General features: G+C 39.8%; 1 protein-coding gene and 1 non-coding gene across 4 annotated transcripts; one reads left to right on the plus strand and one right to left on the minus strand.

Annotated features, from left to right (window-relative positions):
- Positions 1-18,409: 18,409 nt before the first annotated feature.
- Positions 18,410-41,926, minus strand: SKIL (SKI like proto-oncogene). 3 transcript variants are annotated; one of them, XM_055569091.1, is made up of 7 exons: positions 41,501-41,926; positions 38,075-39,842; positions 26,924-27,021; positions 25,165-25,397; positions 21,458-21,699; positions 21,011-21,166; positions 18,410-20,273 (listed from the first exon to the last, which is right to left on the minus strand). In XM_055569091.1, exons 2-7 carry the CDS (start codon positions 39,170-39,172, stop codon positions 20,115-20,117), a joined length of 1,986 nt encoding a protein of 661 aa, XP_055425066.1. In that variant the 5' UTR covers positions 39,173-39,842; positions 41,501-41,926; the 3' UTR covers positions 18,410-20,114. The 3 variants fall into 3 exon arrangements, with proteins under 3 accessions (XP_055425066.1, XP_055425064.1, XP_055425065.1); XM_055569089.1 differs by having other exon boundaries at positions 20,942-21,166; positions 41,501-41,924; XM_055569090.1 differs by lacking the exon at positions 41,501-41,926 and having other exon boundaries at positions 20,942-21,166; positions 38,075-41,181.
- Positions 41,927-68,645: 26,719 nt separating this feature from the next.
- TRNAG-CCC (transfer RNA glycine (anticodon CCC)) lies at positions 68,646-68,718 on the plus strand. Its single transcript has one exon. It is a non-coding gene; the product is annotated as a tRNA-Gly (tRNA).
- Positions 68,719-72,089: the final 3,371 nt, after the last annotated feature.

Below are 72,089 nucleotides of genomic sequence, written 5' to 3' on the forward strand. Positions count from 1 at the left end.
CTCCCGCATTGCAGGCGGATTCTTCACCATCTGAGCCACCAGGGAAGCCTGATGCATGTGCTTACGCTAATGTATTTATCTCATTTAAATGGTTGCTACCTTTGTTTAAACGTAGGAACAATTTGTCATTTGTCCTAGGAACAATTGTTTATACATGGTACTCATGAAGAGACAGCATGAGAGAGGTTAAGTTGCCCAAGTACAGTAGCAAGGAAGGGATAGATTCCACCCTCCCATCTCAACCCTCCTCACTGACCATTCCTGGGAACCTGTCCTAATTGTCACTTTCTGAAAATTCCTACAGGACTCAAGTGTCTCATTTGTTACCTTAAAAGCTAGTCTGACAGCGCCTTCTCAATGTAAATAAATTAATACCCGTTCTCCACTGAGACTACTACCTAGCCTAGGGCGAGTGCTCTGCAAGCATAAGCTATCATCATCATAATCATTATCACCATCGCCTTCATCACCACCGCCACCATCATCACCATCACCTTCATCACCACTACCATCATCACGGTCGCCTTCATCACCCACCATTAACATCATCACCATTGCCTTCATCACCGTCGCCTTCATCACCCACCATCAACATCATCAAGCCACCTTCTCACCGTGCATTCGAGGAAGACCTATTATATGTACTTTTCTATCATGTAGAGAAGTCCTCTTTGGGCTATATTTACATTAAACAGTTTTAACTCTCTTTCAAACATTTGACTTCTTGTATACCTCTATCAACAATCATGAGATTTAAAGATGAAAAGGATTTCAAGAAACACAAAACTTCCTACTCAACACTCGAAGATATGGATCGTAAGTCACAAGTACTAAGCTTCCCCCTATCTCTGCTGGGTGTCAGGGTAAATCACTGTGTTTCCTAGAGAAGACTTGCCTCAAGGAGACCCCAAAGAAATCAAGTGCACAGACAGAAAAGCCTCTGTAATAGATGCCAGAGTGTCAAGTGCAAGAGCTGCGACAATCACCCAAGAGAGCAAGGTGGTTACGAATGCAGGTCAGGCTGCCCGGTCTCGAATCCTGTCTCCACTCTTTACTAGCTGTGAATTCAAGTTACTTTACTTCTCTGGGCCTCAGTTTTCTCATTCATAAAAAGGGGATTAAGATAGTGCCTAATTCATAGGTTCCTTGATGATTACGTGAGTTAATCATCATGTAATCATAATGATTACATGTTTAAAGCTTTAAACAATGTCTGATACAAAGTATTTATTTTGGGGGGCTCCAAAATCACCGCAGATGGTGACTGCAGCCATGAAATTAAAAGACGCTTACTCCTTGGAAGGAAAGTCATGTCCAACCTAGATAGCATATTCAAAAGCAGAGACATTACTTTGCCAAAAAAGGTTCGTCTAGTCAAGGCTATGGTTTTTCCTGTGGTCATGTATGGATGTGAGAGTTGGACTGTGAAGAAGGCTGAGTGCCGAAGAATTGATGCTTTTGAACTGTGGTGTTGGAGAAGACTCTTGAGAGTCCCTTGGACTGCAAGGAGATCCAACCAGTCCATTCTGAAGGAGATCAGTCCTGGGATTTCTTTGGAAGGAATGATACTAAAGCTGAAACTCCAGTACTTTGGCCACCTCATGCGAAGAGTTGACTCATTGGAAAAGACTCTGATGCCGGGAGGGATTAGGGGCAAGAAGAGAAGGGGACGACAGAGGATGAGGTGGCTGGATGGCATCACTGACTCGATGGACGTGAGTCTGGGTGAACTCTGGGAGTTGGTGATGGACAGGGAGGCCTGGCGTGCTGCAATTCATGGGGGGGTCACAAAGAGTCGGACACGACTGAGCGACTGAACTAACTGAACTGATACAAAGAAAGGCCTTAGGGAACCTGGGCTGCTATTGTATATGCTGCATATGCTCTTGTATATAGAATTCTTATCTACATAAAATTCAGAACTCTTGCTTTGGTACTCTTATGTGTTCTTGAATTCATAGTTTGATTTGTGGAAACTACTATATTATAGGACTATGCCCTTTTTTTTTGGAAAGAGTCATTGTGTCTGGGGCCTTGTCATCACCAGGGTTTATTGACCTGGATGCTTTCAGGTATTTTCTTATAACATGAAAAAGAGCTTTTGTATGAAGTACAATATAAAATATAAAACCCTAGCAACATCATTCATTGAAAAAGCAATTATGAAATCTGATCTCATGCATTTGGCATGAGCATTTGACATTCTAGTGATAAAAATTAAACCAATCATAATTCAACAATGCCCAGATTTCCCACAGGTCACTCACACACACACATACACATACACACAGAGGCTTTGCAAAGCCAGATTTCAGAACTTAGGCACTAACTGGTAAAAAAAGTTGTGAAGTTAAGATCTTGGAATGGAATTTCTTGAGTTCATAGTCTGATTTTATCACTTGGGCTGTCCATTAGCCTATGTGATTCATCTTTTAAAGTAAGACTAGCAGATGTTCCCACAGGGTTATTGCGTGGACTGAGATACCTTTAACAATTGTGCAAAGCACAGTGCCCAGTACAGATGGGTTCTCAGAAATGTCAGCTACTGTTAGTATTATTCTGGAGAAGGCAATGGCACCCCACTCCAGTACTCTTGCCTGGAAAATCCCATGGACGGAGGAGCCTGGTAGGCTGCAGTCCATGGGGTTGCAAAGAGTTGGACACGACTGAGCAACTTCACTTTCACTTTTCCCTTTCATGCATTGGAGAAGGAAATGGCAACCCACTCCAGTGTTCTTGCCTGGAGAATCCCAGGGACGGGGGAGCCTGGTGGGCCGCCGTCTATGGGGTTGCACAGAGTCAGACACGACTGAAGCGACTTAGCAGTTAGTATTATTCACAGGCAATATGGGTTAACTGGAAATGAGTTACCTTTGATAAAGACTAAAACTTAAATAATTAGGTTATTATTATCATTTTATACTAATGGAAGATATAATCCTGAGATTGCATCTGTGTCTAAACAATCGGGAGAGAAGGCTGCTCAAGGGAGGCCAGCAAAGAATACCCTGTTTGGAGGAATTAGCTGTCAGTAAGAGAGTGTGTTCCTTGGAAAGGAAGTTGGGCAGCCCTGCAATCACAGAAAACTGGGAGCCAAGACGCAGAGAGAGACCATAAGAACCCTTTGCTATCCACAGGAGATGCAGATGGTATGGTGACCACAGAATCCAAGGATGTCATCCCTTTGGCAAGGCTCTCTTTAACGTGGGAAAGTCCCTCAAGCTGTCTTAGCCAAGGGACTTTTCCCAAAGTCATCTGCATTCTTTGGTTGTGACTCTGCTCCCTCAAGCCCTCCTCATAATTAGAATCTGACTTCCTACATAGTGTAACTTAATAAACTGACATTCTAGGTCTACCACTGTTCCAGGTATCCTTTTAGTTGTGAGAAACAGTCTCTCAGAGTCCAATCACAGCAGATGAGTGAGAACAATGAATCCCCAGACCTACCGGACAGAGGTTTTTCCAGCTAATTTTCTCTCAGAAAATTTTCCCATCTCTTCACATTTCTCTAGTATATAGCAGAGCTATTAATAACAAGGTACACCTGAAATCTTATTCAGGTCTTCTGTCCCTAAGTCCAACATTCTTTCCATTATGAGAAATGGTCTTTCCTATGGTTTGAGCATACTTTTCTCAACCTTATTCTTATTTAAAGATACTTAAAGGGGAGGATTAGAGAAATGGTCAGTGTCCTAAACCCCAGATGTGTACTGAACAAAGGATGGAGCTCTGGTTAACTGTTATTCTACCATTAGAATAGGTACTATTTTATACCTAAAAATAGTTAATCAAACTCAGTGTGATTCAGTTAGAGCACAAATGCATATCATATTGGCAAATGTATTTGCTGACAGGCATCAAAAGCAAAGCTTTCAAAGGAATGGGCTCGCAGCGCCTACTAGTGGTTATTGTTTATCACTGCACAGCTGGTGAAAACATTTTCTGTGTAAATAGGAGCCTGACTCATAGGGAAACATATTAACCACAAATTCCAAATGTGTGATCATTTGATCCAAATGCAATGTACATTTGCTTGAGAAAGTTCTACTCATATATTAAGAGGTATCTCTTTAGGAAACCAAACATGAAAACATAAAACATATATGAAATTACTTACGTGAGATTATTCATTTAAAAATAAAGTACTTTTAATAAGATCCCTTTTTAAAAGGAGAAATTTCTCTTGTGGATTTTTCTATTTGGTAATGCAAAAATTCCACATACACGCATTTTTAGAAATATTGTAGGGCAAATCCAAGTGTAAACTAATGTATCAAACACAAGCTTTAAAAATTAAATGCCATTTACAATAATGAAGATATAGAAACAACCTAAGTGTCCATGAACAGATGAATGGGAAAAGATGTGGTATATTACACTGAAATACTACTCACCCTTAAAGAAGGTAAAATCTTGGTTACCAGAACTTATTAACGTTAGTGTCACTAAAGTTGGTATACAACCCCCCACTGCTAAATTTGACTGGCTTTAAAAAAAAAAAAAAAAAAGAAGGTAAAATCTTGCCATTTGTGATAACATGAATGGATCTTGAGGGTATTAATGCTAAGTGAAATAAGTCAGAGAAAGACAAATACTGTATTATTTCATTCATATGTAGAGCAAGCAAAATAAATGAGTAAACCAAACAAAAACAAACATGTAGATACAGAGAACAGAGTAGTGACTATCAGAGGAGAAGGGGCAGAAAGAAGGCAAAATGAGTAAAGGGTGTCAACTGTATAATAATGGCAAGAAACTGAGCAAAGGAAGCAGCTTGGTTAACTGTTCTTCTACCATTTATACCTAAAAAGAGTTCATCAAACAGTGTAATTCAGTTAGAGCACAAGTGTGTATCATACTGGCAAGGCATCAAAAGCCCACATTAAAAGCAAAGTTTTCAAAGGAATGGGCTTGCAGCAGGGAGCATGTTGTGGTATACAGAATTAGAAATATAATATTGTACACATGCAACTTACAGAATGTTATAAAGCAGTAAAGAATAAAATAAATACATCAATAAAAATAAATATAAAAAAAACATAAAACAAATCTTTTCTTGCCCGCCCCTTAAAAAAAATTAAATGCCCTGGGAGTCTGGGGGTTTTGTCTGGTTGATTGGTCACTGAAATCTGGGTCTGGCACAGTGCCTGGCAAGCATGAAGGTGCTCAATAAATATGTGTTGGATGCTAGTGAACTGAAGTGCATGTGTGCATGCTAAGTAGCTTCAGTCGTGTCAGACCCTTTGTGACCCTACAGGCCATAGCCCGCCAAGCTCCTCTGTCCATGGAATTCTCCAGGCAAGAATACTGGAGTGGGTTGCCATGCCCTCCTTCAGGGGATTTTCCCAACCCAGGGATCGAACCCACCTCGCTTATGTCTCCTGCATTGGCAGACATATTCTTTACCACTAGCGCCACCTGGGAAGCCCCTACTTCCCAGGTGAATTGAAGGATCCTGCCAAAGAGATTGAATTTGCAAGTCTCCAGGTTTCACTGGGATGCTGTCCTACTCTGTTTGGGCTGCTATGACAGAATACCATAGACAGCAGAAACCCCTTTCTCACAGTTCTGGAGATGGGAACTCTAAGATCAAGGCACCAGCTGGTAGATTCTGTGTCTGCTGAAGAGTCCTGCTCCTCGTTCATAGACAGCAGTCTTCTCACCGTGTCTTCTCATGGTGGAAGGAACAAAGGCGCTCTCTGGGGGGTCTCTTTTATAAAGGCACCAATCCCATTAATGAGGGCTCCCTCCTCATGACTTATTCACCTCCCAAAGACACCAATTCCAAACATCATCACATTAAAGATTAGGTTTCCTCATATGAATGTTGGTAGGACACAAATACACAGTCTATAGCAGATGGGACTCCAAAAACACAGCACAGAAGAAATCAGGTGGGGATTATAGCTGTTCTAGGGAGAGGGCAGGAGGCAGAGTGAAGGCCTATTTTGGTCTATGCCACCATCTGCGACCCCCATGGACTGTAGTCCACCAGGCTCCTCTGTCTATGGGATTTTCCCAGCAAGAATACAGGAGTGGGATGCCATTTCCTCCTCCAGGGCATCTTCCAGACCCAGGGATCAAATCTGCTTCTCCCACATCTCCTGCATTCCAGGCAGATTCTGGACCTGCTGAGCTACTGGGGAAGCATCAATATTATACTATTTCAATTATTTTAAATGGCTAGAAGAGAAGCTTATGTCTCAATCACACCAATGGTTTTTGTTGTTTCTTACATAAATAAAGATTCTATTTTATGAAATGATCCTGAATGAGAACATTCTTGGACACCAAGTTCCCAGGGAGGCATTTGACCAGGGAAGATAAGGGCACTGGTGTTTAGAAACTCAAATTTCATTTCCTGTCAGTAAAATGGTATTAAGAATAGTAAATATTTCATAATAGCCATGGAGAATGCATTGCTACATGTAAAGTGCTTGGAGCATTGCCTAATACATAGTAAGTACTCAATATGTATTAGCTTTTACACCAAAAATAGTTAATCAGTTGATTGTAAACCTGTTTGAAATTAACACGATCTTAACCTTCATTTTACACAGCTGCAAAATTCAAAACATTTCATAGTCTAACAGCATATGAGCAAGAATTTGAAAGGAAAGCCAATGGCATCTCTTCTCTGACTACAGGATAAGCCCATTTTTATCAGCTATTTCTAGGCACTCTCTGATTTCTACCATTAAGATTTAACAATTAAATTCAATTCCTTTTTAATCCACTGACAATATTTTTGCAGGAATTAGCTTAGCCACTGGAGGGCTCTCACAGTCTCTCATTAATGCTATTTAAAATGATTCAATAAAAATAACTAATTCAAAGAATGAACACCAAAAAATGCCAATAACACAACTGACAAATCTCCTTTCAAAAGTAATTCAGCAATATATAGCAAATAGAATAAAATATGTATATTCTTTGATCAGCTTCTAACAGTCTATCTAAAAAAAAGTATTATGTGGCAGCCTAGATGGGAGGGGAGTTTGGGGGAGAAAGGATACATGTTCGTGTATGGCTGACTCCCTTAGCTGTTCACCTGAAACTATCACAACATTGTTAACTGGCTATACCCCAGTACAAAATTAAAAAGTTTTTAAAAATTATTACGAAAGTGTTCAATTAACTTTTTCAATTTACATTTCAATTAGGTGTTCAACTAAGAAGTAGATGATATCTTGCTGCTGCTGCTGCTAAGTCGCTTCAGTCGTGTCCAACTCTGTGCGACCCCATAGACGGCAGCCCAGCAGGCTCCCCCATCCCTGGGATTCTCCAGGCAAGAACACTGGAGTGGGTTGCTACTTCCTTCTCCAATGCATGAAAGTGAAAAGTGAAAGTGAAGTTGCTCAGTCGTGTCCAACTCTTCGCGACCCCATCGACTGCAGCCCAACAGGCTCATCCCTTATGCTTCATACCTGCCCTTCGTTCTGCAAGAAGTGACCTCTCCACCCAGCTACTTTTCAGTCACCCAAAATTAGCATAAGAACCTCCCGTGACATGACTATCCTACCTCTTTCGATGAAGTTCTGAACAGTTCCCATAATACCTTGTGCATGCCTTCAACAAAACTTAAATTATCCATATTTTACCATCTGGTTTCTAATTTAACTGTGTGAGTTGTTTCTCAGAAAGTATAATATTGCATTCATTACTGAATTCTCTGCTTCCCTGGTGGCTCAGACAGTAAAGAATCTGCCTGCAATGCAGGAGACGTATGTTCAATCCCTGGATCGGGAAGATCTCCTGGGGATGGGAATGGCAACCCACTCCAGTATTCTTGCCTGGAGAATTCCATGGAGAGAGGAGCCTGGCAGGCTATAGTCCATGGGGTCACAGAGTCGGACACGACTGAACAACTAACACTTTCTTTCACTTTCTTAATATGGCATTCATTACTAGCCTCCAACCTATCCTCACATAGTTCCTTCTACCTAGAATGCTTTCCAACACAGCCACAGCTCCCTCTCTCTCCAGCTCACTTCTAAGTTCTTTCCAGGGGTCATTTGGAACTGGAACATTCCTCACCCCAGGTTGAGTGAAGTCTATTCCTCATGTTTTCCTAGCCCTCTGTATAGGACTGAGTCATTCTGCTATCCAGCTGTCTGGGAGTTCCTCAAAGGCCAAAGCTGTGCCTGACTCATTCTAGGAAGTCCAATATCTAGCAGAGTATCAGTGTCAGGCCAGGCAAACAGTAGTCATTTTCAACTGAGTTAAACACCTTCTCTTAAAGCTTTCCAAACCAAAGTTCTAGTTTGAATGTCTAAAGCGCTGCGGCCTCAACCCAAATCACTTTGGAGGAAAGTTCTGGTCCTAGCCTGTGGTAAGCAACCTCCAAGATGATGCCCAGTGATCCCCACCTCCTAGGATTCACACTCTTCCATAATTCACCCCACATTGTTCCAGGGTGAGTCTGCATGAACAGCACACGACAGAAGTGATGGGGTATCACTTGCAAGATCAAGTTATAAAAAGACTGTGGCTAAATAGATGAGTGGTAAGAAAAACCATCTGGAGAAGGCAATGGCACCCCACTCCAATACTCTTGCCTGGAAAATCCCATGGATGGAGGAGCCTAGAAGGCTGCAGTCCATGGGGTCGCTAAGAATCAGACACGACTGAGCATCTTCACTTTCACTTTTCACTTTCATGCACTGGAGAAGGAAATGGCAACCCACTCCAGTGTTCTTGCCTGGAGAATCCTAGGGACAGGGGAGCCTGGTGGGCTGCCGTCTATGGAGTCACACAGAGTTGGACACGACTGAAGCGACTTAGCAGCAGCAGCAGCAAGAAAAACGATCAACTAGGAAACTCCAAGCTCTCATTCTCCCACAAAAAGATCCAAAGAGAGAGAAAGAAAAGTGAAGTCGCTCAATCGTGTCCAATTCTTTGCAACCCCATGGACTGTAGCCTACCAGGCTCCTCAGTCCATGGACTTTTCCAGGCAAGAGTACTGGAGTCGGTTGCCATTTCCTTCTCCAGGGGATCTTCCCAACCCAGGGATTGAACCTGAGTCTCCCACATTGCAGGCAGACGCTTTACCATCTGAGCCACCAGGGAAGCCCCTTTGAGAGAGAAAGAGAAAGACAAGAAAATGTCAGGACCAACTTTGTTGTTGCTCTGGAAAACAGTCAAATGTTTATAGCAACCAAGCAAACACCCAGTCAAGAAAAGCCACCTTCAAAATGACAGGAAAGTTTGGGACATTTTTATTCATACTTTCACCTTCCTCGGGCTTCCCTGACGGCTCAGATCAGAGAAAAATCTGCCTACAATGCGGGAGACCCAGGTTCGACCCTGGGTCAGGAAGATCCCATGGAGAAGGGTATGGCAACCCACTCCAGTACTCTTGCCTGGAAAACCCCATGGACTGAGGAACCGGGTGGGCTACTGTCCATGGGGTTGCAGAGAGTCAGACATGACTGAGCAACTTACACTTTTTTTCACCTTTCTATCCCGGCACAGCAGCAGCCCCATTGCCAGTTCCTCCCTTGAACAAGGGAGCAGAGCAGACCTTATTTAAAACCATCATGTACATATGATCTGACCTCTCTGGGGAATCTTTGTACTACCAACACAAGACTCTCATCTTCAATTTGCCTAACTTGGAACTTAAATGCAAAAAACAGTGGGTACTGCTTGTAAAAGATGCAAGGTGAACTATAGACTCAGATGCCTGGGACAAAATATTACAGGTGTAAACAACCAACAGACTGTCTAAGAACTAGAGGGTAAGTTAGGATGAGATTCTCTGGGAAATTAGAACATTCAAAAACAGCTGTATATAAGATGGGGAATTTAGAAAGCCCAAGCAAGATGCATACCCAGGAAAGTCTTAAGAGTACCTAAGTTTTCACTTTGGACCGATTCCTAGGTTCAGAGCAAGCCTACCTAAGTACTGAAGGAGCATCTTACAGAGCCAAGCTGCAGGCTGAGAGAAGTAGTCAGATCTTATATTTTTCTGCTTTTCTGTTTCACGAGGTTTTGTTATTGTTTTGTTTGTTTAGCTCCTGGCATTCAAGGAACTCTTTCAAAACATTAGCTGAACATGAGCTAAAGGAACAGACACTTTCATGAGCACACACAATCAGGAATAGTCTTTGCAAAATAGTGTGGAAAAGTCTCAAAGCAAGTGGACTATCACAGCCTACTGCAATAATAATTAAAAAAAAAAAAAAAAAACACCTTCAGGAAGAGAGAAAATCTGATTTCCAGTTACCACATTATAGTTGTCAAATGCTTAATTTTCAATAACAAAAAATCATAAGGCATACAAAAAAAGAGCAATATATAATTCCTTACAAAGAGCAAACGAACTGACAGAAACCACCCTCATAAAAGTCCAGACATTGGACTTGTTACACAAAGACTTTACAACAAGGGTATTCAACATGCTCAAAAAGCTAAAGGAAAATGTGGACAAAAAAGAAAGGAAATCAGGAAAATAATTTATGAACAAAATAAGAATATCAATAAAAGAATACAAATTCTAAAAATAAACCAAATTCTGAAAAATTACGGGATTCCTAGAAGAGAGAAAATGGCAGATTATTTGAAGAGATAATCCCTGAAAACAGTGCAGATATGACAAAATACTTAAAATCTACAAATCTAACAAGCTTAATGTATTGCACATAAGGTAAACTCCCATGCCAAGACACATTATAATCAAACTGCTGACAGACATAGATAAAGGGAGAATCCTGAAAGCAGCTAGAGAAACGTGACATCATGAATAAGGAATTCTCAGTAAGATCACTAATGGTGGCTCAGCCAAAACCTTGAAGACTAGAAGTCAGTGGAATGATGTAAAATGCCAAAAGAAAAACTTTCGACATGAAATTTATATATGGCAAAACTGTCCTTCCAAAACGGAGAAATTAAGACACTGCCAGATATTCTTGCCTGGAGAATCCCATGGACAGAGGAGCCTGGAGGGTACAGTCCATGGGGTTGCAAAGAATTGGACACTACTAATGCACATGCACACAAAAAAACAAAAACTGACTACCACTAGACCAGCCTTACAAGAAATGTTAACGGGAATCCTTTAAATTGAAATGAAGGGATACAGTAGACAGTACACCAGACACAGTACACTGGACAGTAACTTAAGTAGAATAAAGATCTCCAGTGAAGGTGAATACATGGACAAATATAAAAGCAATTATTGCTTTTTTCTGCAACTATTATTATTGCAATTTTGGTTTGTAACTATTTTTATTTTCTAAGATGGAAATTTATAGCTACAAAAGCATCCGTTAAAAAAGATCTCAAACTCTGAGAAACTAGAAAAACAAACTAAACTCAAAACTAGTAGAAGGAAATAATACAGATTAGAGTGGAAATAAATAAAATAAAAACTATAAAAAGAAAATCAATAAAAATCAAAAGTTGGTTCTTTGAAAAGATCAACAAAATTAACAAACCTTTACCTATATTGACTAAGGGGAAAATAAAGACTCAAATTCCTAAAATCAGAAATGAAAATAGGAACATTTTAAACTATTTTACAGAAATAAAAGGATTTTGAGGATGCTATGAACAATTGTATGCCATCAAATTAGATAAACTAGATGAAACTGACAAATTCCTAGAAACAAATGAACTATTGAAAGTGACTCATGAAGAAACAGGAGACAGATAAACCTATAACTACTAAGGAGATTAAATCAGCAATCAAAACCTCCCAACAGAGCAAAGCCTAGGACCAGATGGCTTCATTGGTGAGCTCTGTCAAATATTCCAAGAAGAATTAACACCAATCCTTCTCAAACTCTTCCAAAAAAATCAAAACAGAGAGAACAATTTCTAGCTCACTTTATGATGCAGGATTAACTTAATACCAACAACAAAGATGGGCTTCCCCGGTGGCTCAGAGGTAAAGAATCCACCTGTAGCAGGAGATGCAGGTTTGATCCCTAGGTTAAGATGCCCTGGAGGAGGGGATGGCAACCCACTCCAGTATTCTTGCCTGGAGAATCCCCTGGTCAGAGGAGCCTGGCAGGGTACAGTCCATAAGGTTGCAAAGAGTCAGATAGGAGTGAAGCAACTGAACATGCAAGCAGGCAACAACAAAGACACTACAAAATAACCAACAAAAAACTATAGGCCAGTATCCCTTGTGACTTGCTACAAACATCCATGAATTTAACAAACCAAATTCAGCGTATTCAGTTCACTCACTCAGTTGTGGCCAACTCTTTGTGACCCCATGGACTGCAGCACACCAGGCCTCCCTATCCCTCACCAACTCTTGGAGCTTACTCAAATTCATGTTCATCAAGTCGGTGATGCCATCCAACCATCTCATCCTCTGTCATCCCTTCTCCTCCTGCCTTCAATCTTTCCCAGCATAAGGATCTTTTCTAATGGGTCAGTTCTTCACATCAGGTGGCCAAGATATTCAAGCTTCAGCGTCAGCATCAGTCCTTCCAATGAATATTCAGGACTGATTTCCTTTACAATTGACTGGTGTGATATCCTTGCAGTCTAAAGGACTCTCAAGAGTCTTCTCCAACACCACAGTTCAAAAGCATCAATTCTTCACCACTCAGCTTTATGGTCCAACTCTCACATCCATACATGACTACTGGAAAAACCACAGCTTTGACTAGATGGACCTTTGTTGACAAAGTAATGTCTCTGCTTTTTAATATGCTGTCTAGGTTGGGCATAGCTTTTCTTCCAAGGAGCAAGCATCTTTTATTTTCATGGCTGCAGTCACCATCTGAAGTGATTTTGGAGCCCAAGAAAATAGTCTGTCACTGTTTCCATTGTTTCCCCATCTATTTGCCATGAAGTGATGGGACCAGATGCCATGATCTTCGTTATTTGAATGTTGAGTTTTAAGCCAGCTTTTTCACTCTCCTCTTTCACTTTCATCAAGAGGTTCTGTAGTTCCTCTTTGCTTTCTGCCCTAAGGGTGGTATTATCTGCATATCTGAGATTATTATTTCTCTCTGCAATCTTGATTCCAGTTATGCTTCATTCAGCCCGGCATTTCTCATGTTGTCCTCTGAATATAAATTAAATAAGTAGGATGACAATATACAGCCTTGACGTATTCCCTTCCCAATTTGGAACCAGTGCATTGTTCCATTTCTGATTCTAACTGTTGCTTTTTGACCTGCACACAGATTTCTCAGGAGGCAGGTAAAGTGGTCTGATACGCCCATCTCCAGAATAATTTTAGGCTATATATAGCCTAAAGAAGAATATTAGGCTACATATAAATGTATGAAATGAACTTGTTGTGCACCTTAAATTTATAGAATGCTGTATATAAATTATTTCAAATACATAAATAACAACACATTAAAATGATTATACACCATGAACAAGTGAGATTTATTCTTAAAATGCAGAAGACAGTTCAATTTATGAAAACCAAGCAATGTACTATATCACAGGAATAAAATGAAGGGGAAAACTACATTATCATCTCCACTGATACAAAAAAAAAAAAACTTTTGACAAAATTCAGCACCATTGCATCATTTAAAGAAAAAAAAAAATTCAACTCGGTATAAAAGGGAGCTTCTTCAAGATGATATAGACCATATATGAAAAAACCACAGCCAACATCATACTCAGAGGTAAAAGACTGAAAGCATTCCCTCTAAGACAAGAGCAAAAACAAGGATGCCTGCCTTCACCACTTCTAGCATTGGAAGTTCTAGTTGGAGCAATTAGACAAGACAAAGAAACAAAAAGCGTCCAAATTGGAAAGGAAGAAGTAAAAATTATCTCTATTCCCAAGTGATTTGATCTTGGTAGTGGTGGTTTTAGTCACTAAGTTGTGCCCAATTCTTCTGACCCTATGAACAGTAGTAGTCTGCCAGGCTCCTCTGTCCATCAGATTTTTCAGGCAAGAATACTGGAGTGGGTTGCCATTTCCTTCTCCGGGGATCTTCCCAACACAAAGATCAAACCCAGATTTCCTGCATTGCAGATGGATTCTTTCTTTATTGATTGAGCCATCAGGGAAGCCCACCACCATGAAACCACTACCAAGTGATGATGTGATCTTACACACAGAAAACCCTAAAGATTACACACACACACACACACACACACACACACAGTTAGCTAATAAAAAAATTTAGTAAAGTTCCAGAATACAGAATCAACACCCAAAAATCAATTGCATTTTCTAAACACTGGCAATAGACAATCTGAAATGGAAACTAACACAAGTCCAATAAGAACTAAAAATATAAACTCTCAGAAGAAAACACAGGGAGAAAGCGTCACGACATTGGATTTGGCAATGATTTCTTGGATATAACACCGGAAGTACAGACAACAAAAGAAAAAATAAATAAAATGAATTCGATCAAAACATAAGGACAATACTGAGAGTGAAAAGACAATCCCAAGAATGGGAGAGGGACTTCCCTGGTGGTCCAGTGGCCAGAACTCCACACTCCCAACACAGGGGACATGGGGTCAGAGAACTAGATCCTTCGTGCCACAACTAGATCAGTGCAGTCAAATACATACATAAATGTATTTTTTTTTAAATGGGAGAAAATATTTGCAAATCATATACCTGATAAGGAATTAATATTCTTAACATATAAAGAAGCCTTACAACTCAACAACAACAAAAAAAACAACCCAGTTTAAAAAGGGCAAAGAAGCTGGATAGACATTCTTCCAGTTGTATACAGATACAATGGTATATTGTAAAGCCATAAAAAGGAATTAAATTGATACATGCTACATGGTATACCTTGAAAACATTATGCTAAGTGAAACACAACACTAAATGAGAAACAAAAGGATAAATATTTTTATTCCACTTGTATATGTGGATTGCCTATAATAGGCAAATTCATAGAGATAGGAAATAGAGGATATCAAGGGCTGGAGGGAGGGGTAATAGGGGGTTACTGTTTAATAGGTACAGAGCTGTTTGGGATAGTTAAGTTTTGGATATGGGATGATAATTACACAACACTGTGAATGTACTTAATGCCACTGAATTACACTTTAAAATGGTTAAATGCTAAAATTAATGATACATACATTTTGCCACACACAAAAATATTTGGAGGATATGATAACCAGACTCTTAAGTCCCCAATGATCCCTGCCTCCTGGGGTTCATACCCTGTATAATCTCCTCCAACTGAGTATGGGCTGTACTTTGTGACTGACTTCTAACAAATTGCATAAGGCAAAACAGTATATGACTTAAAAATCTAGATCATAAATGAAATTGTGGCATCACTCTTTCCCTCCTTTGGATCACTCAGTTGAGATGTCACTCACCAGACTTGAAGAGATTCATGGACAGGTTCAAACAGTGGGAACTGAGCTCCTGTCAATCAGTGGCCCTGTGAGTGAGCTGGGAAGCAGACCAGAGCTGTCAAGCTCTCCTTCGCCTTCAGCCCCAGGTTAACACCATAAAAGTACCCTTCTAAGAGCCATCACATTCAGGCAGCCTGCTCCTGGACTTCAGCCCCTCAGATACCACATGTGATACTTTAAGCTTCTAGCTTTTAAAATAATGTTATATAGTGGTGGAGGTGAGGAAAGGATGTTAAAGCAAGAATAAACACACAATGCTGACATGTTCATCACATAAAACATCACATAGGGGACTTCCCTGGCAGTCCACTAGTTAAGACTCCATGCTTCCAATGCAGGGTACAAGGGTTAGATCCCTGGTCAGGGAACTAGAGTCCCAGATGTCATGCAGTATGGCCAACAGAATAAAACAAAATCACACAGAATTTCACATTTTACTATTTTTAAAAAGTTCCTAGTCACTTGCTGTGTAATGAATAGACTTTAAAGGAACCAAAGGAGAAAATGTCAATCTTAAGAAACAAGAAAGTTGAGTTCACACAGGATACCAAGAAGGCTTAAATCAATTTCACTGGCATTAAAAGTTTTTATTTGGAATTTGATCCACAATCTATACAAGTTATTTACAAGGCATGAAAATGGAAAACAGCACAAAATACAATTGAGGTATAAGCTAAGAGCACAGTATGTCATGTTTCAATAAATATAATTCAAAATTTGTAAACTAAGTGACCAGATAGATGAGTCTTGTTTTATAGTAAAACCATATAAAATACTTATTTCACGTGAGGTAGAGGACAGTTTTGTGTGTCATGTAATGCAACCAACCACAGCAATTTTACCCATAAAACTGTACATCATTGGCAAGATTTTAAATTGAATTATGGTCAATGTAGTCAACAATTTGTTTCAACAGTTGCACAACAGATCTTTCATTTACTGCTTTCACAGATTAGAAATTCAGAAATAATTTAAGACTACTGTGTTGGCTTAAAATTATCAGGATAAATAAATACTTCTAACAGGATGGTTAAAAGTAAGTATATTTTATTTCTCCCAAACTACAATTCTCCCCAAGAGTTGTTCAAGATTTAGTAATTCTTTTAGTAGGATTTTTTTTTTAAACTATAACTACTTTAAGTATGCTGTGCTTTATTTTCAAGTGAGGTATCTATAGGAAAAAAATCTTATAAATTTCTTTTACATTCAACTAACTTAATACACTATTTTGTTTTCTAGGCCTAATTTTTTAATTTCAGTTTTTACATTTGTTGTCTTTAATTCAAACACAGTAGCACTATATAAACATTTACTACTATCACTAAAAAAAAACAGGCTCCAAATTGCATTATGTAGTTTAAAATGGATTTTACAAAAAAAAAAGACTGTCCTTTTAAAGAAGATGAAATATAGAATACCCATACAAATTCCTTCCAATAATGGAAATGCTTAAGTGTCTTACGCCAGGAAAAAAATTTAAGCTGTTTATTCAATCTCACAATGTATAATACAGCAGTAATGTGTCCCTTATTGCTGGCAGCTTCAATAAAAACTAACAAGTAGTTTTAAGCACAGAAATAAAGGTACAGTATGAGCACAACTTTTCATTCTATTAATCTGTAATATGCTGTCGTGTGGATTAAATGCATAAGAGCAAATAAAAGTAAGGATTCTTCCCTAAGCAATCAAAACATAAGTCATTGAGAAGAAAATTTTAGAAACTGATCAAAACTCTTCAGCACCAGCTTTACTACTCATATAGGGAAATAACTTTGAGCATGTATTATATTGCTCAAGTTTCTTTATCATTTTACTTTCCTTCAAACAGAAACCAAAGATGTGTAAATGAATTGGTTGTTCTGTCATGACTTCTAGAACATATGGGTAACCAACCTGCAGGTATCATTGTACTCAGTCTATTACACCTACTTTAGCAACTGGTTTTTAATTCAATATGTACAAATTTTATATATCTCAACTGGTAATATATTAAATATATTATAAAATTAGCTCAAGAACCATTAAACATCCAAACTCTCCTGGGCACAGAAATTCAAGCAAAAAAGTATGCCTTACAAAACTAAAGCACAAGCCAAACTTACATTATTGGTCAAATTCTTTCAAAGTGTTATTTGTGAAACCAGGGTTGTTCAGAGCTTCCTCAATGACAGCAGGTTTTACAATAGATTTGGTACCTTTTTCTCATCAAGTTTAGAATACAGAAACTATCATTATTCAAATTTAACATCATTCATCACCCAGTCAACTAATATTCTATCTTTTCTTCCTTTTAAAGATGCTCTAGCACTTGTGATATATCATTCCTTTAACACAGCTTTTGAAAGTATTTTTATATTTTTCCTAAAAAGAAAAATATTATGAAGTCTGAGGGAAAATATTCTTGCCTGATGAGTTGGCACCCAAAAGTTAACATTAAAACAAACTTTAAGCTAACAACCAACACACAAAATGAGCATGCAAAGAATAGAAGAAGAATTATATGGATAAGATATTTTTAGCAGAGGCCACTTGTAAAGTATTACAAAGTCTCTATACTTTCAAGCTATGTTGTACAGTTTAACTTAAAATTACTTTTATCTAGAATAGGCATACTATTTACAATTGGCTTAAAAAAAAACACTATTTTCAAAGAAGTTAGAAACTGATGGCACATCAATGTATCTTCTGAAAAATGAAGACTATACAATTTCATGTGGCAAGTTTCCCTTATGTGAAGGACTAGAAAAAATAGTTCTTTATTCAAAGCTAATAAATTAAGAGCTTATGATAATTTAAAGGTGATTAAGCATTGCTTAGAATTTTTAAAAACATATTTTAATGATTAAACAAATTATTTTAGATGTTTTGACTTGAAACTTCAATAGCTTATCATTTTAACTAAGTAACATAAGTAGATTTTGAGTGAAATAGAAAAATAAATTATACAGGCTTGAGTTTTACCTCCCAAAAACCTTAGCTGTGATGCAACTAATCTACAACTAAAACGAAACTGTGTCATAAAATATCTTTGTGTTTTTCTTTCTCCAGATAAAGGCAAATAAAAAGTATTAGAAGCATATGTCATTTTTAATATTTATTCCTGTATGTCATTTTAACATGTGTTCTTCCTTAAGGAGATTCCAAGGATCAACCAATTAAATTGCAGGGTTAACACAGTAAAACTTAAATGGAAAATAGAAAATACACATTTAGATGATACTCTAGTAAAGAAACTATACTTTGGGAAGTACAAAAATTCTTTTAGGCTATATAAGTACCATTAAGCAAAATATGAAAATAACTGGTTAAATGATAACCTACTTACTTTTGAAGTTCTATACCAAGCATCTATTGTCTATTATGGGAAGAGTAAATAACCTCAACTTTAGCTGATTTATTTATAAAATAAATTTAGCTCTCAAGTAATTTCATATAGTACCATACACAAGAATATAAAAATTAAATTCATGAGATAACAATGTCAATTAATGGTAGCTTCAGGAAACTTTCTTTTAAAAAATGCATACTAAGAATTTTACCTAGTATCTTTTAAGCCAAGAATTAACTAACATGAAATTTGCCATTAATGATAGACTTTTCTGTGCAAAAAAAAAAAAAAAAAAAAAGTGCAGAAAGAAGTTGTCCCTCCCCAAACTATGGAATTTCTGTCTTCTAAAAACTATCTAAAAATCTCTTAGTAGCAGATAAGTAAACTTCCCTATATTAAACTATCATACACTACTAGTTGACTGTAAATTCCTGATTTTTGTTAAATAATAATTGAAAATGGTCCATTCATGCACATTTGGTAAGACTTAACATTTAAACATACAAAAGTCCAAAATAACCTTCAAAGTGTTTAATATCTTACAATTTAAAGGAAAACAAATCCATTATATAAATTTCAGTAAGACCCACAACTACATATAAAAACTGTACAGGAGGATTATGGATTGTATAGAAACCGATGTACATCAATGGTATCAGTTTTTCTCAAGTACATTAATATTTTCACAACACTATTAACAACATAAACAAAAGTTCAAAAATTACGACATTTTATTCCCTCTTCTAAAGTTGCTGCATAAAAAATTTTCTCTAAATATAACCACATTTAAACAGAAAATCTAATTATAACTGCTTCTTGAGTTTAGCAGCAGTATATAAGAAAGCATGTTATCTTTTCCCTTGGGGTGTGCTATAACCTCATCAATGAAATTCCTCTACTGACGAAATGTCTCTTAGGAGACATTAAATAGAAAGGAACTGATGGAAATTCATGCCACAAGACGAAACAAAAAAATTTTGATTATAATAATGAGTATACTTTCAACTTAGAGAGGAGATTGTGTTAATGAAAAAAATGGACAACTCCTTGAGTAGCTCTATATATGAAATATGAAGCCACCATTGTATCTAAAATTGAGTCTAAAATATGGATAACAAAATTGATCAAAACTATTTTCCATCACACAATGCAGCTTTTAAAAAGTATGCAATTGTTAAACTGCATTAGAAATATAGGCATCATATCTAATAGTTGAAATTGCAAAGTATTGGTTTGAAGCTGGTTGAAAAGAAAAGTACAAAGAAACATACATTTTCATTCATTTGGAAAATGTAAAAATTTATATACCAATATATAATCTCTTCACTTTCTCTGATCTACAAATGGATAGAATGCCTAGTTATTTCATGCAGATAAATTGTTCAGAATTCATTTACCAAAGTAAACAAATAAAAATAAACCCTGTTGGGAACACACAGATGGATTTCTTTGAAGGTTTCTATTCTTTAGCAGTCTTTGATGATTTCAAAATTTGCAGCTTTAGCTCTTTTATCATCATCTCTAACTTCTGTCTTGCCTCCCGTTCCTGTCTGAGTTCGTCTTGGAGCTCTTGCCTATCAGCCTCAGCATGGTCCAGTCTCTGTCTCAGTTCTGCCAGCTGTGATTCAGAAGACTGTGTCAGTTTTTCATTCAGTTTTAGTTTTTCTTTACTTCTCACATCATGGCAAAGACCTACTTTCAAATCACTTTTTGCAAAAATGAACTATTTCATGCATATTATAATCTCTTGAATATCCAATACTATTAATCTGACTTTGAAATGACCTTAAAATGAGGGCAAAACAAAGGTCAAGGGAACTGAACACTCAGAACACTTTCATTATGCCTTACACCTCAGTATACCTTTTACCACAGCATGCTCAGATTAGGAGTCACTTGTTCATCTTTCCCAAGTTGTGAGCTACTGTGCACTTTTGCCCCAGGGCTTGTGAACATAGTAGGCAACACTTTACGTTTGCTAAGCCATTGATTTGAAAGCCCATGTATTACATTAAAATAACACTGATACTCAGATAGCTAGAGATTAGCAATTAGGACAACTAAACTACAGAAGTCCAATAAAAATTTAAAGTAATGCAACAACCAAGATCAAAACAATCATCTTGAATGATATAGCATAAAATTGTGTTTAACAGAATTATCTATTTCAAAGTCTAGCCTAAATGAAACGAGTTTAACAAAAAGTAATTTCTTTAATAAAATTAAAGTAACAGCTTCAATTTCCACATTGAAAAGGCAACACTATACAAACTGTGTAATTCTTACCTGTGCTGCATATTCAGCCTCTTTATCTTTTTCTAAATTTGAGTCACAGGTACATTTTTGCTTCATTACCTGCTCTAGTTTTTTCTCTAAGTCTTTCTGTTCAACATAAAATTCTTCCATTCTTTGAGCATGTTCATTCTGCAAAGATTCAAGCTCTTTCTGTAAATTCTGCTGTTCTTCAGTAAGTTCCTTCATAGCTTTTGAACTACTCAACATTTCAACTTCCTGTAATTTAAAGAGTCACAATGTAATTTTTACTTTATTTCTATCACATTAAACCTTTCAATTCAGAAAAAAAACAGGACAGAAAGTATCTATTACAAAATTGAGGTGTCATATTAATTCTATACATAAGTAGTTATCTTGAAAACTATTTTCTCTAAAAATTTAAAAGTATATTAATATTTCTTATAAGTATAAAACTGAACAATGTTAAATACATTTACAGCATCTCATCTTGAAGAATATGCAAAAGTATTTTTTCACAATGGACTATCATTTAAATAACAATTTTACCATCTGAAGTTGTTGCTTCTTCTGTAAAATTGAGTTCAGTTTTTCCTGCTGTTTTACATACGTTCTCACTACTTCTTCCATGATTTTTCCCTTATCGTCCTCACAAGTGACATCTTTGACAAGAAGTGGAGATGAAGCTGCAACATCACAGTCAGTTCCTGACTTGCTTGTGTCTCTGGTTAAGCTGCAAGTGGTAGACTCAGGTTTCTTTGTGCTGGTAGAATTATTCGAGACTGATGGATCTTCCAAAGTAAAAAAGAAGTAACAAAGTATAAACACCACTCTGTCAAAAGTCACTAGAATGATCCATAAATGAAATTAAGAAAACAATTTCATTTATAAACAAAATAAAAAAATAAAGATACTTAGGAATAAACTTAACAAAAGTAGTGTAAAACTTATACAACAGAAACTATAAAATATTATTGAAAGAAATAAAAGACCTAAATAAATGGAAAGGAATCCTATGTTCATGGATTGGAAGACTTAATATTAAGATGATATCATGATCTGGAAGTCAGTGATCTCCAAAATTCCTATGCTGAAATCCTAACCCCCAATGTGATGGTATTAGGAAATGAAACCTTTCAGAGATAATTAGCTCATAAGGGTAGAGACCCCATGGATTTATGCCCTTATAAAAGAGACTCCAGAGCGCTCTCCCACAATTTGGGTACATAATGAGAAGACCAGGAGGCAAACCCCTGCCAGACCAAATCCCCTAGTGCCTTGATCTTAAGACTCCCCAGCCTCTAGAACAGTGAAAGGGTAAGTGTCTATGGTATAAGCTACCCAGTCATGTTATTTTTGTTATAGCAACCCAAATAGACTACAATAAATGGTAGTCTCAAACTGATCTACTTTTTCAATGCAGACCCTATCAAAATCTCACCTGGCTGTGTGGCAGAATTTGGCAAACTGATTCTAAAACTCATATGGAAATAAAAGGAAACCAAAATAGCCAAAGTAATCTTGAAAAAGAAAAACAAAGTTGGAAGACTCACAATCTCCAATTGCAAAGCTTGTTATGAAGCTACAGAAATCAAAACCGTGTGTAGTACGGACATAGACTGGGTCCAGAAATAAACGTATACTTTTACAGGCAACTGGTTTTTAACAAAGGTGCCAAAACAATTCAATGAGTAATAGTAGCTTTTTCAACTGTGTTGGGACAACTGTATCTATATACAATTGAGGTTGAACTTCACATTTTATATAAAAATTAATTAAAAGTGGATGACCAAAGTAAGCAACCAAAGAAGGAACAAACTGGACTTCATCTGAATTTAAAACTTCTGTGTTTCAAAGGACACTACCAAGAAAGTGAAAAGACAACTGACACAATGGCAAATCCTCTATCTGGTAAGGCTCTAGTACCCAGAATGTACGCGTAACTCTTACAACAATAAAGAGACAACCCAACTTAAAAATAGCAAAGGATCTCAACAGTTCTTCTCCAAAGATTTGCAATCTTTGGACTTCCTGGTGGCCCAGTGGCTAAGACTCTGCATTCCTAATGCAGGGGACCTGGATTCCATTGCTGGTCAGAGGACTAGAGTCCACACGCTGCAACTGAGAGTGCACACGCAACTAAAGACCCTACCTATGTGCCGCGGCTAAGACCTGGCACAGCCAAATAAGTAAAATATTAAAATAAGAGAGAGAGAGATTTGCAGTGTCCAATAAAAACATGAAAGATATTCAGTACCATCAGTCAACTTGGAGAATTGCAAATGAAAACTATGAGATACCACTTCACAACAACGAGGATGGCTCTCATCAAAAGACAAACAATGACAACTGTTGGCAAAGGTGTGCAGAAACTGGAAACCTCAGAGACAGCTGCTAGAAATGAAAATGGTATACTGCTAAGTCACTTCAGTTGTGTCCGACTCTGTGCAACCCCATAGACGGCAGCCCACCAGGCTCCCCCGTCCCTGGGATTCTCCAGGCAAGAACACTGGAATGGGTTGCCATTTCCTTCTCCAATGCATGAAAGTGAAAAGTGAAAGTGAAGTCGCTCAGTCATGTCCGACTCTTCGTGACCCCATGGACTGTAGCCTACCAGGCTCCTCCGCCCATGGGATTTGCCAGGCAAGAGTACTGGAGTGGGGTGCCATTGCCTTCTCCGGAAAATGGTATGGTTGCTTTGAAAAACAGTTTGGCAGTCCCTCAAGATACTAAACATAGAGTTACCATATGACCCAGCAATTCCACTCCTAAATATATAGCCAAGAGAAATAAAAACATATGTTCACATTAAAACTTGTGCCTAAGTGTTCATAGTAGCATTAGTCGTAACAGCCAAATGTGGACACATTCAAATGTCCATCAGCTGATGAATGGATAAACAAAACAGGGTCTTATCCATCCACACAACAGAAAGTTACTAAGCCATAAACAGGGAAGAAGTGCTAATACATGCTATAACATCTACTAAGAAAACATCCTTAGTGGAAGAAGCCAGGCAACAGAAGGCCACATGCTGTACAATCATTTTATATGAAATGTCCAGAACAGGCAAATCCATAAAAACAGAAAACAGATTAGAGGCTGGTAAAAGGGGAGAGTGAAGACTAACTTCTGGATTACAGGATTTCTTTTAAGGTTGATGAAATGTTCTGAAATTAATTGTGATCATTACACAACTTTGTGAATTTACTAAAAACCACTCAATTGTACAATCTAAAAGGATAAATTTTATGGTATATGAATTACACCTCAACAATTTTTTTAAAGCCTCTAGAATACTTTAGGAAATATAATATAAACATGCTATTAAGGTATGTTACTGATTATTCTTTGCCGTAGTTAAATCCAAGGAAAATCTCAAAATTAAAGTACAAACTCCCCCCAAAGAATTGCAACTATCTATGAAAACAATTACATAACCAAAGGATTCTTCCATTGCTCTGAGAAAGCTGAAAGAATTGTTACATTTGCCTAAGCTGTAGGCAAAACTCTGTAGCTACAGAGAGGGTAACACAGGCAGCATGTGAGCAGACATCTTGTTTGGTCCACCATATTTTAAAAGGCACTGTAACTATGCAGCTTTTTTTTAAATGTCCAGCCAGCATTCTGCATTTATGCCATCTGCCTGGCTCCCACAGCTATTCATTTTCAATCCTTACTTATTCCACAACTTAATGTCTCTGAGTCCTATACCTAACTACACTTAGTACACTTCTTTCTCTTTTTAATTGAAGCATAGTTGATTAACAGTATGATGTTAGTTCCAGGTGTACAACATAATTGATTCAATATTTTTACAGATTATCATATATTTTTTAAGATAATTTTATTAATCTATTTTTGGCTACCTATTGTGCTGGCTCTTCATTGCTAGATGGGCTTTTCTCTAGTTGAAGCAAATGGGGGCTACTCTTCATTGCAGTGTGCAGGCTTCTCATTGCTGTAGTTTCCCTTCTTGCAGAGCACAGGCTATAGGGCAGGCGGGCTTCAGCAGCTGCAGTTCCTGGGATCTAGAGCACACGCTCAACAGCTGCGGCGCATGGGCTTAGCTATTCCCCGGCACCTGGGATCTTCCCAGACTTCAGAGTTTTGAAAGGTGTTTTGTTTTTTTTTTAAGATATAAGCTTCAATTATTCGGAAAATTCTCTTATTAAAAGAAACCCTCTTTTTGAAAATGTTGAATAAATATGCTGATTAGGGACATGATTTTAAAAAGGTAATTTCTGAATCCTTACCTAAGTGGCTATATAATTCTTTACTTGCTTTTAGATCCATTTTCTCCTGTTCCTCCAGTGAGACATCTGGATAAGACACTATTTTTTGATGTTTCCCACTACTGTGAGGCTTCTCTGACTGTCTTGGTATAGATTTGCTTGCCTCTGTCTTTGTGACCTCTTTAGGCTGGGGTACAGCTGACGTAAGTGATACGTTTGGTGCAACCACTTTATCACACATGTATAAGTAGTAGCTGAAAACAAAGAATGGCAAAATAAGATACATATTACATTTAGGTAAAAATATATTAACATCAATTTCTATAATTAAACAATTTTTTTTAACCAAAACAGATAATGCAACAATTTAGAAAATAAGGGTCTTAGAAAAGAATTCTTGAAAATGTCAGTAAGTAGTTGAGGCACAAAGAGCAAAATTACGAGGATATTTTTGTTATTTTGCAAAAAGCAGTTCCTAAACAGTAAAAAGATACTCACTTAAAAGAAAATCAGTTTTCCTTCCCTCAAAACCTCATGAGAACTAAAACCATGAAGTACTTTACACAGCAGTTCAACAACCCTGAGTAAGTAATGTTTATGCCCAAAGAAAACAAACTACGTGGTACTTCGGAGGACCATTTCCCTGTGTGCCACCCCTCCAAAGCAAGGAGCCCTTGCTCTGCTATAGTGATGCTGATTCAGGCCACACTGCACGGCTATGGCCTGATTCACTGCAGCCCCAAAGCTCCCAGGGCCCTTCTCTCTTTTCAAGAAAACAATCAGCGTTCTGAACAATGCCCAGCTACTGAGCTATCCTCCTTGGATCAGACTCCACCACGCAATCTTCTGAAAATAGTTTGATATTTCCTACTTAATTTGATAAAACAGCAATAATAAAATCAAGCAAAACTAAGATCAAAGGGATAACCACCAATACCAATTTTGCTCAAAGCTCACATAAAATTGTGCAAGAGATTATCTGAGAGACTTATGGAACAAATTTGAGCTAGATATTTAAGTACCATATGATTAACTATAATCTGCTTAACCTTTAACCAAAAGATGCAACCATTTAAGTGACCTAACACTTCATCCTCTAAGTTCTAAATAATATCCTCTTATATTACATTTTCTTTGTACAGGACATCTATATTGTCCCTCTTGACCAATTACATGAATTCTGAGGGTGAAAACTCAGTATCCTGCAAAGAAAACTGACAGGTTTAATACTGCTCCAAAGCTTATTTCCAATGTAAAAGGAATAGAACGAACTATATAAATGTAAGATTGAGATTCTCCATCACTGTGCTTGAGGAGATAAATGTGTACAGCAGCAGATAAAAGTCTAGGTTTTTTAAATAAAAAGTTTATAATCTAAGGTGTATATTTATTGAGAATATGAACATTGATTTTGAGGGGTGCAGCTACTATGAAAACCTCTAAGTTCCAAAAAAGGTTCATTTTAAAAAATCAAAGTTGTACACCACACTCTTGGAGAGTTGGTTTACCTCTTGAAGGGAAGTAAGGAAAATTTTTAAACTTTCATTTTTTCCACTTTAGGGCATAAAGGAAATAACATATTTCCAGGAAAAAACATGGAAACATACAAAAATAGTTAATTCAAATATTCAACCTATTTGAATTCATTCCCTGGATTAGCAAAAAAAAACAAAAACAAACAACCACCACCCTAAAATGATATAATGAATTCCCAGAGCCTAGAAAAGCACCTGCTATATAGATGTTGAATGAAGGAACAAACAAGCTAATACCCACTCACCTGGGATGTAAAAATGAATGTGTCTGAGAGACATGATCACCTTCCTGTTTTATAACTGGATACCATGACTGCAATTCCATTCCTGGCAGTGTATCTATCTGTAGAAAAATGTAGAAGTGGAAAAGTTTATTGAAGGAAGATATGATGGTTAATCTTAGATGTGTATTCGACAGAGCCGTAGGCTGCCTCTGGAGAACACTGACTAGTAAAGAATTATGTAATTCAAGAATCATCTTCGAATAGGGCAGTCTTTCTTTAAAATACCAGGTCTAGTCACTTAAAACTCTGAGAGACATTAACTACCTCATCACAAGAACAGCTTCAGCATGTATATTAACATGGACTACCAGAAATGATTTCATCAAATATCATACTTATGGAATCTGTGTTAAAAATCCATTTTAAATAACAGTACTCTGCAAATGTACAGTATTTCTTAGCATACTACATTAGATAAACATCCTACAGCAATACTTTGCCAAATTTCGAAACCACTTTGTCTGCTAACACTTATCAGTAAACCACATTTTATCATAAATAGGAAAAGCTCTTTTTAGCCTTGTACTTGTAAATAAAGGAAAAGGAGAGGGTAACTGGCTACCTCAAAGTTCATGATAAGAATTTTATATCCTGCTTAATTCTAACAAATAGCTTATTAAGTTAGGTACAATTATCTCCACTTTACAGATCAGAAAACTGAGGCTCAGAAACTGAGAAAGAATAAATAACCTGTGGTTACTAACTTCCTCATTTGGTTTGTTTTACATGTCTCCCCTCCCCCTACATACACATATTGGGAGATCAACATTTTGTTCAGAATTATTGGGCAAAGAATTTAAAAGACTAACAAGGCCATAAGATTACAGGGAAAAGAATAATATTTTGAAAGGATTTAAGAGATGAGTATTCAGTGACGGCCTCTAGACTCTATATACAGAGTAGAATTTGTTTTAAAACTTCACAATCCTGGTCAAGTGTTCTAAAGAAGTTCAGGATCTGGGGAAAAATCAACTGCTTATTTATAAAATACAACAATCATTTGTTTACATAGTTTCTCAGCCTATAGCTTAGTTCTACCATAAATTAGAAGGGGAACTGACTAATGGCAACAGAAATACTAAATGATAGATGCCAGGTGCCAGCTGACAGCCTAAAGAGACAGAAGAATTACAAGACACAAACACAAAAACTGATTCAAAAAGCAAGACAATCTGAGGGCTTTCTCATACATAGGCTAGGAAAAATAATATATCTCAACTGTTCCCTATCCTTATTCCAACAGAGTGTTTAATGTTTAAGAACTCTTGAGTCAATATGACATAGTTATAGTCAATATTTATACTCATAAGTAGTATACCATATATATACATATTCATACATACACTTAGAAAGACTGAAAAGTATTTGACATTTCAGATTTTAAAAAAGGTTAAAGTTTTTAAAAAAGACACAGTGCTAAGAAGAGTAGTTTCATTATCTAGAAAATTCATTTAGGCAGAACATTTTTCACCCCAACACTGTAATAGAAGAGGTGTTAATGAACAAAAAGCTCATTCTAACAAATCAGTGAAATATAAGATCAGCTCAAATTAAATGAGAAATTCCTTTTTAGAGGTCATTTGTTAAATTCATTATTTAGAAAATATAGAAAGCTCCACTTTACATCAGTTTTATATCTGAGACATCCTGGATGTACTACTGCCCAAGAAATCAACTGTTTCCAGATTTTTTTAATTAAAACTATTAAAATTGATATTTATATTTAAAAGTTTTTACTATTAAGGATAGCTGGGATTTAAATTTTCAGAATAACAAATTCTAAACTTCTTCAGCCAAAGATCTTGACTTCAAATCTGACTCAATTTTGATCATGTTCATTTCAAAATTCTATAGCTTGATAAGTTTGTATAAGTTTTACTTTTTTATTCATAATCCAAACTCAGTATAGTTTTGCTTTTATGATATCTCTAAACTCAAATGCCACCTTAAATAACTGTTAGCACATTCGTTTCTATTTAAACACCCATCCCTCTCTTGTTTCTGACCTTTGTTTCCTATTCTTGTACCTACCCACGAAGAGAGACCCAGAGGAGGGGGTTCTTAACAAAACCTACCTTAAAGATCATCTAGTGCAGTCCTCTAGCAAATGTCTGAATTTCCTATACAAGACTCCTGATGAGTGGTTATCTGGCCTCTGCTTAAGTAGCAGCTTGAGGTCAAGGACTGTCTTAATTACTTTCGTATTTTCAGTACCTAGCACCACCACGCCTGGCAATGCAGTAGAGACTCAATAAATATTCGTTGAATGAATTCTGAATGACATTGTAGCTCATTAAATTCCCAGGGTGGCCCCTTTTAAGGTTACTCTGTTACTAGTCTCTTTCACATTTACTAATACTCCTTTATTCCATGAAGTGTTGAAGAATCTCAACTGTCTCTGGGTGCATTTTTAGAGATCCGATTTACAAATTAAATAATATAAATGATGGGGAAATGCACAACACTAACCATGATAAAATGTTGGGAGTTAATTTTACCTAATATTCTGTGGTAAGCCATAAACACATTTACAACAAATTATCCTAACTGCATGTTAAAAACAATTAAGAAAAGAACACAACAGAACATTCACAGTCATGCCAGATTTTCTCATCTATTCTGCATTTGTGGCAACATACAAATTAGGTCGTCAAAAAAATAACAGTATAATTAAATGGCACAGCAGTAATGCTACTACTGATCAGGAATAAAAATGAGACACCAAGATACAGCTATTGCCTTTTCTTTTACCTTTCAATATGAGGGTAATTTATTCCCTTCAAGTAATTAAACACTAAAACAGACTACATTACATTATTTGGCAAAGAAAAGAAATAGATCACTTAGTAGCTCAAGTTAGAGCCTTAACATTTTAAAATACTTTTATCATTCAACTTCCCCATCATTATCTACCACAAAATGAACAGATGGCATCCTCATCTGAAACACATAAGAAAAATTTCAGGCATGATTTCATTCCTAAAGTTCTTTCTCTAAGTCATAAAACAACAAATATGTCTAAGAAAGCAAAATTTAAACAAGTCCAAAATGTATAGTAGAAGAATTAATTTTAAATAAGTAAATATTAGAAAAGGTTTTACACAAAGTTTCTCTAAATTTCAACTTACTGTGTTATGTATACATGACCTTTTAATAATCAGGTTTCCTGATAAAGAACTACTGTATTTCGGTACAATGCTTATTAGTCTCACAATGACAAATAATATAGAGAACCTGGTTTCATTTACAAAAAGACCAATAAGTATTCTGTCATCACTTTGTAGTAACAAAAGCAATTTCATCCACTCAGCACCGTTAGTACATATACATTCCAATTTGCACTAAAAAAAAAAATAGACAAATAAGACAAAAACCCTTTAAAACTCCCAGACTTATCTTCAATAGTGAACTCTGATTTTAGGTGGCACTCTTAGTTTCTAATTATAGTGGCAGATTAATATTGTGATCTTTAATTAAATCCTAATGACAAACATTGATGAACTGAAGTAATCAAGACAATATCTCAAAGTATTGATGGGATTTTAAAAGTTCCCCTCAAAAAATCTGGATTAAATTTTTTTAATATATGGGAAAATAATTTTTTAAAATAGAATTTAGGAAGACAAAAATTAATTTTTACATTTTGGTATTTATAAGCCAGTATTTGAATGAGGGACTGGTAGATTGGTAAATTTCATAGTCTATACCTATACCTATTTCATAGTCTATACCCACATTTCACACCTATAATGGTGTGCTTACATTAAATAAAATATAATGCATATTAAATACACATTATTTTTTACAGCCAAACATAAATTGTTAGCAACCTTAGTAAATACATGACTGAACACACTGTTAAGCAATAACTCCTTAGGTATAAAGCAAATATCCCTACCAAGTTCATTATGTATAATACTAAGACATTCAAGTGGTCCATAAATGATTTCAGGACACTAGACACCCTACCACCCTATCAGACAGCTGCCAACATACTCTTACTGAAAGAAACTGAATCTCTCAGAATAGGATCAGGTTTCCTCAATACTTGCAACATGTTGTGAATGAGTGTTTCAACAACTGAAATAGAAATAGTGTTACAAGGTAGCAATAGGTACTTAGATTTTAAGGCTTAGTTTCGTGCCTCATTTCACTGTAAAAGTAATCACTCTAATGATTAATTATAATTATTAATCAACCTGATACAAACCTGTAACAATATGATCTAAGAACTTCCACTAACTTATCAAAGATGATCTGCAGGAAATCATGGGCTTCCCCAGTGGCTCAGTGGTAAAGAATTCGCCTGCCAATGCAGGAGACGTGGGTTTGATCCCTGGAAGGGGAAGATCCCCAGAAGGAAATTGCAACCCACACCTGGGAAATCCCATGAACAGAGGAGCCTGGCCAGTCCACAGAATCCCAAAGAATCAGACACAAGTTAGCAACTAAGCAACAACCACAACAAGCAGCAATCAGCCATGTCTCCTGCTACTTAACACTACAAAATTGTATCATCTACCTCATAAAGCCAATTTTAGGTTTAAAGTGCTTAAAAACTCTCACAGGAAAAGCAAAGGCTCACATTCTTATGTGCAATTATCATTTAAATCCTTCATGGAAACAAAGACATGTAAAAATCAGTAGTATAACATCACTTCCTTTTCTATCTGAACAAACTGATAAAAATTGTGTTAATTTCTGGGACTTAAAAAAATTAACTTCTTTACAGTGGCATTCTATGGTGTCTAGTTCACTTAATATTGCAATTATTTGAAAATTTACGTGTCACATACATCCTTTCACTAAACTATCTGTCAAAAGTTAATCTATGTAAATGTAAGGCTTTGCTTTTCTATCCCATTTCAGGATATACGCTTTTAAAAAACTGAGATTATTTTGACCTTCATATAATGTAAATTAACATCAACATGTAAATTATTTTACTATGTGCAATAGAATGCACTTTTAAAATTTTACTCTATATCATGTATTTTTAAAGTGCTGATGACCCACTAAATTGACTTCCTTTACATCCCCCCATCCTTCTCAACTGAGGTTCTCAAGAGACTTAAGCCTAAATTCTGCAAAGTTCCCATTGTATGCATTAAATTAACTTCTCTCCAAAGTACTTAGAACAGTACTATATACAATCTTTCTAAAGGGCTTAATTCTCCTCAGATAACCCCAGATGGGAAAGGGTATATAGATGAAAAACTGCAATTTGATGACTGCTGCTCTAAGTGCAAGTTCTACAGTTTGTCCAAATGTATTATTTCAACAATTAGTCCTAAATTAACAAGTGTACTCTACAGATAATTTTGCACAGATCTGTAATACAAAGCATTACAGATATAAAGGAATAAATTCCCATGGTGGTTATCACTCCATGGTAAAATGATGAGAAAATTCTGTTTTCTTCTTTGCACTTTTTTTAGGATGTACTATAATGGGTCTATAGTGCTTCCATAATCACACCAAAAAACCTTTTCAAAAAGGAGTAAAAGCCTTATTTTTATGTACCAAAGTGATTTTTAGTTAAGTTTAATTTTTGTATTCTTTGTCCCCATAAGATACTCAAAATACACACTTTTAAGGTTATTTGAAATCATAAAATAAATTCAATACCACAAATAAAAACAAAATGCTGTATTGCTTTAAAACTAAACTGTTTTCCTCCTTGAAAATCACTGGTAGCTTTCTACGGCTAGTAAGACTTTTCATTCAGTTGTATCCAAACCTTTGTTAAGCATCTACCACCTTCTACATTTAGGAACTACAGGATGCATTCCTGCCCCAGGGAGCCTCCAGCTAGTCTTTACACACACACTTCTGTGACCCATTTCTAAGTTTCGGAATCAAAATGAGTTTTAAACTAACTGTTTGTGTGTGTGCTCATTCACGTCAGTCATGGCCGACTCGTCGCAACCCCATGGAGTATAGTGCACCAGGCCCCTGCATTCACAGGATTCTCCAAGCAAGAATACTGGAATGGGCCATCATGGCCCCCTCTAGGGAAACTAACTTACATCTGTCCTAATCATTACTCTTTCTGCCTAACATGGGGCTATACTGTATTTAGTGATGGAACTAAACCACACCCTTAAAAATGGTTAAGGTTTAATTATATATTCTTTAGGTTTCTTGTAGTCAAAATCCTTACATTACTTTAATGTACATGTAACATACACAAAACCTCAAAAGAGCAAAATTTTACACATGGACAAAATACATATTCCCACACTAGTTTTACCTCTTTACTTGATCAAATTGAGTCCTGGCTCCATATGTTCTGCTTTCAGAATTCTAAAGGCATTAAAATTATCCAATTCTTGCTTTCCTCCTTATTCTCAACTGGCATAAATTATAACATATGCAGAGCTACAAGAACACTATTGGCTGACTATGCACTGATTCAGGCCTATCCCTTTTCTTCGAAGTTTTTAAGGAGACTTGATTTCCTTGAAGTTTTTCAACATTTCTCAGACCAAATGGATAAAGTTTTTTATCAGAAGCCTTTTTAAAAATGTTAACATTTTTAAAAGTTCTACCATTTTTTAATGATAAAAATGAACAGACTGTATTTCTAAACCATAAGGGGGCACTATTCCCAAAGCCATTCTAATGGTTCCACTGAAATGTCCCTATAACATATTTTATAACAAACTTGTTTTATACTTTCTTCTTGCAAACTTTATTTTGGTAAGTAAACAAATACCCAACTAATATAATTACTGTGTACAAACAATGTGAGATACATTTGAGCCCAATACTCAGTTATCTTACTTAGAAATATCTTCGGATAATTCTAGAAAAATCAAGAAAAGTGGGGAAAGGAAAAACCCAAAATTACATATTAGTAAATATTTCAATCATAGTTTGAAGTATCCTATGTTTCTAGACTCTTCAAAAATACTTTTACATCCATTCCCTCATTTGATCAGTTGTCTTATTCAATAGTTTATTTGCAAATTATATGTTTATTAAGGGTTAAACCATTTTTCAAAAAAAAAAAATCTCAATTATTCTAAAATACAGGGTTGTCTCTTAAAAATTTGTTCAGTTTAAAAAAGTTTCCTTTTCCCTGAGTAACTGACATGCCAAGCACCAGACTAAATTCTGGGAAAACGGGAGTCGCTAAACCCATTAAGATAGTTGTTAATTTTAGAAAGTCCGACAAAAATATTTATACTGGTCCCTTCTATGAGCACAAATACTTCATTTGATTCTGAGCTTACCACCACTTGATAAAAATTTATGCTAATCATAAAATGCAAACTATGCCTCTGATGTAACAAATTACCATCAAATCTATCACAATTAGTATTTTACATATTTTGTCCCAACACAACTCTTGTAGCTACCCATCCTCTCTAGTGTATTTCCTTCCCTCATTTAGGTTTCTACTAAGAAACACACTTCCTAAACAAAACTCTCAAAAATAGCTTACAAGAGAGGAGAAAGTTTTTGTAGTATTATTATTCCAAATGACCTCTACAGAAATGAACTGTAAGAAAAATGCAATACTAAAAAAAAGTGAAATGTTGAATAGACTTTAAGAGGAAAACTTCTAAGTTGATATCTTTAAGTAATCTATTCGCATCACAGATAATTCATAGGGCCTTTTCCCTAAGTAGGAATAAACACTATACTATTTTACAGTCAAGTCTAAATGCTAGAAATCTAAATTTTAACTCCTAAAAAAAAAAATAAGGGCATAAATCATCTTTACTTAGTGATCTGGAGATTGTTGGCCACATGCTGTAACAGGAAAGAATCACCTATAAAGATCTTATCAATTGACTACAAATAGGTTTTTCTAATGTGCTTGAAAATAATCCAAAGTAAACATTTCCCTTCAAATTTTATTTACAAATGATCAGTTTGCTTGGCAAACCTTTTTCCAGATAAAAACATAAGACTCAACAAAATCAGAATTAGATCAAATAACACTGGAAGCTTGGAAAAGAATCCAAGCTTGGAAAAATTATATTCTTGCATATATTTACACACTGTAAAATACTATAATCATTTTTATAATAAAAACATAAAAAAACTCAAATTATATGAAGAGGTAGTTCAGTTTTTATAACACCACTTTGCAAAGCAAGCTAGGCAGACCTAATATCAAATATTATTTCTTGTGGTGACCTAAGAAAGAGTTCAAAATACTGTTATCTTTGGTGTCTGCAAAGAATAGTCAGGTCTCCACTTAGAACACTGACCATATCCCACTTATTTCTCTCATCTAAGTCCTAACTATGCAAAGTCAGTATAGTTATGCAAATAGTTTGGTAACCATTACTAATATAACTTTCATCCTTAGAAATAATTTAACAGTTGCTACATTTCAAACAATTGCCTACTGAGCTTGAGGGGGTTTTTTTAAAAGCAAAAAACTGCTCTTTAGCTAAACATACCCAATTACATCAGTGTTCATATTAAACCTAAAGCCCTTTAGATAAGAACTTAATATATTTAGTATATTCTTTAATTTTTTAAGCACTTTAAACTTTTTGTTTTCTATTGGAGCATAACTGATTAACAATGTTTTGATAGTTTCAAGTTGGTGGCATAGGGACTCGGGCATACATATACATGTATCCTTTCTCCCACAAACTCTCCTCCCATCCCAGCTGCTACTTAACATTGAGCAGAGTTCCTTGAGCTATACGGTAGGTTATTCTTTAAATTTTTTTTTTAAAAAAGTCTATTTTGACTTTTTAAAATGAGCTTCCTCTGGATCTATTTGGTTTGTTGGGCAGCCAATTCAATGACTCATAGAAGATAATGAAAAATGTTCCCCAGTCAAAGGACCTTCTCCTTACTCCCTTCCCAGTAAAATATCTTAGTCTGAGTCTATATAAAAGTTAATAGAGAGCTTAAGAACCATTATACGAAGGTAAGTTGACAAGAAAAGTTAATGTTTCTCAAAATTCAGTTTCTACTATGGAGTGTGCTTTAGGGAAAAGTAGTGAAAATTTCTAGACTTCAAGTCAGAAGACCTGCATTCAATTCCTGATTCTACTGTCTTATCAGTTACACAGCCAGGAGCATGCAACCCATCTGGGACTGGTTTCTCATCTGAACTTCAAAAAAGAACTACTTTAACATGTTTTGAGGAACGTATTTCCAAAATGTGAAGTGGCAAACACACATTACTATACATGAACTCCCCCCAAACTTCTTTCTGAAAGGTTTGATTATTGAAAATTTTCTTAAATTCTCTTAAATTGCTTAAAATTCACATTAAATTAGAAAAAATACCAAAATATGCCAAAAACACTGTAGCAAATACTGCAAAAAATAACAGTAAAAAGATGGCAAAAAAACTCACATCTTCCCCAAATAAAAACTGAATTCAAATTAATAAATTCTGATACAATAAAAGGACTACATCCAGATGAAGGACGGTTTCAATTTTAACCAAGCCCTAGCACATTCAGTTTCAGTTAAGTAAATTCATCACCTTTTTTTTTTTTTTTTAACCTTTATCATGGTTCTCAGGTATTTTTTTCTCACAAACACAGAGCAGGAACATTAGGCAAAGCAATTTATCCCCAAAATGCTTATGTCAGAGCAATCAAGATCAAACCAAGAACATCTGGCAAATAATGTGGCCACATATGGACATATAAGAGTTCTAGTTAGGTTAGGGCAAAATACCATAAATATTAAGGGGGGGCATTCCACATTTTGAGAATATAGACAATTAAGCACAATCTTCAGCTTGTGACCAGGCCAGTTGTAAGCAAGTCCAACAACGTGAGAACTGGCTTGAGGTTAACTATGCTTTAAAATCAGTTAATAATGGCACCAGAACAATATAAACTTATCTAGTAGCCACAGGGGAGGAATTTCAAAGTACTGATGCTTTGGATTCAGCAAGGAGCAAACTACCCTGAATTCAAGTCTGAAAGTATCTTCACTGGGCTTCAGAAACAAATCACTGTCTTAGAACTACATTGTAACTAAATTTCCCTATTGGGAAAACTAAATTTCCCAAAAGGGAAAGACACCCTATTGAAGCACAGGACACTTAACCTTGGGTTCTTGTCTAAGCTCTAGTCTCGCTATAAATAACCTTCAGTCATTTAGTATACTTCATTCATTTCTTCTGTGAAGGAGAAAAGATAGACTATTTCAAGGAATAAAAAGCTAATTAACAGTGGAAAGATTAGATTTTTACGATGAAATACAGCCACCTTTTTTGTGGTACCAATAAAATAAAATTATGTGTGTAAAACTGTTCAAGAACAATGCTTGGTATGTTTTAACAGTGTTAGCTATTATACTGATTTTATTCAAGTAGGAAAATATTTTAAAACCAGATCCACTGAATATTTAATAACCTAAATCTTATTAGCCAGGTATTCAAACTCTTGGAATGAAGATACTCATTTAGCCTATCAAATAACGCAGTGAGAAAATAATAACTTTAAAATCTCTTTGCTGGTTGTTTTTATGTTCATATTTATTTAATCTAGAATAATCCTTATTCTAGCTGTCATAAATTTTTAAATTATTCCTCTTTAAAAAAATCTTGGAGGCTAGAATCACAAAGTCTTCAGATCAATCTGTCTTTTGCCTTTGTTTCCAATATTGATGAAGTCTGAATATTCAATTACAGAAACAATGTCAGAAATCCTACATATACCTCTGAAAAATGCTGTTTGGAGCCCATTACCAGAATTGTTTTGGCTAGCAATACACCATTTGCAAATGGAGATAAGACCAAAGTGTAAATTAAGAGTCCTAAGAAAACAACTGATTCAGTCATCAAAAGGCAAAATGTGTGAAAAAAAAAAAAGCCGACTCAAGAAAAAAGCCCCAAATCCTCCACTCCCTGCTTATATAACATTGGGAAAGTCTGATCTCTGAGCCTCATTCTCTTTATCTGTAAAATGGGAATAATCCCATTTCTCTCAGCAGGTTGTTGGAACATCAAATGAGAACACACACAGGAAGCACTTTACAGCCTAAAACATGTAATACAAACAATCTTATACAGATCAATAGTTTTTGCTGTTGTTGAATGAGCAGTCATATACAATTTCAAAGTACACCATTACCAGTGTTCAGAATTGCTACTTAAAAAAAAAAAAAACTTGCCTTGGATTGAGTCCTCTTCCCATTCCTCATGCTAAATTTCTCCTTCATTTCTTCTAAAATTATCTTCAGTTTCTTTTCTTCAGGTGTCCCCAAGTATTTTTGGTTCACATGAAGATAGCAATGCCATTTGGCTGATTCAAAGCCCCAGTGGCAAGTCCTTTTGTCCGGTGATCTGTGAGAATGCATGACAAACGTCTGGGGTGCAAACATTCCACAGCACTCCAGACACTGAATACATGGAGCATCTGGCTGAACATAAAATTGGGGTGCAAATAAACCCTGACATTTGCCCAAGCATTCATGTTCCACTTCAAAGGCACTGCCAGTTTCCTTCAGCTGGGCCAATGAGTTTTTTGCAGGTAGTATACTACCATTTTGAGGAAAGGTGCGCGGCCGCAATAAAGCGTTACATAGTCTTTGTGCATCAGTTAATGTGATCAGCCCACAGGATGGGGCATTGAATGGAAGTATTCCCAGGACCTTTAAGATATGAAGCTGGTCTGATGTACATCTTGAGCAATAGATGTACAATTCATCACACACTGTATTTATTTGTTGGAGTGAAAATTCTCGGAGAACAGAATTTAGGACTTGGGGCAAACAGAGTCTCTTTTCTCCTCCAACCTGAAAACAAGAAATAGACTCCCCTTCCAACATAGTCTGGGTGAGTTCTGTGGAGCTATCAGAAGGGATAAGCAGTGGACCAGGAAGAACCTGAGGAGACGGAAGAGGCAGAAATACCGTAGGTGACATGCTTTCTTGGGAATACCGAGCAGAAAACGCTGCTGGTCCACCCAAAGAACTCTGACTACTTAAATGGAATTGTGCCAAAGTATGTTTCAAACTAGGATTTAAATGTAAAGGTTCAGGCACAGAGGCGCAGGTCCTCTTGACATGCTCTTCGTCGGTTTCCATTGGGGTTTCATAATCATCCAAGTGTTCCTTCTTTACTGCTGGCAACTTGTTTATCATCATTTTTCCATTTGCATGAATGTCTGTCATCATCTTTTTCACTGGAGGGCTGCCATCATCTTCCATCCCATTCAATTTTTTATTTGAGCTCTGAACCAAGGAAAAATTCGTCTGTAGGTTTTCCATTGCTAAAAACTATTGTGTTAAACAAGTACGTCTGAAATTTGCATTATTATTTAGTTGCTTATTTCAAGAGAGAGAATTGATGAATACCAATACTTATGGTAACTTATTCTCAAAGAAAATTTAAATTTCCATAGAGATATCCCTACACTACTCAATAGATTTTGCAACTTTGTTTGGTTCTGCTAATACTTCAGTGTAAGTACTGCCAGTGCTATAAAAAAAATTATGTCTAATAACAAAGAAAATAATTTTAAGAGGCACACCTCCAAGGAAACCTTTTTGTTTTTTTAAATGTTCAGGTATATGTACTAAAATCAAGTTACCAGTTCTCTCAATTCAAGATGTCCATGCTCAGCGCAACAGTTTGGTTTAGTTTTAGGCACAACACCCAAAAAGTTTATGCTTGTGTCAAAAATCACTTGTGTCAAAATTATGCACCCAAATTTAGTATTTGGCACCAAGGATACCAAAAAAAAGGGGGGGAGGGGTGGATATCTTCTCTAAAAATGATGATGTTGGTCTGCATGAACAAAATGAAGGCTTGAATAAACCCTCACACCAGTAACAAGAGACTCGGACTCCACTTGAATTTCTGTATTAAAAATGAAACCTAAAGAAAAATCTGCCCAGTTATCTTCAAGGATTACTGTTCATTCTTCTTTTAATTAATCTGGAAGAGAAGGGGGTTGGGGAAGAGTTACATTTGAATTTGTTCCAGAGGCCAAAAGGTCAGTTTGAAACTAGTTTCTTAATCTTAAACTGAGTTCACTTTACCAAAGGTGACACTTGAGTGATTTCTTTAAATCTAACACCAGTTAATTAGAAGTACCTTCATTTAAATAGGAAAGCAATTTGGCAAATGAGTAAGGGGAGCAATAATATCCCTCAAAAGGGAGAGGTTTACTCCAACCCAGAAAAGGAAAAACCTTAAACGGATCATCTCACCCAAAACTCAGTACTAGAGGTTTTTTCTCAATTATGCGATTTTAATTAAAATAATCTATTTTAACTAAAATAACCTATTACTTCATCTCTTAATTAAAAAACAAACAAAAAACCCACCAGTTTCATCTAAAAATCAAACACCAGTTATAACACATCTACTACACACAAGTCACAATCTTAAGTGCATAATTAATCTAGTCAGTGTACGTTATTTTTCTGGAATAGCTATAGGCAAAAATTAGCTTTCCCTTTAAAAGGTTAGCGAATTTGCTTAATGGAAGCCAAAAGCTATAGAGTCCACTCCTGGGAATCTCCATCCTTGAATAAGACTAATCCGGGACAAAAAGCACAAGGCAGACAGACCTCACAAAGAATGCAAATGGAGGAAGAGGGAAAAAGCAAAGATTCTTCTTCCACTTCCTTTTTGAGAGAAAATCCAAAAAAAAATCTAGTAAACAGAAATTTTTGCTAGCCAAACTCCCAGCAATTTACCTTAAAACAGACCCAAAGGGTTAAGTACCAAGGCCACTAGCCAACGTACTGACTTTCGCCCACCACAGGAACACCTCAGCCTACGCAGGCCAAGGAAGAGGGCAGGAGGCATGACTTAGAATGGGGAGCCCTCAAACCCTGAAATCCTCGGCCCACGCAAAGCCACTCACCCACCTTAAACCCAAGGCGGAGGCGGGGAGAGGAGGGCAAGGGACCCGGGACGCCTCAGGCTTGCAAGCGGGTAGTGGGAAGTGGAGGAAAAGGAGTCCCCAAACCCCGCCCCCCCGCAGTCTCGGAACACCCCGATGCCCTCTCAACACCGCCCCGCTAAGGGGGCCGCAGGCAGGACTGTGGAAATCCCCCGCGCACCCTCTCCCCGGGAAGTTCTCGGGTGTTACCCGAGCACCCCTAAGGCTGCACCTCCCCTCTTCTGCCCAGGGCAGAGAGAGGGGTCAGCGGACGGGAGGGGCGACGAGCCGGGACCTCCCAGTCGCTGAGCGCCGACCTACCGGGTCGAGCCCGGGGCATCCCCGCGGAGCGCAGACGGGCGGCGGAGGGGGGGGGGGGGGGCGGAAGGGGACAGTGACGGGCGTCCAGGGTTCGGGGTCCCGACGGGTCCAGTCAAGTGCAGCACCCGGCCCCTGCCCGCGCCCATCACTCGGGATAAGCGAGGCATGATCCGCTGTAGGACACCCGGCCCGCGCCCCCCCGTGGCCCCGACCCCACCCGGGACCCAGCATCCGGACCCCCGACTACGGCCTCCGCACCCGAGGAAGCCCGACGAGCTTTGTTAACTCCCCTTGACGCCCGGAGCCGCCGTCAGGCGCCCCGGGAGCCGCGCGCCCCTAGCCTACCTCCGCGTCCCCCCCGCCCCGCGAGCCGAGGCCGCACCTGTGCCCGCCGCCGCCGCCGCCGCCGCCGCCGCCGCCGCTCGCCCGCTCCCCTTGGCTGTGCCGGCGCCGCTCCGAACCCCACACACATCGCTACACACAGCCCTCTGACGTCACCGAGCCCTCGGCCCGCCCACGTCACTGCGGAGACACACGGCTTCCCGCAGACGCCGCCGCCGTCTCCGGCCGCCCGGGGGAGAGCGAGGGCGGCAGGGGGGGAGGGGAGGAGAGGACAACTGAGCCAGCGGCGGCACCGCGCGCGCAAGCCCGCCGCTGCCGCCTCGCGGCTCCTAGCCCGTCGGGGACGCGCGCGCCGTCTGCCCTATAGTGGCTCCCTAGGGCTCCCCCGGCCCGTCGTCTGGCGCGCGCGCGCCCCTCCCCCCAGGCGCGCGCCCGGCGCTCCTGGCCCCGCGCGCCGTCTGGGCGGCTGGCGCGCGGCGCTGTCTGCGGTGCACCCGGCGCAGACAGGATGTTCCCTCCCCGCCCCACCCCCACCGCCGCCCTCCCTCCTTCCTTCCTCGAGTCGCCTAGCCGGCTGTCTGGGGCCGCCACCGCCCCGCCCCCGCCCCACCCGCTGCTCCGTGGAGACGGGCCAGACCCGGGGGCGCCCTGGTCGCTCGGCCGCCGCGCGACACGGAGAGAGGGGGGCAGGGCGACGGCGCGGTGCACTGTGCGCGACCCCAGCAGCCGGCTGGGCGGAGGCAGGGCCCGCCTGGCCGAGCGCCGCGGCCCGAGGTCAGGCACAGGCGACCCTCCCCCCGCGGGGCCGCAGCTGGGCCGCCCCGCCCCGGAGGCAGCCGGGTGGCGGCCGCCCAGCCGCGCCCCCCGTGTGGGCTCAGCACGCGGGGGCTGCCCCCCGCCTCCGCCGGGCCTCCCGCCCGAGGGCCGCCCCGCCAGCTGCCGGCGCTGCGCTGCGCTCCGCCCCACCCTGGCGGCCCCCGCCTTGCCTGGGCGGCCTCCGCCCAGACGCTTTCCCTGGGCTGACCTCCTCCGCCATCGGGCCGGGCTGGAGGGCTGGCAGAAGTTCTGGCAAAACCGAGAGAAAACATTTTTGTCTCTACTTCTCAGCCTCCCTCCCCCCACCCCCTCACCAGACTGCTCTCTCGGTTCCAAAAGGGAGCTAGAAATTACATGCTTCTACAGTGTTTCCTGAGGAGTTTGGGATTTTGTTTTGGAGGCGAACAGGAGATGAGACGAGGAAAGCCATGACCGAAGCGCTTTCGGCTGTGACCCTCGGGGCCGAACAGAGTCGTCTCCCTGGTCGGTGTTCTGCTGTGGTCGATTAGCATATTGAAGTCTGCCGAGCTGCTCCGTCATATTTCGAAACACCAAGAAAAACCCCTTTTTTCCACCCCACCGCAAAATTAGGAACTGAAATAGTACCCCAGATCTCAGTGCACCGAATTCAGAAGACTTGGCTTTGTCCTCCTCGCCCCCCCCCGCCCCTTTTGATGCATTTTCGTCCAATTTCTTCTGGTTTTACTGCTTCGAGGTCACTCATGGGGTCCACATTTGGAGCCAGCCGACTGGGAATACTTCTGTGCTCGTAGATTTTTTTTTTTTTTTTTTCCTCTTTTCCTCCCAACTGGCCTACCCGAGGCTTACAAGCCTCTCATTCCCTGCACACCCAAGTTCCATTCCTCCCACCCCCATCGCCGCGCTCCCAGGTCGTGCCCCCTCTCCCACCCCGCACCTTCCCCTCCTTCTTGACTGCCTCCTTTCCAGAACATGAATAATTCCGCAGCACTTCCCATCTGTTATTGCCATAGAGACAGAAGCTCAGCAAAGATAATGATGTTCTGTGCCGAGCCAGTGGGGGGAGAACAGCATCTGCGAGACTGGGGGATAGGTTTTCTAACCTCGAGAATACAAGGCCCGGCTGAAGGTCTTAGTGTGGAAGACTTGGACAGTCTTGAGAGTGAGCAATCTGGTCAGCTCTGGGCACTTGGCTCGTGTCCAGCGAGAAGAAACCAATTTTAAAAAAGCTAAAATGACGGATCTTTTTTTAAAGTGATTTCAAACTGCAATTAATGATAAATAAATATACAGTACTCATTTTATCAACCATAGAAATAAATAATTACTTGGTAGCACGATCAAAGGCCTAAGCAGCAGACTCAACTGGACAGTAAATAGACTCAAAAAATCAAAACATTTATCCAGGAATCTGTTTTTTGAGTAAAGGACCTTTTGTACCTGTAGTTCTGTGTACAATGGTTTGAGAAATAGTGACAGGCACATGTGCCTAGAACCCATCAAGCTTTGAGGATTTTTTTTTTTTTCCATCAAAGTACAAAATGTACCAAATTAAAATTCACTTTTCCCTTGAATTCCCAAGGCCTTGGCCTCAAAGGTACAGGTTAGAACTCAAGTGAAACTGAGCGGGGTACCTTTGCATAGATCTGATGCAGGTGGGAAGGTACGGTTTTGCAAGCTACTTAAGGATTTTCAGAAATTATCAGTAAAATTGATTGTATAACATAAAAAGCCCTGAAACAAATGATAATGGTTCTTTATCTCAGAAACAGGATTGAAAGGACACAGAGAATATAGGCCTTAGAAAAAATAATCATGGTGAGGTAATGAAGTGTTAGTCACTCAGTCCTGTCCAACTCTTTGTGACCCCACCATGGACTGTAGCTGCCAGGCTTCTCTGTCTATGGAATTCTCCAGGCAAGAATACTGGAGTGGGTTTCCATTTCCTTCTCCAGGGGATCTTCCCAATCCAGGGATTGAACCCAGGTCTTAAACATTGCAGGTAGACTCTTTATCGACTGAGCCACCAGGGAAGCCTGGTGATGAATATTGTAATCCCCACATACAGATGATCTTCATCACTGTTGAAAAGTAAGTTTAAGTGCTGCTGCTGCTGCTACTAAGTCACTTCAGTCGTGTCCGACTCTGTGTGACCCCATAGACAGCAGCCAACCAGGCTCCCCCGTCCCTGGGATTCTCCAGGCAAGAACACTGGAGTGGGTTGCCATTTCCTTCTCCAGTGGATGAAAGTGAAAAGTGAAAGGGAAGTCGCTCAGTCATGTCCGACTCTTAGCGACCCCATGGACTGCAGCCTTCCAGGCTCCTCCATCCATGGGATTTGCCAGGCAAGAGTACTGGAGTGGGGTGCCATTGCCTTCTCCTAAGTTTAAGTATTGGTTAGTAAATAGCTATTACATTGGTGTTTCATGGTCTCCTCCTACCATGTTGGCTGTCAGTAAGAGCTGAGCAAGACAGTGTGTGTGCCTGTCTACATGTTAAAATTCCAAATGATTAAGAATGGGGGTACAGAGGGGGCTATGGTGGCCTTAACACATTCTCAACTTCCATTAAGCAGCACAGATACTAGATGCAAACTAACTGGTACTGGGTGGTCTAGAATTTCTAATTCAGTAGTTACAGATGTCTCAAGTAATATAAACCAAGAATTTAAAGGTTATAAATTTGAAGACCAGTTCTGCCCTCTGATCTGATAAATGGTTTGAGGCAAATGCTTTCTTCTTGTCTCCATTTGATGAACTATTGATAGTGACCTACTAATACAGCCTATTAATAGGCCTCCCTGGTGGCTCAGATGGTAAAGAATCCGCCTGCAATGCGAGAGACCTGGGTTCAATTGCTGAGAAGGCAGTGGCAACCCACTCCATTATTCTTGCCTGGACAATTCCATGGACAGAAGAGGCTGATGGGCTACAGTCCATGGGGTCACAAAGAAAGGGACACAACTGAACGACTTTCACAAACTTGTCATACTAATATTAATTATGAAGAACATGGAAGCAAAAAAAAAATGGGTGAAGTGCAAATGTTCGATGTAAATTCATTTTATTTTTATGAAGTATGGGGAAGAAAAGTCAAGTAAATATTTGTCAAGCATAGCAACAGGCTTCTGTTTTCATTTATACTTTCTGCTCTTTTCCATTAGAAAGAGAAACTAGTTAAGCTTCTTCCTGCTTCCTTGATCCACAACAACAAATATTTTTTTTTAACTATCAACAATTATTTGTTTGAAATATTTTTAAGCAGCGAGTCAGATGCTACAAGTTTCTTCAGTTTCACAAAAGAATTGCAACTATTTTTTTCCCATCTCATTTTTTCCTGTAGCTTTTCATTGATTTCTACTTGTCATGATGATGATGATGATGCTCTTTAACTTTCTCAGAGCACTTTTATTTTTTCCTGCCAATCCTCTTCCCTTGCACTTTACTCCCCTTATTAGTTTAATGCTACTATTTCTGCCAGTGCAAAGTTTCTTCCCCCTCACTGACTAGACTTCCTCCTTGGGACTTCATTCTCCTCTTAACTGCCAAATGAATATTGGGTCTACAAGATTCCAATTCCCATTTTAAATAAGATGAGAACCAGATGTTTAAAAACTAGTAACTTCCTGAATGTCATATAGCAATTCTTTTCTTCAGGTTTTAACTTGGGCTCTGTGCAGTTGAAATGGAAGTAAGAGGAAGAAAGCAAAAGCAATAGCTGGAAAGGGTAAAATAAAGAAAAGTGATGCCACAAATGTTTGAATTTTCAGCTTAAGTTTCAATAAACTTGAAAATCAATGTAACATATATTAAGTATTTTGTCATCAAAATATTTAATGGAAATTTCATGAGTGTTTAGAGAATTTAGCAAAGTTTGACTTGCTGCAAATGTGTGTGTGTGCTGGTGGGGGGAGGGGGGAGGGTTTCCAAAAAAAAATGAGGAGTCATGAATAACCCCCTGATGTTCCCAAGCTATAATTCAAACTTGCAAGTTGAGAAGTATTGTCTAGTTTATAGGTAGTGCTGGACTAAAGAGCTCTCAGTGCTTACTTGCCTTTGAGATCTGTACAAAAAATTCCATTCTTAATAGAGAGAAATTGAGACAGAGTTTAGGTCATGTGCCAAACCACTTTGCTGATCAGCAACAGAACAGGGGTTAGAACTAAAATGCATCTGACCCTCAATCAGTGAAGTTTCCATTCTTTATTTTCTCAGGGAAGCTCAGGTGAATGATTAAAGAGGGGAGTCTTGGGCCACCAAAAATAGAGTGAGACTTGCAGTGGCCCCCCCATGGGGTTGGCTGCCAAGCTCTGTGTCTTGTCCTGGCTCCTGTCTCACCCTCCTAAACCACATGGCAATAGAAGCAAGTCTTCATGTAGCTATAGTTGACCTTGCCCCCTGTCACTGCCAGTTGGACCAGGAATAGACACCTGAGCCAAGCTAGGCCAATGAACACCTTCCCAAAGATGATTGGAATGAGCACTGAAAGAGTCTAGTCTCAGCCTAGCTGGCCTATTGAGTGGAGGAAATATAATCTCAGGAGTTATTGGTGGTCACACTTGCTGTATCATGGAGAAAAGCAGTGTAAGCTGGTCTACAGAGAGAAGCCAAAATGAGGCAGGTCCAAAGAGAGGAGCAGATGGAGTGCTGATAACACCTAAGTCTTAGGTTCTAGTTTGGTTCCAGGCTGAGCTGTTCTCCTGTCCTTGGATGATCCTGCAGCTTTGAACTGAATCCCCCTTTTTACTTGAGCTAGTCAGAGTAGGTTTCTGTTACTTTGCACCAGGGAGTCTGAAGAAGTAGGAGGTTACCATAGTGGCAGAAAGACCCACACACTTCAATTTTATGTATTGCTGGACTTAGTTATAAACTGCCAAATCTCATTAGCAACTGAGTCCTCAACCAACCCAAACCAAACCAAACAAACAATTAAAAAAACACCCCATTTTTTTTTTTTTTTTTGTCTTTGGCATATGAGATATTTAAGGATCCTCTCACTTAAATGTAGGAGTCTGTGGATCAGTACTGTTGAATAAGAACTTCCTGCCATGGTGGGTATGTTCTATATCTGTGTTGTCCAGTAGGGAATCCCTACCTAAACCTTGAGCACTTGAAATGTGTCTGGTGCAACAAAGAAATTGATTTTTTTTTTTTTTAAAGCTGTGCCATGTGGCTTGCAAGATCTTAGTTCCCTGAACAGGGATTGAACCTGTGCCCTTGGCAGTGAAAACTCAGAGTCCTAACCACTGAACTACCAGGGAATTCCCCAATTTTTAAAAATATATCTAAATAGCCACCATGTGTGGTTAGTGGCTACCATATTAGACAACACAGCGCTCTAATTATAGAAAATAGGTTTTCTTCTGTAACAAGATACAAATAGTAAAGTCTGTTTGCAGTGTCAAGATGAGAATCAAGAGGAAACTGGGAGCAGTGCAGAAACATTAGGATACAATTATGAAGCACCTGACCCAGTAATTGTAAACTGCATCACTTACATCCTACTCTTAAGCTATAACTTGGGAAAAGGATAATAAAAATTACCTGTAAATACATACAAAAAGAGAGAAAGGAACAAAACAAAGAAGGAGGGAAGCAGAAACAAGTAAAGTCATTTTGAAGAAAAAGCATAGTTCTCTGGTCAGAGTAAAACAACTGATAGAATGAACAAATCTACAAAATAAATATATCCCTCCGTAAGCTATCCAGGCAGCAAGATTAGCAAGGCTATCCAAGTTGTGGCAATGAATGCACCAGCCTTAAGTTACCCAGAAAGCTAATTATGTATTGAATCTCCTTTATTCTGATTTCTTACCCAGGAAGCAAATTCTGATTATGATTGGACTTCCCAAAGCACTGGAGTGCAAATATTCCAGTTCCTTTCTAACTGTAAACAAATATGCGGCAGGCTGGTTGTGTGTACCACCGGCTGTGACTTTGGTTAAAGTGAACCTGCCTGCTCACAGACCAAATCCACTCTTGTTTGTTGACAAAATCAAATATCTGAACCTTCAAGGCAAAGAGCCAGGCTCTAATTAGTCCAGATAACATCAGCTGGGTCCTTTCCTGGCAGACAGCCAAATGACCTTCCCGCATACTCCTTGACCTATGACTAGTCTTTCGAAATACTAATTCCTAAAGAAGGATCAGGAGAAACTGTAGAGCTCCTTAGTGGATTCTGGCATGGTCCAGAGGGAGAACCAGAGGATTCAGGAATGGAAGACTATGAGACAGAGGAGTAAATTAAATAGGATGGATAATAGGAAAAAGCAAGGGCGAATTGCATTCTTGGGCTTCACAGGTGGTGCCAGTGGTAAAGAACCCATCTGTCAATGCAGGATCGATCCTGGGGTGGAGAAATCTCTTGGAGCAGGGCATGGCAATTCACTCCAGCATTCTAGCCTGGAGAATCCCATGGACAGAGGACCCAGTTGGGCTATGGTCTCATAGGGTCACAAAGAGTCAGACAAAACTGACTTAGCACAATTGCCATTCTTGTTTACAAAGTATTGGAGAGACAGGGTTCAATACACTCTTTAAGAAAGTTGCTTGATAAGACCCAGAACTGACTTACTAAAACAAAGAGTAGCATAACCATTTTTAAAAATAGAACATACTCTTTTTAAATAGAAAACTTTAAATTTTCATTTCCTCTCACCCCAAAAGTACCCATTAAGTCCCTGAAGCAATATTTCCCAAAGTGTGGTTTATCAAGCACCTGGGCCAGTTATCTGAGGAACTTTTTAAACGAATAGTTCCCTGGGCCCTGGAATTACGTAGTTAGACTATCTCAGAGATTGGAGCACAGAAATCGCTACTTTGCATAAATGCCCAGGTGCTCCTCTGCTCTCTCAATCTGAGAAGCTCTACACCACGAGCAGTATAAAGAAAAGCACAGGGAAGAATTCTCCTCCCTGAACTGTGACCAGGGATGCCCACAGAAACAGGATCCCTCAGACCAGCCGCTTGGGCAGGCAGGGCAAAGTCTTCCCTGAGAAAAGAGCCAGGCTCAACTTTCCAAACTTTGTCAGCTGTTCCACCATGCTGAGACCAGTTTGGGTTTTTTTTTAATTATTCTTTTACAAAATTTGCCAAATTAAGTGAAAAAGAGCACCTGGAATTTTATCTTTCCTTCTTTCTTGGATTGTAATCTCCCTGGCAGCAGTCAAGCTGTCCTAACTTTTCCTGAAGTAAAAAAAAAAAAAAAAAAAATTCTAGAAATAGAAATACTTCCCAAAATAATATTAAAATTCTTTCAAAAACAGTTTCATAGAAAAAAAAAAAAAAGGAAAAGCACAAGGTTGTAAGACTCAACCATATTTGTGAGTTAATTACAGAAGTGAAACTTTTATTTCTTAAATGTTTACACACATGAAGAGAGGGAGTATTATATTCTCAGTGTTCAGTAATTGAAATATTAAGAGAACAAGAGAAATATAATGGTAAAAATGAGACAAGATAGGTAGCAAAATTAAAAAGTTTTATACCCATTGACTCAACAGTTACTCTTCTGGAAATTCATCCTAAGTTAATGGACAAGTGCAAACCATGGACAAGTGTATAATAAGGTTGTGTATCGATGTTGTTAATAATACAGAAAGACTGAACCCTTCTAATGTGAAATACATAGATCATGATGCATGCAACTCCTCCATCCTCTTACGACAGAAACCACCCTGCTCACACTCCCTTACTGTGATTCCGGACTTTTCTTTGAACAAAGGATGGATGATCACGGGACTTCTCAGGGGGCGGTCCAGTGGTTTAGACTCTGCACATCCACTGCAGGAGGTGCCAGTTTGACCCCTGGTTGGGAAACTAGGAAACTGGGATCCCACATGCCTAGTGGGGCAACCAAAAACAAAAAAATTAAGGATGATTACTGAGTGGATGAGGAGTGGGATCCAAACCATAGGCTTGTCAACAACTTAGTCTTAGCCTGACCCAAAAAGCTGAGTCAGAGAAGTTGATGATAATTAATTAGGCCAATTAAACTTTCTCCTTGTATGATTTAACATAAAAATATAGACTTAGCCAATTGGAATTGACATATACATTTTTATTTATAAATTAATTATAAAGTTCTATACTAAAACCTCAGACAGTAAGATGGTTATTTGCAAATATGCCTAATATAAGTATGAAAGTTATTTTCCTAGGAAAAATATTAACAACTCTGTTGTTTTATCCATTAATGTCTCAATCATTTACCAGTTAAACTAGTTACAATAGGTGGTCAACATATTCTTTCAGCTGACAGCATGAGAAATAAGTGTTGATAATAAAGTCTTATATTCTTAAAGTTAAATATCTTGAATTTTAAAGCTCACTAGAATTGGTCTCTGTGGGATATGAATATTTTCTCTGTTACTGAAATCAGAGACTGGGCTCCTAATGAATAGGTTTTCTTTACACAGGTAATATAGATTTTAAAGAAACCACATGGGCTCATTAAAGGGCGATATAAATGTGAAATTACTACCCTAAAGTTCCATTAGCCACTTTGTTGATTTTTAAATAAATCAGTTTGTCGAAAAGAAGCTCTGCATAATATTTTCCTCATGTGCTTCTGTTGCTTTCTCCTGGATGGACAAGGGCCAGGCATTCAGTATGTTTTACACATTTAAAAATAGACAAAATAAACATTGTATTAGCATAATTGTAAGAAAATGGATAACAACTTGCCAAGAAATGTTACCAAATTACTTAGCTGTAAACAATTACCCACACTGCTGCAGGCTCCTAAGGCCTTCCACCAAGTATACACCGCAGAGTCCACAGTCAGCCCAAAAGGAAGTGAGTCCAGTCTCCAACAGGCTTCTATGACATCATCAGCACCCCAACATCTGCTCAGACATTCAACTGAGAACTTCACCTAAACTGGAAGATCTCTGGTTTCCCCTCTCCCAAGTTTGGTCCCTTGCTTCCAGAAAGTGATGCCAAGTATGACACTAACACCATTGACTGCCCAGAATACCAAAATGTCAGAAATACACATCTGCTGTTGTCAGCTGTATACAATTTCTATCCTAAAGGATACAGTCTCTCTGCCACCTCCCCTTTTTCTTAATTTTTTTTTTTTAATTTTTTACCATGCTAGGTCTTTGTTCTTGCCTGGAGAATCCCAGGGATGGCGGAGCCTGGTGGGCTGCCGTCTGTGGGGTCGCACAGAGTCGGACACGACTGAAGCAACTTAGCAGCAGCAGCAGGTCTTTGTTGCTTTGCGTGGGGTTTTCTCTATTTGCAGTGAGCAGGGACTACTCTTCGTCACAGTGCACAGGCTTCTCATTACGGTGGCTTTTCTTGTTGCACGGGTTCTAGAGCACAGGTTCTAGGCTCACAGGCTTCAGTAGTTGCAGCATGCGGGCTCAGTCGTTGCTGCTAGCAAGCTCTAGAGTGGGTCTTAGTAGTTGTGGTGCACAGGCTTAGTTGCTCCAGGCATGTGGGATCTTCCTGGACCAGGGTTGAACCTGTGTCCCCTGCATTGCTGAGCAGATTCTATCCATGCACCACCAGGGAAGTCCCTCTCTGCACTTTTATATGTTATATGTGTTAGTTGCTCAGTCACATCTGACTCTTTGTGACCCCATGGACTGTAGCCCACCAGGCTTCTCTGTCCATGGGATTGTCCACGCAAGAATACTGGAGCAGATTACCATTCCCTTCTCCAGAGGATCTTCCCGACCCAAGGTTTGAACCCTGATGAACTCCTTCATTGCAGTCAGATTCTTTACTGTTTGAGCTACAGGGAAGTCCTCTGCCCTTTAATTCTTATCAAAATACAGTTGTGAGGAATGCTATTCATCAAAGATTTCCTTGAGCACTGGAAAGCCGTTCACTCTTCTTAGGCATGTTATGTCTTCTCCCCCTTAGATTTTTTCCCCCACCTTGGATCAAATCAACCATTCAAAGTCTTCATACTTGAAACAAGGAGAGATCGCCTCCTTGGCAGGATTTTTGTAAGAGCCACCTGTCATCTGCTGGTTGCGAATGGTATTCCCTTTATGAGGACTCATGAGAGAAATTTCTGTTGAGCTTCAACTGTTTTGCTTCTATCGCAAATACTAAAAAGGTTGTTATTAACCAGGTTTCCCTTCAGGTACTTTGATGCTCAGAAGCAAATTTGTAGGCTACATCCAGACACAGTTGTGTGTTCACTCTACACTTGGTTTGATTTTATTTCCCACCTAATTTCTCATTGCTCTTATTTCATCCATGAGACAAGAAATAAAGGAGGGTGGGAAAGAAGTTGGAGGTAAAACAGAGAGAAACCAGAAGTTCTGACTAACTTACACCATTTGTCAAATCCTCTCACATACAAAGGCAAGGCCAATGTCCACCTTATAATTACTAAAATGGCTTTCAAGGTATTTGTACCAAGACAGTCTCAGAGCTAAGAGAGAAAAAAAAACTTTGTTACTATTTCCGTTGAAATAGTATTGTCCATAGAATTTAATCAGATAATTTTGTTAAGGAACAGTTATCCATTGCATTTACTTCAAGTCACTTAGAGGTGGAGGATTATAAGAAGACCTGTTACTGGAACCAGAAAGCTCTCATGCTCCAAGGTAACCTGGCACCACCCTCTTTCCTTCGTAACTTTGACTTACATATGGCATCCTTTTGGGCTTCCTAGGTGGTGCTAGTGGTAGAGAATCCGCCTGCCAATGCAGGAGACCCGAGACAAGCAAGTTCCATCCCTGGGTCAGGAATGGCAACCCACTTCAGTATTCTTGCCTGGAAAATTCCATGGACAAAGGAGCCTAGCAGGTTACAGTCCATGGGGTCACAGAGTCAGACACGACTGAGCACGCGTGGCATTATTTAACTTGAGCTCTTTTATGTTCCTACATTTACATTATCAAAAAGAAGACTTTCATGGGCTCAGAATGTCCATCTAAGCCCGGCTGTAGTAGTCAGACTGCACTGGGGAGTGACAGGAGACCACCTCTCGCCTAAACTGCTGGAATGCGGGTCGCAGGCATTGAAACATGACTGCCTAGAAGAGCCTTTGGGCAAGGCAGTTTCTTCAGAGGGAATGAAGACAGTCATACCCTGACAACATCTAGTATACCATGGAAGAATTAGATGGGAATAAACCATTCTCTCCCTTTAACGCTTACTGAAATTCAGACCACCCTGCAAAGCTAGAGTCAATCCCCCGGGTCTTTTGTGAAGCTTTGTCTGTCCATCTCTGCCTTTCCTAATTTCACAGTCATTTACATTTACCACATTATGTCTTACAGTGTTATTTTACAATCTCAGATTTTCATCTATATTTTAAGATCTGGCAGGGTGGAAACTGCATCTTACTTACGTCTGTCTTACCACAGGGGTTGGTATGGGTCTTTACATCATACTCTCAAGAAGTGTTTGTTCTTAACTGTGCAAAAGTTGATACCGTCAGTCTTACTGCTAACCCACCAAATACATTAATAATCCTTTTGTCAAGATCCTGAAACAGAGCAAAAATCCCATTTTTAAAAAATAAATAATTTCTACCAACTTTTGACATTTCTCTAGTATTTAGGAAGAATCTCAGAATTGTCTTTAAATTGAATAAAAATCAATTGATCACAGGGAGGAAAGAAGAGGTAGGTTTTGTGCCACTTTCTTAGGCCCTTCACCCACTTCCTTCCACTCCCTTTCAGAGGCCAGGAAAGTCTCCAGTGACTGCAAAGTTTAGATATGCCCTTTGCCTGTATGTGTATAAGGATGCCCTTTGGAGCCAATCAATATGGCCACAGCCTATCAGTCCAACTGGGGCACTTCTGACTCTCCACCAGAAGGAATTTCCGGTCTGGCTGACACCCTTGGTGTACAGATTCTTTATCATTAAATCAACACAGACAGACTCCCCAAGGGACTGCCTTTTTCCTGGTAGGGCATTTCCTACCAATTCTTGCTTTGTCAGTTCAATAAGCATAGTATTGTTTAATCCATTCTGACTAGATGCTAGAGTTCTCTACTGACTGTCCAAGAGGTGGAAATGGCCAAAAGTTGAATTAATACCTCTGGAAAAAAGTTGAGATATGGCTCAAGTATAGGTTCAGGTCTACTGTGGGGATCACTACTTTGGCTAAGGATATAGCCTAGGCCTATGCTGTTTGGTCTCTAGTGTTGGTTCATACTCTCTCATTCTCTCTTTCTCTCTCTGGCATTGAATTTAAATGACTTCAGATAGAATTTGCCACGGCCCCACCACTCCCTATCACTGACTGGCACACATTCTCATACTCAGCAATTACAGCCACTCCATTACAAAGATCCCCATCAGTTTTCAGTAACTGATTTTAGTAACCGCTGATGATCATTGCCTGGATCCATTGTTTCCTTAGGGGCTGCACTTATTTACTCCTTCCTCATACATTAGTGGGGATGTTTTTTAAAAAGAACTCTCAGGACTTCCCTGGTGTTCCAGTAGCTAAGACTCTGTGCTCCCAATGCAGGGGGCCCAGGTTTGACCCCTGGTCAGGGGATTAGATCCCACACATGAAGTGATAGTCACCAAGTTGTGTCCAACTCTTTGCAAGCCCATGGACTGTAGCCCACCAGGCTCCTCTGTCCATTGGATTCTCCAGGCAAGAATACTGGAGTAGGTAGGTAGCCCTTCCCTTCTCCAGGGGATCTTCCCAACTCAAGGATCAAGCCCAGGTCTTGGTGGCCCATACTGCGAAGAACTAGATCCCACATACTGCAACCAAAAAAGATCCCACATACTGCGATAAAGATCTGAGATCCTGCATGCCACAACTAGAACCCAGCAGAGCAGCCAAATACTTTTTTTTTTGTAAAGGAACTCTCCCTTTCCATCTGTTGCTGGACCTGAAATATAGCTTTATGTTATTGTTTTCAGAAAAGGCAGGATATTTGATTCTTTCCTTTTATTTACCGGTTTTCAGAAGGATGAGCATCCTCTAAAGATAACCAAGGAGTTTTGGGGGGCTTTAATTTCTTGTGTCCTTATGAACTCATAGATTTCAGCATATTTCATGTATCTCAATCCATTACAGTGTGGTTTTGCTCAAAATGTCCCACTTGGGGGCTGCTAAGAACCCACTGGGGCTGCTTTGGTTCTTAGAGATGAATGACCCACAATCATGTGAGCACTTCCTTTCCCATATGACTAAGAACTGCTTTCCAAAACTTACAGAATGATGTTAGGATTTATATAATGTGATATTTGCAGCCCCAAATTAATGTGTTAGTAGAGTGTAAGAGGACCCTACGTTTGGTTGTGGAGTCAGCCATCATGCAGATGGTTGGCGTCGGCAACAGCTGGAGGAGATGCTTCTCTTACGTGTGTCATTGGTGTTGCACCCATGCGGAGTCTGGTTTTGCAGAGGCTGTTTCTGAGAGGCTGCTATGACCTTTACTCTACAAGACTGAGATTGGAACGTATCATTTTTCACTAGTATCTGCATCTTCCTGAACCTTCATTAAAAGTGAAGTCAATGGAGGACGTCCCTGGTGGTCCAGTGGCTGAGACTCTGCATTCCCAATGCAGGGGTCCCAGGTTCTATCCCTGGTGGGGGAACTAGATCTTGCGTGCTGCAACTAAGACCCACTGCAGCCAAAATAAATAAATATTTTAAAAAGATACCTCTAAAAAATAAGTGAAGTAAATGAATAAAGTAAGCATAAAACCACAAGAAGAAAAATAAAAAAAGAATTCAAGAAATGAGGGCAAAGGGAAATGTGAGACTGATGGGGGAAGGAAGCCCCAGAATGACAAGTGTGTTCCAATCCAGTGTAACACATCAGCGTGAGAAATGACAGAAAAATGACACACTTCCTAATGTTTGAATGCACTGAGAGAGCCTTATTGTGTAGTGAGAAAATCTGATAATGAATGAGTGGTTCGTAGATAAATAAAAAAAGTAAGCAAAGTTTTTTTTAGACACTTATGAATTCTAGAAAAAAAATTATTTCAAGAAAGGAAATTACAATACATTACTTGGCTCAGCTGTGAATAAAATTGGCATAGTAATAACAATGTAAATGCTCTATTAATAACCAAAATGATGAAATTGCAATATAACTATTAATATATTTAGAGGAGAAAGGGGAGACAAAGTGTGTGAGTGTGCATGTGTGTATGAACTGTCATCTTCTATATGAGAAGTTCTTAGACAGTATAAAACTCAAAAACTTTAGGAATAGTAAGAACACCTTATTTAGAATTATGGAGGTAAGCCTGAGAAGAAACAGCTAAAAAAGCTGAAAGTGGTTGTTCCTAGGAAGTGGGAATCTGGACTGTGGAGGTGGGACAGGCAATTTTAATTTCATTTCTATTCCATATTTTATTTTAAAACATTTAAAAAATTTTTATGGAGGATAGTTGTTTGCAATGTTGTATTAAGGCAAACAGCAAAATGAATCAGGCATCAGTTCAGTTCAGTTCAGTCGCTCAGTCATGTCCGACTCTTGGCAACCACATGAATCACAGCACGCCAGGCCTCCCTGTCCATCACCATCTCCTGGAGTTCACTCAAATTCACGTCCATCGAGTCAGTGATGCCATCCAGCCATCTCATCCTCCATCGTCCCCTCTTCCTCCTGCCCCCAATCCCTCCCAGCATCAGAGTCTTTTCCAATGAGTCAACTCTTCGCATGAGGTGGCCAAAGTACTGGAGTTTCAGCTTTAGCATCATTCCTTCCAAAGAACACCTAGGGCTGATCTCCCCTAGAATGGACTGGTTGGATCTCCTTGCAGTCCAAGGGACTCTCAAGAGTCTCCTCCAGCACCACAGTTCAAAAGCATCAATTCTTCAGCACTCAGCTTTCTTCACAGTCCAACTCTCACATCCATACATGACCACTGGAAAAACCATAGCCTTGCTTAGATAAACCTTTGTTGGCAAAATAATGTCTCTGCTTTTCAATATGCTATCTAGGTTGGTCATAACTTTTCTTCCAAGGAGTAAGCGTCTTTTAATTTCATGGCTGCAGTCACCATCTGCAGTGATTTGGGAGCCCAAAAAAAGAAAGTCCGACACTGTTTCCACTGTTTCCCCATCTATTTCCCATGAAGTGATGGGACCAGATGCCATGATCTTCATTTTCTGAATGTTTAGCTTTAAGCCAACTTTTTCACTCTCCACTTTCACTTTCATCAAGAGGCTTTTTAGTTCCTCTTCACTTTCTGCCATAAGGGTGGTGTCATCTGCATATCTGAGGTTATTGATATTTCTCCCAGCAATCTTGATTCCAGCTTGTGCTTCTTCCAGCCCAGCGTTTCTCATGATGTACTCTGCATAGAAGTTAAATGCAGGGTGACAATATACAGCCTTGACATACTCCTTTTCCTATTCGGAACCAGTCTGTTGTTCCATGTCCAGTTCTAACTGTTGCTTCCTGACCTGCATATAGGTTTCTCAAGAGGTAGGTCAGGTGGTCTGGTATTCCCATCTCTTGAAGAATTTTCCACAGTTTATTGTGATCCACACAGTCAAAGGCTTTGGCATAGTCAATAAAGCAGAAATAGATGTTTTTCTGGAACTCTCTTGCTTTTTCAATGGTCCAGCAAATGTTGGCAATTTGATCTCTGGTTCCTCTGTCTTTTCTAAAACCAGCTTGAACATCTGGAAGTTCACAGTTCACGTATTGCTGAAGCCTGGCTTGGAGAATTTTGAGCATTACTTTACTAGCATGTGTGATGAGTGCAATTGTGTGGTAGTTTGGGCATTCTTTGGCATTGCCTTTCTTTGGGATGGGAATGAAAACGGACCTTTTCCAGTCCTGTGGCCACTGCTGAGTTTTCCAAATTTGCTGGCATATTGAGTGCAGCACTTTCACAGCATCATCTTTCAGGATTTGAAATAGCTCAACTGGAATTCCATCACCTCCACTAGCTTTCTTCATAGTGATGCTTTCTAAGGCCCACTTGACTTCACATTCCAGGATGTCTGGCTCTAGGTGAGTGGCTGCGTGGGGGCAGGAGGACCTAGAGGAGCTACTCCACATTCAAGGTCAGGAGGGGTGGCAGTGAGGAGATACCCCTCGTCCAAGGTAAGGAGCAGCGGATGCACTTTGCTGGAGCAGTCGTGAAGAGATACCCCACGCCCAAGGTAAGAGAAACCCAAGTAAGACGGTAGGTGTTGCAAGAGGGCATCAGAGGGCAGAAACCATAATCACAGAAAACTAGTCAATCTAATCACACTAGGACCACAGCCTTGTCTAACTCAAACTAAGCCATGCCCTGTGGGGCCACCCAAGATGGGCTGGTCATGGTGGAGAGGTCTGACAGAATGTGGTCCACTGGAGAAGAGAATGGCAAACCACTTCAGTATTCTTGCCTTGAGAACCCCATGAACAGTATGAAAAGGCAAAGTGATAGGATACTGAAAGAAGAACTCCCCAGGTCCGTAGGTGCCCAATATGCTACTGGAGATCAGTGGAGAAATAACTCCAGAAAGAATGAAGGGATGGAGCCAAAGCAAAAAAGAATACCCAGCTGTGGATGTGACTGGTGATAGAAGCAAGGTCCGATGCTGTAAAGAGCAATATTGCATAGGAACCTGGAATGTCAGGTCCATGAATCAAGGCAAATTGGAAGTGGTCAAACAGAAGATGGCAAGAGTGAACATCGACATTCTAGGAATCAGCGAACTAAAATGGACTGGAATGGATGAATTTAACACAGATGACCATTATATCTACTACTGCGCGCAGGAATCCCTTAGAAATGGAGTAGCCATCATGGTGAACAAAAGAGTCTGAAATGCAGTACTTGGATGCAATCTCAAAAACGACAGAATGATCTCTGTTCGTTTCCAAGGCAAACCATTCAATATCACAGTAATCCAAGTCTATGCCCCAACCAGTAACGCTGAAGAAGCTGAAGTTGAACGGTTCTATGAAGACCTACAAGACCTTTTAGAACTAACACCCCAAAAAGATGTCCTTTTCCTTATAGAATCAGGCATATATATATATATATATATATATATATATACACACACACAAACTCTGTTTAAACTATTTAAATTTGTATATTTACTAATTACTGTATTTTTCATTAAAAATGTGTTACATTTCTATGTATCTTTAGTTTAGATAATTCTGCTGCCAGGAAATTAATCTCAGTCATGATTTGGGATTCTTCCCACCACTAAGGTCCTCCAGGAGTCCCAGATGGTCTAGTGTACTGTAGAACATATGGGGCAGGTTGTCTGGTCTCTAGCGCACATAGAGCCCCATGCCTCACCCAAGCCCATAATCTTGTTGGTTCTTGGGCCCTGCTTGGGCACAGGAGTTTTTCTTTGCTACTCACTGCTGCTAAGTCACTTCAGTTGTGTCCAACTCTGTGCGACCCCATAGACTGCAGCCCACCAGGCTCCCCTGTCTCTGGGATTCTCCAGGCAAGAACACTGGAGTGGGTTGCCATTTCCTTCTCCAATGCATGAAAGTGAAAAGTGAAAGTGAAGTCGCTCAGTCATGTCCAACTCTTAGCGACCCCATGGACTGCAGCCCACCAGGCTCCTCCATCCATGGGATTTTCCAGGCAAGAGTACTGGAGTGGGGTGTCATCTTACCATTTCCCAACGCTTCTCATCAGAAAGGTCTTGCCACCTCATGGGCCCTATGTGGAGTGGGATCAATGCCTCTGCTCAGAGGACCGAAATCATAGGCATTGGCTCTTTCTACACTCTCTTCCTCCCCAGCACTTTCCTTTCCTCTCTTCTTAACGAAGAGGAAACCCAGTATCTGCTCCTCTTTGCTGTAGGGAAGTAGTGAGAGAAGTTACCAGACAAAACCTTGGATATGCCTTAGTCCCTCCTCCATAATCTTGTAAAGTTCTACATGACTCTTCGTGACCTCATGGACTGTAGCCCATCAGGCTCTTCTGTCCATGGGACTCTCCAGGCAAGAATACTGGAATGGGTTGCCATTCCATTTTCCAGGGGAATCTTCCCCATCCAGGGATCGAACCCAGGTCTCCTGCACTGCACGTAGGTTCTTTACCATCTGAGCCACCAGGGAAACTCAGAGCTTCTTGGCTAGATCTCATGACCTCTCACTTGGCCCTCCTCACTTGGCCACACCCTAACCAACAATTCTGCAACTACAACTGAGGGAAGCCTACTGTTCAGGTTTTGTTGTTGTTTTTTTCTCCCTTACCCATGTTGCTGCTGCTAAGTCACTTCAGTCGTGTCCGACTCTCTGTGACCCCATATACGGCAGCCCACCAGGCTCCTCTGTCCATGGGATTTTCCAGGCAAGAGTACTGGAGTGGGGTGCCATTGCCTTCTCCATTACCCATGTTATTACATTGTTAATATTTTACTTTGGTTGTATTTGTGCAATCTGTGTCTTGTTACAATTTTTATTGTAATTTTGTTTCCTTCCAATTATAATCACCTACTGTCCCTACTCCCCAAAGGAGACTGGGAGTCCTTTGCCTCATCTAAGGCAGCAATTTCCAAAGGGCCGGTGCACTTGACGGGATACATATGATCATCCAGGGTGAGAAGAAGATACCCAGACTTCTATCCATTTGTTTGTTTCTGCTGTTGTATGTCTCCAATGTTTATAAAATATGTGTGTGTGTGCTCAGTCGTGTCTGACTCTTTGCAACCCCATGAACTGTAGCCCTCCAGACTCCTCTGTCTGTGGAATTTCCCAGGCAAGAATACTGGAACGGGTTGCTATTTCTTTCTCCAGGGCATCTTCCTGACCCAGGGATTGAATCCATGTCACCTGAGTCTCCCTCATTGGCAGGTGGATTCTTTACCACTGAGCCACCTGGGAATTCCATTTATAAAGTATATTTATAAATTAAAAATTTTATATTTAGGGACACATTCTCAAATCCTTTTTCACTGATGAAGTGTGTGAACTAAGCTATTCGAGAGTTATGTTCCAAGGCAACATTGCCTGATAGAAACATAATGTGAACCACAAATGTGAGCTCCATATGCAACTTTGTTTTCCCCAGCCACAATTTTTAAAAGTGAAAAGAGGTCGAATTAATTTTCATATATTTTCTTTAACCCAATATGTCCAAAATATTCCCATTTCAACATGTAATAAATATTAAAAAAATTATGAACAAAATATTTTACATTCCTTTTCTTTTACTAAGTTTTGGAATCTGGCGTGGACTACAGTGTCAGGTCATCTCTTGGATGAGCCACAGTGAAAGTGCTCAGCAACTCTTGGGGCTCCCGTTAGACACGGCCTCTTGGGGACACTAGAGGGGTGTGTCCTGACTCTAAAACTGCTTCCACCCAATGACATACCTCCTAAGTCTAAGACAGGCTGGGGCTCCTTTATGTGAAGTCAGTCTGCAGTAGATTACTTAAATACTGTATTGATTTCCTATTCTCTTGGGTACTTATAAAAAAATTATATTCTTGAACGCCCCTATCTATGTACCTGCCTCATAGCCAAGCTCACCCAAGGCAGTAAAGAGAACTACAGTTCATTGAGCATCTACTCTGCTTTTAAATTCTCACATCCATTTCCTTCCATTTTCCAGCACCTCTTTGAGAGAAAGAGAGATTATTAAACCATGAATAGATGAAGAGGAATTCCCAGTGGTTAAGACTCCGTGCTTCCACGGCAGGATACGTGGGTTTGGTCCCTGGTGGGGGAACTACGATCCCTCACGTTGGGTGGTGTGGCAAAGGGGAAAAAAGAGGAAAAACAGAGGCTCTGGTTATTTAGAATCGCAGTCTTCTTCATCCAAAGCCCTAAACTTCAGATTCCTCTGAATGACAGTCCATTCTGTCTTCCAAAAGTTACTGGAACTGATTCCACTTAACCACTGTGTAACACTGTTACCTATTGAGACTGCTTTCATGTCACAGGATAGGTGAGGGAAGCCTGCAGTCAGACCCCAGAGCTGTCACAAAGCCCGCTCCCACCTCCTGAAAGAATGAAAAATGCAGATTATACCCCAGGCCACGTTCCTGCCCTCTTAGACTCTCCAACTGTGCACTGTCAGATTTCCTAGCAGGGTATGTTCCTGGTTGGGGCTCCTTTATGTGAAGTCAATCTGCAGTAGATTAATTGAATACTGTATTGATTTCCTATTCTCCCGGGTACTTCTAAAAAGGTTATATTCTTGAAACCCCCTCTCTGAGCTAGTAGAACATTTCCCTCCGCAAACGTGATACATGGAACTTTATCACCATCCCCCCATCCAGACATCATCCCCCCATCCAGACATCATCCCACTGTCCCCAACACCTGGCATAAAATCTGACTTTGCCTTTCCCAAAATACTGTCAGGGCAAGAAATGGGGAAAGGGGTCTTGCTGGTTTTCAGGTCATGTTGATTTAACAATGCATGATTTATTCATTCTGGCTTTCTTGTAGCTTTTCATTTTCGCATCCTGTTAAATACCTTGCAGGGGTGTTGTTCCTCTTAATTAGCTAATGTTTGTAAAGCACGTTACAGATGAAAGTGCTGTGTCAGTGCTAAATATGAACTCTCAAGTATCCTTGAGCTGTTCTTTGTCTGTACAGAGGTTTTCAGTGTAACACAAATCGTGAGAGATCTATCTGCCTTTGGAAAAGGCTTGGGTATTCTCCCCTGAACTACTCTATTAAAATATACATACTTGGCAATGAAGAGCGGCAAGAAACGTAGAGTGTTTTGCATTCACACTGTGCTTTCCCCACTTAGTCAAAGTGCTATGATGATGGAGAGTGAGAACAGAGCTTCCCTGTGAATTGGGCAAGTTTAGTGGCAGACCTTTCACCTTCCTGATATGTAGCAAGTAATAAGTCATTTTTTTTTTTTTGGTTCAGTGAGTGGGTGACTGAAACAATTAACAGCATTTCCAATGTCTCTGAGTTGGAAAAAAGATTCATTTAAAATTACAGTGTGTTAAATTGTGTTGAGTAATATTTCACTAAAAAAATGTTTAAATACTAGTTTCATTTACTTTTGTTAACATATTCACTAAGTCTGAGTTTATCAAATTTCTAAATGTGTAAAGAACCAAGTTAAGCAAATTAATTAAGGTATTGTTTCAATGGCTCATCTATGAACACAAACAAAAATGTTTTCTTTTAGCAGGTTGATACCATTCTTGATTGTCTTCTAATCTTCAGCTTTTAAACTAGGTTTATATTTTAAAATATTTTAAAATAAGAAATATTTTAAAATATTTAAATAAATATTTTAAATAAAATATTTTCTAATCCTCAGCTTTTAAGCTAGGTTTATATTTTAAAATACCTTAAAATAACAAATATTTTAAAATAAGAAAATTGTTGAAATGGATCAGAGAAAAATTTGCAGGCTTCTCTTTTAACAGCGTGGGTTTATGAAAAACATGACTTTTGGGGCATCTTTCACTATTTTTCATAAATAAAAACATAAACATATAGCCTAAAGCACACTTTATGCTTCCTTTCCAATCCACAAAATGGCTGTTACCAGCAAGTGATTCACAGTAATAAATGATACACATATAATGACATGTAATTATATGTAATATAATGAATACTCAGTAAGAAATTTAAAAAAAAGCTAATAAATGTTGTTTTGGCTGATTTAGATTTTATTCTAAGACTACAGCAAATTATATTTCATCTTCTAATAGCTTTTCAATATAAGAAAATCCTAGGTTTATTTTTATTAATCAAAATTCCTAAAGGCTCCAACAGGATCCTCAGTCAATGTAAATTTACATAATTCATCTTCCACTCAACTTGTTTTTCTATAATTAGTACAGCCGTCACCAGGGAGCCATGGTGGGCAGGTAGCTATGGGTACAGCAGGCAGTCTTCAGTCAAACATTTCCTTTTAAACCATCTATCAGTTTTCGGCCTCATTTCAGATGAGTTGGATTCTAGAAAGAATTTGTCTCTGACCTAACAGACTTCCCTTTTCAAACCTGAACTATCATTCCATAACTTCAGCTCCTTCTCAAGGTCCACTGTGCAAAAAGATATAAATGAAATTCTAATGAATTATTTGGTTAAGCGAACTTACAGGCTGCAAACATATTTCTCCTTATAGCTTCTGTATTTTTATCAAGACAGATCCTCATTTCAAAATGTAGTTATAAGACTGTTAAAAACACAGCCAGACCACACTAGAAGTACAATGACAAAGCAAACTTCAGAACGATACAGTACATATCTAGCTTTACTTCTTTCTTGTATGTAGTCCGTAAATGGCCTTTTGGGTTTTTAATATAATTTTCCTCAGTAGAGGTACATGTTCAGCCTCTTCTATGATTGCTTCATTTGTAATACTTATTTTGAGAGCTAAGCAGTGGCATTTAAAGTCCTCTAAATCTTCACTATAAAAATAATTTCCCTTTAAATAGTAAATGGATGGGGAATGCTGATTCTAGTAGTATTTAGTGAGCGCTTCGTGTGGGCTAGGTGCTGTGGAGTAAACAAAGAAGTATATATGTGTCGCGATACTTAGGACATAAAAAGAAATTAATTAAATATAAACCATGGGTTTTTAACTTAGATGGGAAGAAGATGGCAGATCACCTGCATTTAAAACGCCACCACTGCAAAGCTGTTGACATCTGCAAAGTGACAAGTGAAAGATTCTTACTGACTGTATTTTATGGCTCTACATCTTCTGAATTGCCTGGATCACAGATGATTTCCGGCTAGGGAGCATCTCGCAGGCAGGAGAAAGCCCCAAACACAGATGCTGTCTGGAGTTTGGGGTGGGGGGCGGTGCAAAGAGCTGAGTGTCTTCCAGTGTGAAAGGGACAGCTTCAGGAAGGCCAAACCAGCAGTCAGCCAGGATGGGGGGCCTAGAGGAGGTGAGGGAAAGGAAAGAGGAGACCACCATGCCAAAGCCAAGGTGGAGGCCATAAATGACAGTGGCCTGGGGTGGGGCATCAGGACAAGGTTCAGAGCCCCGGTGCTGTTGTCCACATTAGGAGGAACAGAAAGGGACTTACAGGATGTGCAAGCCTGAAAGCCAGGAATTCCAGTGGACAGCTGAATAAGAGACCAGGAAACTCAATTATTGGGTCCCAGGAGCTAGGAAAGACTGTGAGCCTGATGAGGCCTCCTGGGAGCAGGCCCAGGAGGAGAGCAGTTTAGGAGCTGGAAGTTTAGCTGAGCCAGGGACTAAAGAGGGAAGTGGAAGCAGGACACAGCAGTTGCAGCTGCCAGAAACAAGAGGGGCTGTGCTGTTGACCCTGTGAACATCATTTCAGGACTTCCCACCCCTTCCTTCTTAGTCTCAAACCTATGCTGATGCCCCTCCAAGGGTCAATTCAGGGTCCCTCATCTGATGCAATTCAACCTGAAAGAAACTCTGCCTCAGCATGGTGGAGGCAGCTAGCAGGCCATCTATATCCACCCACCTCGTCTTCCTGGACTCACAGCTCCCTGACATTCCTCAGCCTCTCCTGCTTTAGGAAAAGCCAGAGGACTGAGCTCTAGCCAAAGCCATGTAAGCCTACGTGAGACAAGTCACTTCCAAGCCAGGGCCTTAGCACTTCCCATGAACATGCCTCTTAGCTTTTTCCTTTCCTAAGTCACGTAAGACCTGGTGCCCTGAATGTCAATGGGAAACAACTTCATCCTCCCAGCTCCAGAGCCAGAGCATCTGTCCTGGGCTATTAGGAGAGGAAGAAATGAACTTCCATCACCATATGGGTCTTTTTGTTACAGCAGTGTAGCTTGCATGTGTGCATAATATTTCACTCAGTTGTGTTGGACTCTATGCGAGCCCATGGACTGTCGTCCACCAGGCTCCTCTGTCCATGGGATTTCCCAGGCAAGAATACTGGAGTGGGTTGCCATTTCCTTCTCCAGGGGATCTTCCCAACCCAGTGATCTAACCCAAGTCTCTTGCATTTCCTGCATTGGCAGGCAGCTTCTTTACCACTGAGCCACCTGGGAAGCCCCATAGCTTACTCTGAGTAATACTCAGTGAGGTCAGGGGTTGCCCAAGGTCCCAAAAGAATTGCTGTAGAGAGACTGCTCCAGGGCACCGCCTTTATGTGTGTTATGGGTATGGCCGCCCATGCATACACTGAGGGACTGTTTCCATGGTAACACTAGGTCCACTAGTTTGCTTGTCTGTTCTTTGTTTGGAACATAGAAGATCTTTCCCCATATAGATGGTGTTAGAAATGGCATGAAGATCCTCACCCCTACCCTTGTTGAACCTATAATACCAAAAGCAGTAGCTGAGTACAGTCCACCGTCATTTATCACATCTCTTTGCCTGAAAGCAGAGGGTAAAGGGAATAGAAAACTGAAAAGGGGAAATCAGACATGCTTTGTGTCAAGTCAACATTAATAGAAAGGGACTTTGTAAGGTTACTCCAGGTTTTAAAAGGAGACAAATGCTCTTTTAAATCCCAAGGACCCAAGACCCATGCTAGCAAGGAGAGTATGAATCTTAAATGTAGACCTAGAGATGTAACCATAGGGTATTCATCTTCACAATGCAAGATGTCTGAGTTTTTTGAAAGAAATTTAAAGTGACCAAATTAAAAACAAACAAACCGAAAACAAAAGTAAGGCAATTGCTGTTCTTTCCTCCCCTCCTCCAACCCCTGTGTTTCCCCAACTCATTTTAGCAGCAGAGATGGGCATGGGGTAAGAAGAGCAGTTACTCTTGTGGTAAAGGAGGTGGGTGGGAGAGGGTGGGAGAGGAAGGGGGATTCTGGGTGGGACATTCGTCACTCTCTTTAGAGGGCTCCCACATGAGGACTCCCACGGCATGTGGGTGAGACCCTGAAGTTTTGTGAGCTTCTAGGGATAGGATTCTAACCGAGAGGTGCAAAATCTCTGTTTTCAACCTCATCCCCGCTCCAGCCCCCACGAAATCCCATCACAAGGAGCCTGGAGTACAGATCTAATCAAATACTCTTCTGAGTCTGTGAACACTGATTTTGATGGAAGAGCTTCTGAACTAGATCCTCTGCTCCCCTGGCCCAGAGCAAGCACCCAAGATACCTTGAGGGGGCTCAATAGAGACAAAAGGCATGGTTTTGGGGAATCATGTTGGAAAAAATTTCTCTGGGTCATCATTTCTTTGCCCCTGAGAAGAACTGAAGTTCCTCTGTGGCCAAAGCACAGCGGCAATATGTCCTGTTTACCTCTAGAAGTCATCTCAAGGCATCATCCCATCAGAGATTCTTTGGCAAGGGGGTGAAGTGAGGAAGGATTAAGGTTCAGATTTCCAGAACAATATTTCCCAGTTTTGCCACCTACGTTGAAGTGGCTTTTGAGTACTTCTGAGAACCAAATCTCTCTTCAGGGCATGAAATGTGCTGCCACAGAAGATTTTCAGTGGTTACGGTGACTTATTCACCTGGTTAAGGAGACAGGGGAAATATATACACCGAAATTCTCTCCAAAATTCCTCATGCAAAACAGAAAACTAATAACAAGCTAAAATTAGTCTACACTTTTCAGTCTCTACAAAGTTTAAGGGATCCCTTTCCCCTTGATTTCCATTTATTGCCTGAGTAACTTATGGCTTTCTCTAAATGCTTCTATTTACATCAGTGCTGGGGAATCCACAAAACCCCAGAATGATTCACCTTCCCGACTACAGCACAAAGTTCTCTAGCCTAGGTCAGCATTTAGTGTGTGGGTGAAGGCCCTTCCCTGGTTCTGTTTTCCAAACTTCATTAAAGCATAAAAAAGATCTGCGTGGTCTATAAAAAATTCCGGTTCCCTAGTCCCAGCTCTGCTGGAGCAGTGAAAGTTTCCCTGCCAACCTCTACTCACAGTGAAACCACAAGCCAGTGGGAGTACAGGGCTTTTTCCAAAGTACAGGGCTAACGTTTGCTCACTCACTCATTTATTTATTCATTTAATAAATGTTTCTGGAAGGTCTTTGTGCCAAGCATTGTTCTAGGTGCTGGGACTGCAATAGTCAATGAAATGGACATGGCCCATATCCTCATGGAACATACAGATGGGTGGAGTTGACAGATGATGGTAAAATAAATCAGCAATACACCATTATACGTTGTGAGAGAGATACCGGGAAGAAAACAAAATGTAGTGATAGAGGACAGTGCGTGTGAGCATGCTAAGTCACTTCAGTCATGTCGGACTCTTTGCAACCATATGGCCCCCCAGGCTCCTCTGTTCATGGGATTTTCCAGGCAAGAATACTGGAGTGGGTTGCAATGTCCTTTTCCAGGGGATCTTCTCGACCCAAGGATCAAATTCATGTCTCTTACGTCTCCTGCATTGACAGACAGGTTCTTTACCACTAACACCACCTGGAAAGCCCAGAGGACAGTGGAGAGGGCTAGATAAGGGGGCCCTAGGTTGTCCTCCCTGGGGAAAAGGCACACATGCCTGAAGTATATAAGGTGCCCACCTGAGCAAGGGGAAGAGGAAAGGAGGCATTGGGACAGCACGGGTTAAGACCCTTAGGTAGAAACAAGTGTGGTAGGAAAAAGATTGATTAGAGGGACTTCCCTGGTGGTCCAGTGCCTAAGATTCTGCACTCCCAATGCAGGGGACCCAGGTTCAATCCCTGGTCAGGGAGCTAGATCCCACATGCTGCAGCTCAGAGTTCACAGGCCACAACCAAAAATCCTGCATGCCGCAATGCAGATAGAAAATCCTGTGTGCCGCAACTAAGCCCTGGTGCAGCCAAATGAATAAATATGTTTTAAAAAGGAAAAGACTGAGTCGCAAAGAGTCGGATGTGCCTGAGGCGACTTAGCATGCTCACACGTCTGTCCCCTATCGCTGCATTTTGTTTTCTTTGCAAAGAAAGAAAGGCTGAAAGAAAGGATGGGATTTTGGTGTTTGATTGGATGTTTGATTCCCGGTCCATGAGATGCTGGTTGCAGCTGAATGCATCTCGGCTGGTTGAGCCAGGAACCACATCTTCCTCAGAGGAAACGGAATGAGCAGGAGGGTGCTGTATGACATAAGGGCAGAGCCACATAGCACAGGCCCCGAAGGAGAGGGGTTTTTACACAAAGGTGGAGGAGTAATAGTGTGCAGTAGTGTTCAGGGAGCAGGAGAATGCTCAATCTGGGAGCCATCAGAATGAGCAGCCTCCACTTGAGAGAGATGCAGGAATGGGTAAAGGGAAGTAGAGTGCAACGAATGGGCTGAGGAGCTCAATGTCGGTTTATCCAGAAAGGAGGGTCCCAGTGGGCTCAGAGAACTGTTAGAAAGGAAAGGAAGAAAGAAGATTGAATTTGGGAAGGGCGAGAACAGAGAATGGAGATGAGGGGACAGGGCAGGCTACCTTGCTGGAGTCACATATTGGAGTGTCGCTACAAATAATAAGCATACAGATATAACTAACTCCCAGATGTCTAAAGGAACAAACCTCCACAGTCGCCTAGTGGATTGGAGGTGTGTGTGTTTTGGGGGGCACCCTGGCTTCCCAGAGCAACCTGAACGTCTTCTTCTTCTTCTTTTTTTTTAATGTATTTATTTCTAATTGAAGGATAATTGTTTCACAATATTATGCTGGTTTCTATCATACATCAACATGAATCAGCCAAAGGTACACATATGTCCCCTCCCTCTTGAAACTTCCTCCCACCTTCCACCCCATGCCAGCCCCCTAAGTTGTCACAGAGCCCCAGTTTGAGTTCCCTAAGTCATACAGCAAATTCCCACTGGCTATCTAAGTTACATATGACAATGTATATGGTTCCATACTGCTCTCTCCATTTGTCGCACACTCTTCTTCCCCAACCTGTGACCACAAGTCTTTTCTCTATGTCTGCCTCTCCATTGCTTCTCTGCAAATAGGTTCATCAGTACCATCTTTCTAGATTCCATATATATGCATTAATATACAATATTAGTTTTTTCTTTCTGAATTACCTCACTCTATATAATAGGCTCTAGGTTCATCCACCTTATTAGAACTGACTCAAATGTATTCCTTTTTATGGATGAGTAGTTAATTCCATTGTATATGTGTACCGCAGGTTCTTTATCCATTCATCTGTCAATGGACATCTAGGTTGCTTCCATGCTCTATCTATTGCAAATAGTGCTGCAATGAGCATTGGGATACATGTGTCTTTTTCAATTTTGGTTTCTTCAGGGTATATGCCTAGGAGTGGGAATGCTGGGTCATATGGTGGTTTTTTCCCTAGTTTTTTAAGGAATCTCTATACTATCTTCCATAGTGGCTGTATCAATTTACATTCCCACTAGCAATGCAAGAGGGTTCCCTTTTCCCCACACCCTCTCCAGGATTTATTGTTTGTAGATTTTTTGTTGAGGACCATTCTGACTGGTGTGAGGTGCTATCTCATTGTAGTTTTGATTTGCATTTCTCCAATAATGAGCGATGTTGAGCATCTTTTCATGTGCTTATTAGCCATCTGCTTGTCTTCTTTGGAGAAATGTCTGTTTAGGTCTCCTACCCACATTTTGATTGTTGTTCAATTGCTCACTTGTGTCCAACTCTTTGCAACCCCATGGACTGTAGCCTGCCAGGCCCCTCTTTCCATGGGATTTCCCAGGCAAGAATACTGGAGTGGTTTGCCATTTCCTTCTCTAATCCTAAACTTCTAGATCAGAGGAAATCGTGGTTGGGTGAGGCCAGCCACAGGATTATTTCATTGGTTAGGTGTTGAGGTCCTTTAATGGACAGGAACCTGGTGGTCCGGAGTCGACCGATAAGAAAGTAAAGGAGAGAGAAAGAGGCTGATATTTCTTGGTTTATGCAGAAAGCCAATAAAGCCCCTGCAGGGGCTTGCTCTGTTCACGAAGGCCTCAGGTGCCTTCTCCAGAGGGTCTTAGAAGCCTGGGCAGGAAAGTGAACTCAGAGAGCCTCTGCTCTCTAGGGGATCAGCCTGAAAAAGAGAGAGAGGGGGAGAGAGAGAGAGAGAAAGAAAGAGAAAGAAAGACACGGGGACCAGAGCTCTGATGGAGCAAAGGTGTTTTAATCAACATGGTGTGGGCATATATACTGTCTTACAATACTGTTATTCTCAGCAAAGATAAAGATTAAAATTCCAGACTTACAAAATATTGGCAATCCATATTAAAGAGAGAGAGTTGTAAACAATCACTTTTACCGTTTGGTTCACAAGAAGGAAGAGGGTACTTATCATTGTATAGAAAAACTAATGAAGGAAATGCCTGGATTCCCCAGCCCCCAGGAGAAGCTTGCCTCTCCTCTTAATTCCTGAATACTCAGGAATTAATCAGGAACAGAGAATTCCTGACAGATCCAGAACAGCACACAGGAAGCCTCCTGTTAAATGCTTCCTGACAGTCAGGTTCACACCAAATCTTGGACAGAAGCAACAGTTTCTGATGGGCTATCACACAGTTCTGAGTGCTTGAAAGAAAAGCGTCCTGGGCTGCTCAAGAGAGGGTAAAACAGGTAGCTAGTGGGAAGCTACAGTACAGAGCAGGGAGCTCAGTTCAGTGTTCTGTGGTGACCCAGATGGATGGGATGGGGCAGTGGGTAGGGAGGGAGGGAGATCCAAGAGGGAAAGGATACATGTATACATTCAGTTGATTCACTTTGTTATGTAGCAGAAACTAACACAACATTGTAAAGCAACCACATTGTTGTGTTAGTCACTCAGTTGTGTCCGACTCTGTGACCCCATAGACTGCAGCCCACCTGGATCCTCTGTCCATGGACTTCCTCAGGCAAGGATACTGGAGTGGGTTGCCACTTCCTTCTCCAAAAGCAACTATACCCCAATTTTAAAAAAGTATATTTCATATATTTATGAAGTGGGAGGCGCAGAGCATGGAAAGATGGAGCACACCATCTCAGGAAAAGGCTAGCAGGTTTGAGCCAACATGGATGGTTGCAGAGAAGAGGCCAAGACCAGACTTACAGAGCTGACCATCAAGGAGTTAGCTAGACAGAGTTAGAAGAATAGTAAATTGATTAGTTGTAATTTCTCAGGAGAC

The sequence above is a fragment of the Bubalus kerabau genome, chromosome 2 (assembly GCF_029407905.1).
Source record: "Bubalus kerabau isolate K-KA32 ecotype Philippines breed swamp buffalo chromosome 2, PCC_UOA_SB_1v2, whole genome shotgun sequence".
NCBI lineage: Eukaryota > Metazoa > Chordata > Mammalia > Artiodactyla > Bovidae > Bubalus > Bubalus kerabau.

Bases quoted from the DNA above. Each gene is read 5' to 3' on its own strand.
- SKIL (XM_055569089.1), bottom strand. From the start codon at position 39,172: ATGGAAAACCTACAGACGAATTTTTCCTTGGTTCAGAGCTCAAATAAA. The intron at 21,700-25,164 runs GTAAGGATTCAG...TTACTTTGGAAG, and splicing joins AGAATTATATAGCCACTTAG to ATCCATCAGTCTCGAATAAT. The intron at 20,274-20,941 runs GTAAGAATTACA...TCTGAATCACAG, and splicing joins AGGCTGAATATGCAGCACAG to CTGGCAGAACTGAGACAGAG.